Source organism: Aegilops tauschii, chromosome 4 (genome assembly GCF_002575655.3).
Source record: "Aegilops tauschii subsp. strangulata cultivar AL8/78 chromosome 4, Aet v6.0, whole genome shotgun sequence".
Taxonomy (NCBI): Eukaryota; Viridiplantae; Streptophyta; class Magnoliopsida; order Poales; family Poaceae; genus Aegilops; species Aegilops tauschii.
This window is the reverse complement of record NC_053038.3, coordinates 509432230-509503775: the sequence shown is the minus strand read 5'-3', so window position 1 is coordinate 509503775 and position 71546 is coordinate 509432230. Positions and strand designations below refer to the sequence as shown.

The window sequence follows — 71546 nt, the reverse complement described above, 5'->3', positions numbered from 1 at the left end:
TTTTATTACCATCATTTGTGTGTCGAGTTTCATTTATTCATATATATATGTATTGAACCCCTTCTTCAAATTAGATCTTTCGGATGCGGGATGAACTCCTAGCACCAAATCGTATGCGAGCAATTCAAGAGGAATTGGCGGCATTCTTCCTTGACCACGTGATCGTTGAAAACGGAGAATACTATGTGGACCCTGTGTTCTTACAATTTAATTAGGAGATTATATTGTAAGAGATAATTATTGTATATATGTAGCCGGTAGTGTCGGATAGATATACGAGAACTTGTTGTTCGACCAATCTCTCGGAGAAGGAGAGGTGGTGGATATCACTTCTCTCTGTATGCATATATTCATGACGATCTTCTATTTCCTTCATTTGCTTACTAGCTAGCGTGTCTAGTCCTCTCCATACGTATATAGTACGTAGCGTCGACCAAGCACGGAGATAAGAGAGGACACTTCTCTCTATTAATTAGCTAGCTAACACAATATATGAAACACCTAAAATAACCCCCCAAAACCCCCAAGCCCCCCCCCCCCCTTCAAAAAAAACAAAAACCCCAGCCACTGAAATGCTGACGCGTGGATGCCTATTGGTCCCGGTTAGTGCCACCAACCGGGACCAAAGGCCCTCCTGCCTGGGCTGGAGGCCCATCTGTCCCGGTTGATGTAAGAATCGGGACTAAAGGGTTAGGGCATTAGTAACGACCCTTTAGTCCCGGTTCAAAAACCGGGACAAAAGGCCCTTACCAACCGGGACAATAGGCCCTTTTTCTACTAGTGTACCCGATTTATAAAGCTCCCGTTTCGTCGCAAAAAAAGAAAAAAAAAGGAAGCCGTTAGTTTTTCGATTAGAAAGATAGCCACTGATGTACACGAAACTAGTATAATTGCTAACTTGCCTAGAATAGGTATGCCGTTGAATTGGTTGGAGAAAATAATCCCAACAAACTCTCATCTCCATTGTTGTGTTGACGTGAGTATTTAGCTCAGCAGTACACACGCCATGTTTGCCCATTTCAGGTTTTTCAGTTCAGCCAACCTACATGTCACGTGTGTTTTCTGTTCTCAAGTGCAATTTTCATGCTTGGAGGATGCAACACACGTTGTATACTTTTAGACCGTCAATGCATTTTTTTTCCTGAACAAGGGAAGGGTCGCGGAGGAGCCAGAGTTGTTAATTATGCAGGAAAACATTACAACTCTGACTTAAAGAAGAGCCCGCAATATTTTTTTTGCGCATAGCAAAAAAAAAGGAGACTTGAATAAGAGAAACTAGTAGCTACGACCTCCAAACCTAGGTCGAATTGCCGCTCATCCGACCTTCATCGGGCTAAGAGGAAGAAGAGGAGGCAACACAAGTAAAGACATCGAAGCTCTATGTGATCACCACTGGGCTAGAGGAATCAAGGTGGCCTTCATCCTCTTTCACAGGATTGGGCGGTGGCGGTCGATTGCCAATGTCTGAGGCTTCGTAGTTGAGTCTTCTGGCTGAAGGGTGACCTCATGGAGATATATCATATGGAGTTCACCGTGCTAGCTCCTTTTCTACCACTCGGCCTGGAGGTATATAAGGAGGTTCTGCATTATTGGTTTGGAGTCCATCACTCCTACTTCCGGCATCTTTTGGAGTATATATTTTTAGCACAATCCTTTGGAATTTGAGGTGGCCTGATAGCGGTCCAGTTGTCGCAAGTCCTCGGCGGTGACATGAGTGCACCTTAGCTCAAGTGTATTCTTAGTTCTCAGTTTAGGGTTCTCCATGAAAATATCAGGGACCAGATTGTAATTTCCTTTTTACAAGTCCTTTTATGAGCTGTAAAATCACCAACTGTAGTTAATGCAGCTTTGGGTCCTTGCAGACCCTTGTACCGCCCAAAAAATAATAGAGATGAATTCCTCACAAGAACATGGATCCCAATATATCCATGTTGATTTTATATCCAGATTCCATTCCCTTAAGGGCGAATATACACAAGCGTAAGTTGCCTTCTAAAAAGTTCATGTACATAGGTACTGGTTAAAAATGTATTCCTACAAGTTATTGTAAATAATATGACCATTTTGTAACATGCCTAACAAATAAGAAGCTTTTTCGATTGCAACTGAGAGTTGTCCCACCAAAATATTACACTGACTGCTAGGAAGAATGTCAAATCTTACGCTCATTAGCGGGTAAAATAGAGGCAGCGGATTCCCTCACCAAAATATTGGTGCGGCTAGTTTTGGTAAGGCCGGCATGGGGGAAAACCAAACATGCCTTAGAAACACGAAAATTCGGTTAGTGCCACCAACCGGGACCAAAGGCCCTCCTGCCTGGGCTCGTCGCACCGGCCACGTGGAGGCCCATCTGTCCCGGTTGATGTAAGAATCGGGACTAAAGGGTTAGGGCATTAGTAACGACCCTTTAGTCCCGGTTCAAAAACCGGGACAAAAGGCCCTTACCAACCGGGACAATAGGCCCTTTTTCTGCTAGTGTCGGCCTCCGCGGCGCCCAACTGCTGAAGGGCGAGGCCTGCCATGGCACGCTTCTCAGGCCTACGCACGCCCATGAATTTGGGTCTGTATCTTACGGAATTTGCTCAGATCACAAGGTTTCTCTCAGTGTTGCTGTCAATGTGTTGGTCATATCCATGAGGAATTTCTATATGGTCGATCGCAGGTACAATCGCTCGCCATGCCTACGGTGCACTCCGTTCATGGAAAACCATCTGACTCCACAGGGACAACACCTCCAGCAGTGTGGTTGCAGGTGCTGGGAGGTCATGGCTAGGCTGGTCCATGTTTACAACCAAACAGAACGCACAGAGGTGTTCTCCAAGTGGAAAGAGAGGTTCGTGATCAGCGACGATCTGGTGATCAAGCCGGCGGCGACGAGGACCGTCTTGTCTTTTCTTCCGGGTTTCTACGGACACAGGATCAATGATGCCTACGAGGTGGAGGTGGACATCGGATGGACCCACCCAGGTCAGGTGAACTACATGTCAACATTTCCTTGGGCCTGAATCATACTGTGATAGATACTCTCTATATCTGCAACATTGATTTGCATAAATTTCAGGTTGTTTCCTTGCTCAAGGCATGTGCCTCGTCCACCACCATATTCACCGATGTGTTTCTCGTGAAAAGAACTGATATTTTGATGAGCACGTCGGTGCTCACGATTCACAAGCCTTGGCGTCAAGAAGCCAACGACGACCCTGGTCTGCAGATGAGCATCAAGCTTTTCTTCGACAGGGAGGACAGCAAGGTGATGTACGCCGAGTGCAAGCACGACTTCGTGGACCTGCTCCTCAGTTTCTTGACCTACCCCATGGGATGCATCCTCAAGAACCTGGCCGGCACCTCTCACCGGTTCCGCAGCTTGAACAATCTTTACAGCAGCGCTGACGGTCTCAACACGTCTGGCTTCCTGACGGGGCATTGCTTCGGTGACAAGAGCACGCTCCTGGATCCTAGTCTTGCTCCGTTAAAGACCCACGGCGTCCATGGGTCGGAACAAGCAATTGCGGAGTGGTATAATCTCTGCCGGACCGGGAAGCGGCATTGCTCATGCGCAAAGGATAAAAGGCCATGCCATTTATGCAGTCCGGGGTTTGTCGACGATCACACCTATGTAGTTGACGACGAGCTGCGTATACATCAAGCTTCGGCGATGTCGGTGCTGAAGCACTGGTGCAAGAGAAACCGGGACAATGTGGTGGAGATGGACATTGCTATCAGCAAACAAGAGGCAAGTCTATACATATAAGTATATAACATGTTTTCTTAGAAATGAGTAATGGGAATCGTTAGCTTTAGTATTTATAAGTTTCTTGTGTGCATCAAATTCTTGCAGGCTGTTGCGCTACTGCGAGCAGTGATCAATTCAGAGACCGCGCTGACGGATGCGTTCAAGGGGAGGTTTCAGCAGGAAGCACAACAGTTGCCACCTTTGAAAAGAAGAACAGGTTCGCCATCGGTGGAGAAGATGCAGATCTTTGTCAAGATCTTCGCAGGCGAGACCATCACCCTTGACGTGGCAAGCTCCGACAAGGTCGGTGCCGTCAGAAGTAAGATCCAGATGAGGGGGAAGCTAATGGCTGATTGTGGCTTAGTGTACGGTGGCAAATGCCTGCAGGATCCATGGACCCTGGCTGATTGTGGCATTCACAGAGAAGCCACCATCCACCTTGAGTTTTACCCCCGAGGTAGCTAGCTAGGGATCACCAGGTTTGCTTGTCACTTATACCTAGCTGTTCTTCCTGTGGGGAATATGCTAAGAGTAATTTGTTGCTAGTTCTTATCCAAATGTCATCGATGATCATGTCTTCTTGCATCAAGACAGAAAATCTTGCCATGCTTCACTGTAGACAAACACGCTGTCATGTAATATATTTTTTACCGTAAACAGCAGGAGCTAGCTCTGCTTTTTTCAATTAAGAAGGCGGGAAAACTGCACAATGTGCTGAGAAGTTCATCTTACCGAGCATGAGAGTAAGATTTAATAATGTCATTTAAGACAGAATTAACAGGCAATCCTGCACTAAATAGTGATGTGCACAGATTTTTAGCATCAATCAAATTCATAGATTTACAGGAGAGCATGACACCACCACCGGGTCAAAATAAACAGAGCCAAAACAACTGCCACCAGAACTGATCGGCACCAAAATTAAAACGGTTGCACGATCAGGCTTCCTCCCAACCGGCCGGCTGTAGCCGTAAGTTGACCAGGCTTCATCCTGACCGGCTGTAGCCATCAAATTGCAAAATTCACATGTGATGGTACATTCTCTGGTGCTGTTGTATTCAGCAACCCATAGGCCATATATAGACATCATCTGAGATTAGTAAGATTTAACAATGAGAACCCAAAAATCAAGAGCCGAACACCCACTAGATCATACGATTGTTCTTTTCAGCGGAAGAAAAAAGACCGCATGCTGATTTTGTAGTTACATGGAGGCTCGGAATTATGTTGTGAGCTAGTAATTTCAGAAACAGTAAATGAAGGAACCATGAGCATCATAGGGTGGCATCGGAGTGTTATGTGTTTTGTGTTTAGTGTAAAGTGCTTATTACAGCCAAAACCACCACACAGATACCAGATTACACACATCATGGTTTTCACTTTTTCATTGAGATTTCGATGAAATTCACTGAATTTCATTCATTTCAGCACTCACTGAAATACCTTTCAGCCAAAATATTTCAGCAATTTCAGTACTACACATGAATTCAACCAAATATTTCGGCCTTTTGGCTGAAATGCAAAGTGAAATCACTGAAATTCACTGAAATTCACTGAATTTCGATGATTTCGGTTGGTGCTGAAATTTTTCTAAAACTGAAAGTGAAAACCTTGACCCACATAAACGTTGACCGCTAATGACTGATCAAACAAGCAAGACACACTGGTATGGATAATCTTCAAACAAAAGGGCACAGCCTGCAACCTGGACAAACTTGGCCAAGAGGCATATGAAAGGAAGTGCATGTCTCTATAGTCCATAGCATACCTTTTCTTTCAGGAGTATAAGATAGCAGAAAAAGCGGCACGAGAGTATACAAAACTTACATTAAAAAAACTAAACATGTCTAATACCATTCATGAGAAATTGAGAGGGCACTTTCTCTTCACCGCTCTATCTTGCAGCTCTCGAATCCATAAGTTTGGATGTAACAGTGTTAGCGGTTTCATACAAAACATCTACGGCCGATATTTTGGGAAACTCCTCATCGAAGATGCATGTCCGATTAGTATCAAGAACGAGAACATCTTCAGTAGATGTAGCAATTGGTTGAAAATACACAGGTCTATTTTCACTGAGAAGTTCATGCGGATGCCCACCAAACTTACAAAGATGACTTTGTATGTACCCTCTCCGGAATGCCAGAACCTTGCACCAGAAATTCATGTTAAAATTGGCTCTCAATTGGTAAGCATTGATGCTTGCTTCAGCGAGATTATAATTCATCAACTTTGCTATCTCCATCGCCAAATACACAAGCCTCGGGTGCATCTCAGGTCCGTGCTTCCAAACGCAATCACCTTAAAAAAATACTAGTATGCCTCATAAGACAACATACACTTTAACTTAAGTACTTCAGTCTGTACCCTCTCCCTTCTTGTAGTACAACAAGGAAAGCCTATGTTAAACTCTTCCAAAGCTCTCGGCTACCCAGAGGACATCTCTGGCCACATGATATAGATCGGATGGTACTATAGGGAGGGAGCACCAAATCCTGACTCATATATATATATATATTGATATTGTATAGCTTAGCACATTTTTTATGTAGAGACTTGGTCAAAATTTAGAAAGACTGATTTAGGATGATCCTAGAACTTCAATTATTTTGACACGGAGGGAGTCAATGTCAAACAGTCCCAATGCTTCATCTATGAGGGACTCAAAATCCCTCCCAGTCTCAGGCTTATTTGTCGTCGCTGCGCCATCATCATCACTGCTGACGAAAACCATGGAAGTGTTCAAGATACGCTTGTTTCTTACAAAAGCAGCGTACAACGATGCCATCAATCTCTCCATATCTTCTTTCAGGTAGTTGTTGCCTCCATGTTTCATCATTGACATGACTATCCTGATTGTAAGCTTCACTATTTTCAGGCAGGTGATCTCGGGGTCACCGTTTCTTTCCACCATCTCCCTGAGCTTCCTTGGAAGGCTATATGCATCAAACTGAAGAACCAAATCTTGATCACCACTGATGAATGTGTCACATACCGTCACACAAAGGGATAACACGGCTGACTCTGTTTCACGGTTTACTCGTTGTCCTTGACCTTCCGGATCAGTGGATGAGCCCATGTCTGGATCATCACCTTCCATGGCACCGCCTTTTTGTTGGTCTTCAATGTCTCCTGGGAGTACTTTACTGAGCACCTGTAAATAGTAAGAATATATTCTACTGTTTAATTTCACAGGGATGGCCATACTTCTATATAATCCTGCAAATGATATCAAATCATGCGGGAATTTCCATGTATTTGTTCGACAAGGATTACCTTTGGCATCAAGTCAGTCATGGCCTCCTTCAGTTTCTTGAGACATTCATCATCCTTGGTGTAATGGATACACAGATTCTCCAGGATTTCCGCCGCGCTTATCAGGTATCTGTTGTGTTCATTAAAAGCTGCAAGTTCTCCTATGAGACAATCAACTGCATCACTATTTGCTTGTAAGATAACCATAACATTGCTTTCGCCTTGGAAACATAGTTTCGCCAGTGCTTCAACTGCCAATATTCTGATTGATCTGTCCTCGTTACTGTTTGTGAAGATGCCCACCAGCATCTTGACGAAATCTTCCCTGATTTCGATATCCATGTACAGTTTCATCAGAATCGCCATGGCCACTGTCTTATGCTCTTTATAGCATTTATCACACTCGATAATCCTCAATATGCTGTTGACTGCTTTCTTGTTGATTGATATTTGACAACGTAACCTGGCCCCAGTTTTACCAGGAGCAGCCGTGAGCCGGCATATCACACACAGTGATTCTCCTACTAGGGAACCCCATGAATCATGATCAACAGTTTGGTGTAGAACATCGGAGGTTAGGGGCCCCATGATCTTGGAGAGCAGACCTCGAGTGTCGCTGATGACTCTACAACCGTTCTCATCTGCTGTGAACATGTAAATAATGTTCATACCTTGCCACACCAGCCGCACATAGTCCCCCTCCTCCTTTTCATATTTACAGTCATGAGCGGCACTGTCTGAACCGAAAGCTCGCTGATGGTATTCTTCGAATGTGCCAATGTGGGTTGATATGCATTGAATCACCTGAGGGAACTGCTCCAAACTGATCTCGCCGGCCACATGTAACACTATCCTCGTAGCACACTTCATCATCTCTCTGTCTTCCTTACAATCACTTTTGTTGAGCATCTCTCTGTCATATGGGTTGCGTCTGGATATGCGCAACAACTTGTTGAAGATGTAGTCGATGGAGGATGAACACCCGATGAGCTCTTTCATTAGCTTGCGCTGCCCATCGAGCTCCGCCGGTTTATCAGCAGTGGAGACAGGCCCGAGGAGTATGCTGAGGATCCTTGCCCCCTCGCAGAAGGCCACCTCTGACCTATCAGGACCCATCAGGCCAACAGCATATCTTGCCAGGTTCTTTCCTTTGGCGAAGCATTGGTCCTTTAAGCACCCAACCCGGATTTCCTTCATGTAATCCAGAACTAAATCCACATCTCGACCTTTGAAGCCGTATTCCTCGGCCACTTCTGTCGCTACCTTATCTCCCACTAACAACATGGTTACCTTTCTATAGGCCAAGATGGCACCTTGGAGCACAAGTAGGATGTACAAAACATCCAGCGCCGGCCTCATGTTTGCTTTGCTGGGATCTCCATCCGCGTCACCGTAATCGTGCTCAATTAGACGCCACAGGGAAAGCCCCGTGGTGACATACAGTCCAGATTCAGAGATACAAATAAAAACATACAACATCGCAATTCCGCCGAGCAGCATCGATGTGACCCCCACTCCGATAAGTGCGGCATATTCTATAGCGAGCGCCGCAAGCCGTTTCAAGCTTGAATCCTCTGTATTGGCCTCCCAGCTTCGCGCAAGTACCAACAGTACCTCCGCGAAGCCACTCATTGAGCGAGCAATGGAAGTTCTCTTGTCAATCAGGAAGAGATCAGTTATCCTGTTGTAGATCCAAGTTAGATTTGGACACAATAAGTAGCACCATAAAATTAAGAAACGAAAAATCCTTGGAACAAAAACCCTTAAATTTGCGACGGAGAGGGAGTGCAACGGCTAATTTTTTCCTAATTTTATTTTTTTTTGGTCAGGGAACGATTCTCTCATAAGGATGGTTGACATCGTCTCGCTCTCCTCTCCTCTCCACCAGGCTCCACCGCCCGAACATGCCGGAGCAGCGACCCTCCCTGGGCCTCTCACAACATATACTACAGAATCCCCAAATCTTTGCATAAATTCAGAAAAGATGCGAAGTTCAAGAGAAAGAGATGGGAAAACGGACAAGGGGATGAGATACGCCTTGCCAACTGGTTACTCGCTGTAGAGTAAACCTCTACGTCGCAAATTTATGGTGCAAATTTAAGGGTTTCTTAATTTAAGGGCTTTTGTTCCAAGGATTTTTCGTTTGACGGTCTATAGAGTAACCAGTCTGTAGAGTAAACCCCGATTTTTTTATTAATAATAAATGATAATTCAATTATTCCAAAACTGGTAAAGGTAACTTGAAATTTTGAAAAATGGGAAGGACGCTATGAGTAACAGCGTCCAGGTTGGCCGCTATTGTGAACCATGTCCAGGTCTGGACGCTAGTGTTAACCGCGTCCAATGCATGATTGAACCAACCCAGACCAGGAATCCCTGAATCGGTTGTCCCCAACCTAATCGGCTTGCTCGTTCAAAGAAATGTGGATTGGTGGATCATAACAGCGAGTGGCCGGTGAGATGATGTCTCTCATGTGATGATTGGCGTTGTCGGCTGTCATGTCCTGAATGCAACGACGCACTCATGCTATGGCCAAGCATGCTGAAGCGGAACGAGCAGCGCAAGAACAACGGCTGACAAAGAACGCGCATGCCTGATGAAACTAAAGACGGCCCGAGCGGTGCACTAGTAATGAGTGGGTCAGATTCTTAGAATATGGATATGCAAGTTAACTGTGTTGTTGATGTGGCTATTAGTAGTGTCGCTCTTATTCCTATAATGTATGTGAAGGACCTTGATAAGGGTTAGAGCATCTCTAGCCGATCCCCTAAAACCGGTTAGAGAAGTAAAAATCCGACCTTCTCTAACCAGGACCTAACTTATCCGTAACTCCTATAGTGGAGTATATATTTTACTCCTCGCCTTGCTGAGCACCTAAACTTACTCGACTTCTCCGTCGTGGAGTAAAAGCATCACACGCCTCTTTGCCTCTCACCCCCAATCCCCCGCTGCCCTCATGTCATCGGCGACCCCCCCCCCCCCCAATCGCTCTCGCTTCACGACTATTCCTCGAGCGTTGCCCCATCTGCCTCCCACGGCAGGCTCTCCGACTTCCCCGAGCTCCCAGCTCCGCCGCCTCAATGAGACCGTACGTCGGCGTGTGGCAGCGGGCATGGGGGACATGGGTGGCCAAGATTACAAACTGGCACACCCATGAGAAGCTTTGGCTCGGATCCTTCCAACTCACCGAGCGGGCCGCCAAAGAATATGACATTTGGTCGGTCGCGCCGACGGCCACTACAACTTTTAGTTCTGTGAGATGTTGCAACTAGATGTCAGCGACCCACGAGTGGTCTCCATAAAAGAGGCAAGGGAGGACCGGGAGGCGATGGAAAGGCTTGCGGTGGAGGCCTCCGACGAGGCATACACGGCGGAGCTCCGCCGCCTCTACACAGAGCAACTGGAGGGGGAGCACCGCCTGTACAAGCAGCTAGCTGACGTCAAGCGACGAAGACAACGGCGACAACAGAGGCCGGTGGAAGCGGAGGCGGCAACAACGATGACTTCAGGACCGAATTTAGAAGCATCTTCTGCGACGACCCAGCCGACGGCACATGCCCCGACCCCATGATCGGTGGAATGTCCATGGCGGACTGGATGTTGTTTGTCCATGATACGGATATCGATTAGATTAGTAAGTTTAGTTCCATTAGTAGACTATGTTTTGGTTGTTGAAAATGTTATATATTATTAATAGGTCCCGAATTTCGGTTAGTAAGTTTGGTTTGAATTGAATTTGTGTTCATCATATCCCAATTTGTTTTTACTCCGCTCAATTTACGAGATCATCTAGGTCGGGCCAAAATTTAGTGATGTAAAAATAGTCCAGTAAGCTTTACTCCACGGTTTACTCCACTATATTTTAAGAGATCGCCTAGAGATGGTCTTAGCTCTCTTCCTCCGGACCACTCCTCTCTAGTATTTTCCCTCCTATAACCAGTTATGATACTTGAGTGAATCAATATACGAGAGTAGTAATCCCTTGTGTTTGATGGAGTAATAGCTGGGTTTGTAACATTATCCGAGGTTGCTTGACGCACGGCAAGGACGAAGAGCAATGATTGCAAGCGAACTAGGTTTTACGGGTCATGGAACATCAACGATAAACGACTCAGTTCAGTTTAATTAAAGCACCGGCCGAACCACATAACTGGACGCTGTTGGCAATAGCGTCCAGACATGGTCGTGGTTCTTAATGGCGTCCAGGTGTGGACGCTGTTGTTCTTTGCGTCCTTCCTATTTTTAGAATTTTCACATGTCCTTTACCAGTTCTGGAATTACTGAATTATTAATTATTAGTTATAAAAAAATCGGGAGTAAACCCTTAAACGGACAAGGGGATGAGATACGGTTTCTTAGTTTTATGGTGCAAATTTATCCGTTTGACGGTTCTTGTATTAAGTATACAACAATGGCTGATCCCATTCGGGTTATAGGCTACGGTTTACTCTACAGCGAGCAATGGTGATCAAACGGAAGTTGACAAAGAAGCAGATAAACAGAGACAGCTACTAGAAAAACAGGGCAACACAACGAGTGTTTTCGCTGTCGCACTTATATATGGTATAAAAGAAAATGTATGTATGTATGCAACTAAATACAGTACGTAAATCTTATAAACTCTATGGAGTAAGTAACAAATAACAAAACGCTGAGACTCACCCGGCTATTTGTATAAAGGTAATCACCATAAGACACCAGAAATCCTTCTTCTGCAGCAGAGAGACGAAGCCGCCAAGGAGTACGACGGTGATCCAGGTAACCACTAGGAAGCTGAACCCTCTGATTACCATCGCCAGGCACCCCAAAAACGTTGCATAGCCGTTGATACCACGCACTTCCGGCCATTCAGAGTCATCAATCAACTCGCGCAGAACCATTAGTTCTTCCCCCTCAAGCGTGGACCCAGCTCTAGAGTGTGCAGCACAGTAATCCGATATGCAACGGTAAGTTGGACGATCATACTATAAGAAACCGGCCATGGACGACTGCAAGGCTTATATTACTACTTTATGCTGAGAACGAGGTTTTTTTTTTCTTTTGAGGGGAGAGAACGAGGTTAGATCTTCGTCAACCCCAAGCTCGTTGCTCAATACAGAAAAGACAACTCACGCACCCCGATTCGTTCCCACCGGTGGCATTGAGTAGAACTATCGCCTATTATCATTAGCAAGCTGTTGTGAAGTAGTACTTAGAGCATCTACAGCATCTATAACTGGACGCCTCATATCCGCCCCATACGTCCTCCGGCTCAGTCACTGCCTGGACAGAAAATCGCCATCCAATCATACATGACAAACTCGGCCCAAACGTCCGGACTCACCAGCACTTCCCATACCCAATCCATAAGTGGGGCGGAAATGGGACACCCGGGCACGCTCGGACGCGTCCGCCATATTGGACTGAATGTAGCGGCTCGCACCAAATATCTACAAGACGTCCCCATCCTTGCCCAACTTGCCTCTTTAACTCCTTTTTTTCTGCCTCATCCGCACAACTGTCATTGTAGCTCCGTCGCCATCGTTGCTCCGCCGCCGTCCCCAACCCACAGCGCCGTCATCGGAGGCCCAAACCCACAACGCCGTCACCCGTGCCGCCTCCGGTACGTGCCACTCCTCCAGACATGCACCTTGTGCTCCATGTGTTCGATAAAATGTCAAAGCAGTTCTTTTGTTCTTTTGATCATTTGTAGGTCACTGATGGATTCGTCATCAAATGAGAGTTCATCGGATCGTTGGATTTTGACTACGAAGATGCTGAAATGACAATGATGATGAGCATCCAAGAAGAATTGGAGAAGCAATAGGAGCATGTACTAAACTTCAAGGGTTCGATAAATGGCAGGAGAGTTTTTCACAGAGATAGCATCGCTGGTGCAAGACTTCTCTACGCCGACTACTTCAGACCGAACCGAGCATACCATGAAGAATTTTTCGACGAAAATTCAAGATGAGCGAATATTTGTTCTTGCGTGTAGTGAATGTCGTGGAGGAGGCTAATGACTACTTCCAGCTAAGGAAAGATTGTTGCGGGCAACTTTCTTTCTCTCTTCCACAGAAATGCACGGCTGCTCTCAGGATGCTTGCTTATGGTACAGCCGCAGATGCCATTGATACTGAAATCCGGATGGCAGAGACAACATGCTGGAACAAGACGGTGCAATTTGTGCGCACCGCGATGAAGGTGTTTGAACCAGAGTACTTGAGAGGACCAACTGTGGAGGACACAAAAGGATTATTGGCAACTGGAGCAGGAAGAGGATTCCCAGGTATGCTCGGTTCAATTGATTGCATGCGTTGGCAATAAAAGTACTGCACCAAAGGTTTGGGTGGACAGTGGCATCGAAGGACTTGTGGATTTGTCATGCTTTCTGTGGCACATATGATTCCAATAATGACATTAATATGCTCCAACGATCTCATTTGTGTAAGAGACTTTGTGATGGGGAGGCTCCGGCGTGCAACTACACTGTTAACAAGCACCAACTACAACATGAGGTAGTATCTTGCAGATGATATCTATCCTCAATGAGCGGTGTTTGTGAAGACTATATCGGATCCTCATGGTAGAAAGGGTTTTTATTTGCACAAGCTAAGAAAGGTGCTAGGAAGGATATGGAGAGACATTTAGAGTGCTCCAAACTCGTTGGAATATTGTTTGCGGAGCTGCATACTTTGGCCGCTCGTGACATGTTGTGTGGCACAACATGATTGTCGAAGATGAGGGCGAAGGGGCAGCCCACACACATGATTTTGAGAAGTCTGAAGTTCAGGGTCACCTCCCAAAACAAGAGGCGAAGCATATTGCTAATAGGTGCACATGCAACTTCTCAATTATCTTATGGAGCATATGTGAATCCATTGTGGAAATCACTAAACTATTTTTTTTTATGTTTTAACTATGCACTATGAACAAATTTTATGTTTTGGACTATGTATTTTTATGTATGAATAATTTATATTTGTGTGGGTTACTTATTGTTTGTTTAATGATCGACGTGCATGTGTTTGCATGGATTCAAGATTTTAAAAATAGGGATTATGGTACAAATGAGAGGACATTTGAAGGCCGGACCGATGCTGTCATGAACATGTCCAAACGTCCGGAAACTTATAAGGACCGAATTTGCCGAGTCCAGTTTTAGATGCTGACTTATATAGAACCCCCCCCCCCCCCCCCAAGAAAAGCTTAGAGTTCCTCTGTCTCTGCCGGCGGCCATGGTGGCGCGGTAGATCCCAACCCTTGCCGGTGGGAGGGCTGTGTTTTTAGATGTTTTTTCGAGTCTTGTTAGGGTTTGTGTCCTACTCATGAAGACGAGACGACGGCGGCTCCCTGAAGATGGAATAAGGTTCTTCCCGCCTAGCCCCTATTTTCGGTGGTGCGTCTAGCATCGTCGGTGGGCGTGTGGAGATGTGTCTCCGGCGGATCTATCATTGGTGGATTTGCTCGGATCAGCCCGTAGTTCGCCTACGTTTATGTTTCTTCAGGTTGGATCCTTCCGATCTACGCTACTCTTCATCGACTGCGGTTGCTGTTCTGGTGCACTGGTCCTATGAAGACATAGCACGACGACTTCCTAACTATCTACTACAACAAATTTTGCCCGGCTTCGGCGAGGGAGGGGCGATGATGGCGGCGCGTCTTCTGCTTGCTTCAGTGCTTGTAGTCGCCACTAGATGGTCTACGGATCTTGATGTAATTTTTATATTATTTTTTATGTTCATTGTACTGTTATGATTGAAGATAAATCGGATATTTTCTCGGAAAAAAAAAGAGCGGTATGTTTATCTATGGTGAGAACGAGGTCAGATCTTTTGATCAAGCACCCGCAAAAAACAAAGATCTTTTGATCAAGAGGCGAGTCAAGGCGCGCCAACCAATAAACTTGACAGCGATTCCCAACTCACTAGACTCCAAAACATGGCATACATAAAACGTTGGGCGGCCGTGGTCCGGGCCCCACACTTTGTCACCATGGGAAGCTCATGTGGATCGTGGACAAAGAATTGCTAAACTTACGGTGGATTATTACTCCGTGATTTTACTTTGAACATTCGCTTCCACTAGCCCCCGAGTGTGAGGTTGTGGTGGATGGGGACATTGGTGGACTTTATCTCAGGCGTTAGAATGGGCCTCGGATCTTGATTCTGAAAAGCCACCACCTTTGAAAAGAAGAACAGGTTTGCCGTCGGCGGAGAAGATGCAGATCTTTGTCAAGATCTTCGCAGGCGAGACCATCACCCTTGATGTGGCAAGCTCCGACACGGTCGCTGCCGTGGGGAGTAAGATCCAGATGAAGGGAAGCTAATGGCTGATTGTGGGTTAGTGTAGGGTGGCAAATGCCTGCAGGATCCATGGACCCTAACTGATTGTGGCATTCACAGAGAAGCCACCATCCACCTTGAGTTTTACCCCCGCGGTAGCTAGCTAGGGATCACCAGGTTTCCTTGTCACTTATAGCTAGCTGTTCTTCATGTGGGGATGCTTATCTTATAGCCAAGAGCAGTTTGTTGCTAGTTCTTATCCAAACGATGCTTATCAAAACTGAAACTGAATGTCGAGATGCCATCGATGATCATGATCACGTCATCCAAATGATGATCATGATCATGTCATCGATGATCATGTCATCTTGCCATGCTTCACTGTTAACAGGCAATTAACAGGCTAATTGTTTTTTGAAACTTCATATAATGGACTAAGATTAATAACACAATTAACAGGCAATCCTGCACTAAATAGTGATGTGCACACCGTATATGCCACCCTATATAATCAACACTTCAGCAGGCAATGCTGCACTAAATAGTGATGTGTACAGATTTTTAGCATCAATCAAATTCACAGATTTACACGAGAGCATGGCACCGCCACTGTGTCAAATTAAACAGAGCCAAAAACAACTGCCACCAGACGAATTAAAACGGTTGCACGACCAGGCTTCATCCCGACCGGCTGGCTGTAGCCGTCAAGTTGATCAGGCTTCATCCTGACTGGTTGTATTTCAAGTTTTCAACTTGAAACATTCACAGGTGATGGTGCATTCTCTGGTGATGCTACATTCAGCAATCCCCAGCCCCATAGGCATCATCCGGACTAGCATCCATAAGATTTAACAATGAGAACCCAAAAATCAAGAGCCAAGCACTGACTAGATCATACAATTGTTCTTTTCAGTGGAAGAAAAAGATCACACACTGATCTTGTAGTTACAGAGAGGCTTGGCACTATGTTGTGAGCTATGGAGTAGTTTCAAACGGTTAATGAAAGAACAATGAGCGCCATAGGGTGGCATCGTAGTGTTCAGTGTTCAGTGTAAAGTGCTTCTAATAGCCAAAACCACCATGTATACATGTTGACCATTCATGACTGATCAAAACAAGCAAGACACACCAGTGTGGTAGTTTTCAAACAAAAGGGCACTCTGGGAAAACTTGGCCAAGGGCATATGAAAGGAAATGTATGTCTCCATAGTATACCTTGTTTTTTCAGTAATACAACATGGCAGAAAATAGTGGCACAAGAGTACACATGACTTACATTGACAAAAATCAAACATGTCTAATGCCATTCATCAGAGGGCGCTTCCTTTTCACCGCTCTAGCTTGCAGCTCTCGAACCTTGTAAGTTTGAATGTAGCAATGGTAGGGCGGTATCGGAGATTTCCATGCAAGTACCTTAAATATTCTGCCTTGAGGCCTAGCGGTTCCGTACAGAACATCTACGGCTGTTATCTTGGGAACTTCCTCTTCGGAAGAGCATGTCTGATTAGTACCAAGAAGAAGAATATCTTCAGTGACCAATCGTTTCCTCTTCAAAAGAGACACAACCTTGGACATAAAAGACTACAGGCCCATTTCCTTGGTTCATAGCATGCCAAAGTTGGCTTCTAAAGTCATGACCAATCGTTTGCAGAAACAGATACCGGAGTCAGTGCATTCCTTACAGTCTGGGTTTCTGAAAGGACGCTCCATTGTTGAAAATTTTGCGCTGGCTGCGGAATTGATTCAGTGTGCTCACAAAAGAAAACTACATGTTATCGCTTTGAAGTTGGATTTCCACAAAGCCTTTGATAGCGTCAGTTGGGACTGCCTCAAGCAAGTCATGGAAGCAAGGGGTTTTCCCCAACCATGGAGGCAGTGGGTCAATAACCTGCTCTCCTCTGGTAGCTCTAGAGTCCTGATCAACTGGGAGCTGGGCCCACCCATTCGTGCTAAGCGTGGTTTTAGGCAGGGCGACTCTCTGTCACCTTACCTGTTTCTGTTGGTTGCAGATGTGTTACAAAGGCTATGTTGTCTGCATTTCCAAAATGGGTCTCTGCAGCATCCTCTCGGCGTAGACCGCTTCTTTCCTGTGCTGCAGTACGCGGACGACACTTTGATCATTTTCAAGGGGGACATACAGCAGGCCATGATCATCAAGGACATCCTCAACTCCTTCTCGGCCTTCTAAGGTTTGACTATAAATTTCCACAAAAGCACTTTGGTGCCTGTCGCTGTGGATACAGTCATCACAGATGAGATTGCCAGTTTGCTTGGTTGCCCTATCTCCTCCACCCCCTGCACATATCTTGGTCTGCCTTTGTCTCTCAATAAGATCACTCATGGGATGCTGCTATCAGTTATTCACAAAGTAGATCGTCGTCTGTCGGGCTGGCTGGCCACTTTCCTTTCTCTTGGTGGGTGACTAACCCTCGTCAACTCTGTGTTGGCTGGCATTCCTACATACTTCATGTCATGCTTCCCATGGCCCAAAGAGTCGATCTGCTCTCTGGAAAGTCTAATGCGTGCGTTTCTCTGGCAAGGAAAGAACAAAGTGAAAGGGAGCCAATGCCTTGTGGCTTGGGACAAGGTGATCCTCCACCGCCAGAATGGAGGTCTGGGTGTGAGGAATATGCAAGCTCACAACCAAGCTATGTTATGCAAATTTCTTTCCAAGATTCTGCAGCACTCCGACATCCCTTGCTATCAATGGTTTGCTCTGCAGCACTGTCAGTCTACTCTGCCTCTTGGGCCTTCCGGGAGGGATACTGCTCTGTGGCGTGGTTTCAAGGATTGCATCCCCATGGTCATTAACTCCTCACGATGCATCCTCGGCTCGGGCAAACTCATTTGATTCTGGCATGATCTCTGGGTTGAGGCAGGCAGGCTCAACTTGTTGTTGCCTGTTCTTTACTCCTTTGCAAGGAACAGCTGCTGCTCCGTGCTCTCACAGTACTCAGATGGTACCTGGTCAGTGCAGCTCCACCCCAACCTCTCCCGCTCTGCTGAACGTGAGCTCGTCCTGCTGCAGCAACTGCTTGCTCCACTAGCTCCTGATGGGTCTAGAGAGGATGTCCGTTTACCATCAGTCTCTGACAAGCATCTTAGCACGGGCTACTTCTACCGGCTCCTGACCTTCCGTGGTGTTTCTTGTGTCTTCCATGACTTGATCTGGGATGCTCTGATTCCTTTAAAACACAAAACCTTCCTTTGGTTAGCCTTTTGGGGCCGGCTCAACACCAGAGACAACATGATCAAGAAGAATTGGACTATCGTTGCTGCTGGCTCCGGTTGTGACATTTGCCCTGCAATGGAGTCGGTTCATCACATTTTGCTGCATTGCCGGGCGGCCTCCACCCTTTGGCAGCACCTACGGCTGGCAACGTTAGCTGGCAGGGCACCTGATATCCTCTCTTTCGTCTGGCAAGCTGCTGTTCAACTTCAGTTCAAGCTCAAACGGAATGTGGCTTTTGCCGCCTGTGCCATCGCTCTCTGGCATGCCCGAAACGATCGTGTCTTCAACTCGTGATCTTCGACAGATGCCTACATACGTTTTTATGCTGCAGATCTGATCCGTCTCTGGTACTTCAGAGCCAAAAACAGCAAGACAAGGAGGACCTCAAGTTTTGGGGCAATCTAGTAGCAACATAGTCATATGGCTGGCCTCTAGTTCTCCTTCTTCTTGTTCTTCTTCCGTCTAAATAGATCCTTTTCTGCCAGGTTTTCCTTGTGGTTTTGCACTAAAGTGCACCCCACAAGCCCCATGTTTGTATGTTACTCATGTTGCAGCCTGCTTTGAAATATAAAGGTGGCTCGAGCCCCTTTCTTTTTCAAAAAAAAGAATATCTTCAGTAGTTGTACCCATTGGTTTAACATACACAGGTGTATTCTCACTGAGAAGTTCATGCGGATGCCCACCAAACTTACAGAGATGATTTTGTATGTACCCTCTTCGGAATGCCAGAACCTTGCACCAGAAATTGATGTTAAAATTGGCTCTCAATACACATGCAGCGATGCTTGCTTCAGCGAGATTATAATTCATCAACCTTGCCATCTCCATTGCCAAATACACAAGCCTCGGGTCCATCTTGGATCCGTGCTTCCAAACGTCATCACCTTGAAGAAATACTAGAATTCCTCATCAGACAGATGCTTCAGTACTAGAGTCTGTGTTGTTCCAAGCTTTGTGATCTTGTCAGATCGGCTTGTGATAATGATTTTACTACCACTTGTAGTGCTCTGTCGGCAAACAGAGCACAGGTTTTCCCACAGATCTTGGCCGAGATCCCCAACTATGTCGATGATGATCAGCAATCTCCTATTATTCTCATGTCTTGCTGCACATCTGTGTCGGTGTGGAACGACACCTATGGGATCACAAGAATCCCTACTACGGTTGCCGGGGCGCGGGGTTGCGAGAAGAGCAGGGCTAGTAGACAGCACAAGGATCATTTACCCAGGTTCGGGCCGCGAGGATGCGTAAAACCCTAGTCCTGCTTTGGTGGGTGTATTTCAGAGAGTTCTTGAGCTCTCGAACTAGCTGTGGTCAGTGCGTGGTTCGAAAGAGCCGAATCCTTCTCCAGTATGCCATGGGCCTCCTTTTATAGTCGGAAGGGGCTGCCACAGTGGCACACAGGAGGTGGAAAGGCGTACAGTGCCCTGAGCTTATCGCTCGTATTACAGGACAAGACGCATTTAATGTGTAGCTTAGGTGTCCCACTGCTTTATCGGGGACGGGGGCGAGGCCCGTCCCGTCCGTCACCGCTCCTCCTCGCTTCGACACGCGCCTTGGCCAGCGATGCGTGCGGCGCCATGTAGGCAAGCAGGCAGCTGAGGTGGCGTGGTGGTGGAGCCTTCACGAAGATCTGCATGTCGCCACGCAGGCGCTCGATGAGTTGGCCTGGGTGCTGCATGTTGCCACGCAGGTGCCCGCCCAGCTGGTTGTGCTGGCAGCTGCATGTGAATGGCGATGGAAGCTTGGTTGGCGTGGGCCTGGCGGTGGCCCTGCTGGCATCTTTGGTGAGGGCCTTGTCGGGTGGCCCGGCAAGGGTCTTGCCGTGGCGCGCTGTCGTCCCCGGCAAGGGTCTTGCCGGGGGTCTGGTGGCCTTCCTCGGCAAGGATCTTGCCGAGGATCGTCGTCTTCTAATCCTCATCTGATCTTGAATATGTCTTCACAAAGATCTGCATGCCACCACAGAGGTGCCTTCCCGAGCCCTGGCCCCACGTGGATGATGGCGTTGGGGATCGTGGGCTCAAGGGTGGCTCGCTCTGTTGGTGTGGGGCGAGCTGCCCCGGCAAGGGTCTTGCCGGGGGAGCTTGCTTCGTCCCTCTGCTCCTTGTGGTCTCGGCCTTGGTGTTGCTCTGATTATCTTGGGCTTTGGCCTTACCTTGGCTCACCTCCCCTGTTCTGCTTGGCATGACCGTAGGCGGGGCTCCGACTGCCCGTGCACAGGTATAGGGGTACAAAAATGCACCCCTCTTTTTGTACACCGACAGGAGCCCCCGGGCCTGGGCCACACATAAGCGCGACACGTTGTTGGGCCAGGCCCAAAATAGTGCGCGGGCAGGCGGGGCGGTTTTTACCGTGGTAAGACTTTTCGCGCGCTGCGCTTCCCATGACCCGTGCGTGCGGCGCGGCGTGGAGGGGTGTGCGTGACGTGGGCGGCATGCGTGGGGCGATTTCCAAACGCATGCGTCATATCGCAGTAAAGAGGCGGCTCGCGCCTTCCCCGTAAAAAGAGGAAGGCGTGGAGGCGCGGCTCATTTACTGAACGGGGCTGGGTCGCGGTCTTCAAGGCGTCCACTCCCCACGATCACGGGGTGGGGAGATGTCGCTTCACCCGTCCCCTCAGTTCTACACGTCCGCCACGCGTCCTTCATGCGCCTGGGGTGGCAAGCAGTGGAGGCGGGAAACCGGGCCGTCGCTGGTTGGGGCAGCGGGTCGGTCCTGATTCCCTGCGCCTCCGGTGGCTAGATTGGCCGAGCGGGGCGGCCGAGCCCCGACCCCGCCCCTTTATAAAGAGGGGGAAGGGGGATGGCGTCCCGCATTCTTCTGTCAGCTATCTCCTCTTGCTTCTGTTTCTTCCTTTCACTCGCCATGGAGAAAGGGAACCCGGGTCCCTCGACGGTGGCGGCGAGGGTCACCGCTCGACAGCGCATCCTTCCTCCTCCTGAGCCTGTGGTGGTGGAACCGGCCGCGAGGGGAAGGGGGAGGGGGCGAGGCCGGGGCAGAGGTCGTAGTGCTCGGGGAAGAGGAGGACGGGGCAGCGCGCCGGCTTCGCCCCCGCCAATGGTGCCTTTCCCGATGGAAGGCCATGTCAGAGACCAGCCCCGCGAGTTCTTCATCAGGCTGCGCCGGCCTCCGCGTCGCCGTCTCCGTCTTCCCACCCCGTTTGCTCGGGAGATGGAGCGTGACCGGCCCCAATCCCTCAGATTGCACATGAGGGGTTGTGGGAATGGGGGCACGCGGGTCGACGTCGTCTTCCCGGCTCCTCGGGTCATGTACCTCCGTCGTGGGTGGAAGACGTTCGCTCGCATCCACAGCCTGACGGCGGGGCTCGTCCTCTACTTCAAATTAATGGAGGACGGCCTGCTCTGCGTCAAGGTCTTCGGAGAGTTCGGAACTCGCCTGAAGTGCTGCGTAGAGAGCTCCTCCGACGGAGATTCCCGACGATGGAAGCTCTTCCTCGAGCGAAAGTGATGAGGAGGACACCGGGGCAGATGACGGGGACGAGTACGACTAGGCGTCGGACGCCCCGCGCCTGGGCGGGTGCGGCAGCAGCAGCATCTGCACCTGGCCGCTCCTCCGGCAAAGGTTTGCCGGGGGTGGGGCTAGCTCCTTGAACTTCTCGGGGCCGTCTCCTTGGGGGGCTGGCGTCGGGAGGCTGCGGAAGAGGAAGAGGGCGGGCGGCAAGGCCGTCAACTCGGAGTATGCGGGCACCGACGCCTTCATCGCGTATTGCCGGTCCTGCCGCCTCGTCTTCCAGCTCCTTTCCCGGCACCGTCATCACCGGCCCACCCGTGGGCGGCCACCGATGTGTTCTCTTGGTGCTTTCTACTGCTCGTAGCTCGCCTAGGCGCCCCTTTTGCCCTCTCGCCTCCTTGACCTGCCTCCTGAGGAGAGGGACAAGAAAGAGATTACGAGCATCTTATCTCTTTTTTAGTTTGTAAGCCTGCGGGCCTTCGTTAATTTAGAACTTGTAATCCCCTTGCTCATGTTTTTCATTCCGTATGAACTGTACCTGTGTGGGGTGTTTTTAATAAAAAAGGGATGCTTGCCGGGTTTTCCGTTCGTGGGTAGACCCCGCGACAAGGAGTGAATCCTTGTTATCATTGAAGATAAACGTTTTTCGCCCGGCGACAAGCCTTGCCGTCCCCCTCACTTCACTCGACCATTCTCGCGCTCTTGGCGGAGGCAGGGATGAAGTGGGCTCAGGCTCCTCGTTCTACCTCCTTGCCGCCGCGGCTACAACCAAATCCGAGGGAATAATCCTTACGTGTAGGAAAAAGGGGAGCACGGCAGCCTAGAGATAAAAACGAGGTTTCACATGCCCCAGTCCTGTTTCGAAATGCCTGACAGAGGATAAAAGACTTATCTGGATCTGCAGGCCCCCGGCAATCTCATCTTGCCGCAGTTGGATCCTTGTGCTTGGAGCCCCTGGCAACTCTGGTTTGCCGGGGTCGGGACGCCGGTCCGTTTTCTTTCTTCCAAGTAGCTCGGCAGAAGTGCTCATGTGCCCTGCGAACCAAAAGAGGACAGAAGAGAAACAGATAGACGCGCACTCGACCTCTAAGCTAGGGGTTAGTCGCTGCTGAGCGCTATCAACCCTAACCAAGGAAGAGACTCGACCTAGCATGCATGCTATGACTTAGGGCACCAGCGCTTCATTTATTTATGCTCAGGGTCTGCGCCTGGCTTTGTACGAAGGGTTACATGCCTTGCCGGCAAAGCTTGTACAAAAGGTGGCTTGCCGGGAGGCCCGGCAAGCCGCGCCTTATGGGTAAAACTTGCGAAGATGCTCGATGTTCCAGGAGTTGCTCACTGGGACGGCATCTTCGGTCTCCAGGCGGACTGCGCCGGGCCTGGTGACTCGTATTACCCGATAAGGGCCTTCCCACTTCGGCTTCAACTTGTTGGCATTCTTGGCCGACTGAACGCGCCGAAGAACAAGGTCGCCTTCCTCAAAGCTTCAGGCATGAACCTTGCGGCTATGGTAGCGGCGCAAGGCTTGCTGGTAGCGCGCTGCTCTCACAGCCGCCCGAAGACGATCTTCCTCAAGGAGCGTCGCGTCATCTTGGCGCAACTGCTCTTGCTCAAGCTCATGATAAGCGAGCACTCGAGGTGACCCGTATATGAGTTCCGTGGGGAGAACTGCTTCTGCCCCGTAGACCAGGGCAAAAGGTGTCTGGCTGGTTGATCGATTTGGTGTCGTCCTGATCGACCAAAGAACCGCCGGCAATTCATCAATCCAGTGCCTTCCGCTCTTGCGCAGCTTGTCAAAAGTCTTTGTCCTTAGGCCTCGCAACACTTCAGCATTCGCCCTCTCCGCTTGGCGTTGCTCCGTGGGTGTGCCACGGAAGCAAAACAGACCTTGCTGCCGAGGTCTTGAATGTATTGCATGAAGGTGTGGCTCGTGAACTGCATGCCGTTGTCGGTGATGACTCTATTTGGCACACCAAAACGGCATACCAGTCTCGTGAAAAACTTGACAGCTGATTGAGCAGTCACCTTTCTCACTGCTTCCACCTCCGGCCACTTTGTGAACTTGTCGATCGCAACATACAAGTACTCAAAGCCCCCGACAGCGCGCGGGAAAGGGCCCAGTATATCGAGCCCCCAGACCGAGAATGGCCAGGAGAGAGGGATTGTTTGAAGGGCTTGAGCTGGTTGATGAAGCTTCTTTGAATGGAACTGACACGCTTCACACTTGGTTACTAGTGTCGTCGCATCCTGGAGGGCGGTGGGCCAGAAGAAACCTTGCCGGAACACCTTCCCGGCAAGGGCCCTCGACCCTGTGTGGGAGCCACATATGCCTCCGTGTATCTCTGCCAACAGCTCTAGTCCTTCCTCCCGGGGGATGCACTTCAATTTCACACCGTTTGGTCGTCTCCTGTACAGGACGTCATCGACGAACTGGTATAGGGCGGACCGACGGGCTACTTTTTCCGCTTCTTCCTGCTCCTTAGGAAGCTCCCCTGTTTGGAGGAATTAGACGGTGTGCTGCGCACATGCCGGAGCCTGGGGCTCGACGGCAAGGATCAAAGGCATTTCTTTCGCCATTGGAGCGGCTGTCTCTACGGCCAGGGCTTGACGCCCTGCCGGAGCCAGTTGCTCTTGGGCAGGCTCAGCGTTCGCGGCAGCACCCTTGCCGGCAGCCCCAGGGGGCTCGGTAGGAAAGTACTTGCCGGGACTTGACTTCCTTCGCTTGTTCTGCCCCGCTGATGGTTCGACGGATGGTTGAGTTAACCGGAGCAAAAAGGTACCTGGTTCCACAGGTAGCTTGAATGCGGCACGCTTTGACAGGTAATCGGCGATGTCGTTCTCTGCTCGGGGGATGTGCTCCGCTTGGATACCGTCAAAGCGTTCCTCCAGCTTCCTCACCTCATCTACGTAAGCTTCCATCAATGGGCTTTGATAATCCTTGTTGACCTGTCTGACAACGAGCTGCGAGTCACCCCTGACGATGAGCTTCTTAACCCCGAGGTATGCCGCGATCCTGAGACCGGCAAGCAATCCCTCGTACTCAGTAGTGTTGTTGGTGGTCATCTCCCTGGGGAAGTGCATCTGGATCACGTACTTGAGGTGCTCTCCGGTGGGTGCGACGAGCAACACACTGGCACCGGCGCCTTGCAGCGAGAAAGCCCCATCAAAGTACATGATCCAGTCGCGGTCTGCTTCCTTGCCGGGGAGAGTGGTCTCCTGGATTTCTTCGTCAGGCGTCGAGGTCCATTCTGCAATGAACTCCTCCAAGACTCTGCTCTGAATTGTCGAGGTACTTTTAAACTTTAAACCAAAGCTTGACAACTCCAAGGCCCATTCCACAATCCTTCCAATCGCATCTGGGTTGTGCAGTATCCGTTGCAATGGGAGGCGGGTGACGATAGTGATCTCGTGGGCTTGGAAGTAATGACGCAGCTTCCTCGAGGCCATAAGGAGGCCGAAGAGCAATTTCTGCACACCGGAGTACCTCGATCTAGCTCCCTGCAAGAGGGAGCTGACAAAGTAAACCGGGTGCTGCATCATATTCTTCTTCTGCACCACCTCACTTGACTGCGCGGGCACTGCCTCAGCGGCATCAGATTCTGCCGGGGGCCTCGCCTTGCCGGCACCAGGCCCTGCCGGGGGAATTTTTGGCTTGCCATCCGCTGGTTCTGCCGCCGTCACTGCCTCCTCGTTGACCTCCCTCTGTGCCACCAGTGCGGCACTGACCACTTGATTCGTCATCGCCAGATACAGCAGCAACGGCTCTTGTGGTTTAGGCGCAACCAATATTGGCATAGAGGAAAGGTATTTCTTTAGATCCTGCAATGTTGCCTCGGCTTCTGGGGTCCACTCCATTGGGCCTGCCTTTTTCAAGATTTTGAAGAAGGGAAGGGCGCGCTCGGCGGACTTGGAGATGAATCAGCTCATGGCGGCAACGCAGCCGGTGAGCCGACGCACATCTTTGATCCGCTTGCGCGCCTCAATCTGCTCAACAACCTTGATCTTGTCTGGGTTTGCCTCGATCCCGCGCTGCGACACAAAGAACCCGAGAAGCTTGCCGGACGGAACGCCGAAGACACACTTCTTAGGGTTCAGCTTGAGGTTAATCTTGCGCAGGTTGGCAAATGTCTCTTCCAGATCTTGCACAAGAGTTGGCCCGTCCTTGGTTTTGACCACTATGTCATCCATGTATGCCTCCATATTTCTATGGAGCTGAGGTTCAAAACCAATTTGGACTGCTCTTGCGAACGTTGAGCCAGCACTCTTCAACCCGAAAGGCATCCGTAAAAAGCAATACGTATCACATGGGGTGATGAATGATGTCTTCTCTTCATCCTCTCTTGTCATGAAGATCTGGTGGTAGCCTGAGTAGGCGTCGAGGAATGATAACAGATCACACCCGGCTGTGGAGTCAACAATCTGGTCGATGCGCGGCAACGGGAAGGGGTCCTTAGGACAAGCCTTATTGATATCTGTGTACTCAATACACAGCCTCCACTTCCCATTCGCCTTGCGCACCACTACCGGATTGGCCAACCACGTCGGGTGGAGCACTCCTCTCACCAAACCTGCCGCTTCCAACTTCCTGATCTCCTCTGTGATGAACTCCTGCCTTTCCAGAGCCTGCTTTCTGACCTTCTGCTTGACGGGCCGCGCGTGGGGGCAGACAGCTAGGTGGTGCTCAATCACCTCCCTGGGAACACCGGGGATGTCGGATGCTTGCCACGCAAACACGTCGACATTCGCCCGCAGGAAGGTGACGAGCGCGCCTTCCTATTTGTTGTCGAGGGTGGAGCCTATGGTGAAGGCCCCTCCCGTGCCATCCTCCCTGACGGGCACCTTCTTGGTCTGCGGCGGCTCGGCTCTGGATCTCTTGCTCTTGTCAGTAGAGCTCTCTGGCACGTCCTCGACGGTAGCACAACACTCCGAGGAGGTGCGCTTGCCGGAGTGGGTGCGAGAGGTCTTGCCGGGCTTCTTCTTCCCTCCCGGGCCTTCAGCGGCAGGAGCAGGTGCCTTGACGGCAGCTGCTGCAACTGCTTCCCGGTAGAGTTGGTCGGCACAGATCAGCGCGTCCTTCTTGTTGGAGGGGACGGAGATGATGGTCAACGGCCCGGGCATCTTTAGCATGTTGTAGGCGTAGTGTGACGCCGCCATGAACTTGGCTAGTGCCGGGCGGCCGAGGATCCCGTTGTAGGACAAGGGGATCTCGGCCACGTTGAAGACAATCCTCTCCGTCCTGTAGTTCAACTCTCCTCCAAATGTCACGGGCAGTGTGACCTTTCCCTTCGGCTGGCTCCTCCCCGGATTGACCCCTTGAAACGTGCCCGTTTCCTCGAGGTCTCCATCAGGGATTTGCAACCTTTTGATCACAACAGGCGAGATCAGGTTCAGGCCGACCCCGCCGTCAACCAACATCTTGTTCACCCTGAGGTTGCGTATCGTTGGTGAGACCAACAATGGCAAACACCCGACCGCGGCAGCGCGGTCAGGGTGGTCCTCGGCGTCAAAGATGAGGGGCGTGCTGGACCACTTCAGCGGCTTCTGAGCGTCGAACAATGGCTCTGCTGCTGTAATCTCACGCGCCCACTGCTTGAGCTGACGGTGAGAGGTATGCAGCGAGGCGCCGCCATCGACGCACATGGCCTCCGTAGCCTTCTGGAACCCTTTCCCACCAGACTCGTCGTCCTCGTCATGATCATCGTCTTCTTGTTTCTTGTCGCGGCCCCAGGCGGGCCTCTCTTGCTGGTTGTCCTTGCCAGGGCGGCTTCCTTGGCCGCCAAGCTTTTTGCCGGATCCCTCGGCACCGTCCTGGTCCTTCTCCTTGTCCCGCCTCTCGTACTCAGCCTTTTGCTTCTCAGCAAGCAGCTCGACTTGTCGGCAGTTCTGGAGGTCGTGGCCCTTGGTGCGGTGGATCTTGCAGTATTGCTTGCCGGAGCTCCCTGGCTTGTCGGTAGCCGCCAAGGCCCGGCAGGCGGTGCACCCGGCAATCTCCTTGTCGGGAGTGCCTGCCTTGGCTTTCTTGCCGGCACCGGTGTCGTCAGATCCCTCAACGGCAAGCACGGCCTTGCCCTTGCGTTTCCTGTTGCGACGCCGGCCCTTCTTCGTCGGGGTAGCGGCGTCCTCATCGGTAGAGCCGGTTTCCGCGCCGGTGTCTTCGCCGGGGTACTTCCTTCCCTCTTCAGCCCGGGCGCATCTATCGGCCAGAACGTAGAGCTCGGCCACATCCTTAACCTTGGTCATCGCCAGCTCCTCGCGCATCTTGCAATTGCGCACGTTCTGGTGGAACGCGCTAATCACAGCGGCGGGATGAACGTCGGGGATGTTGTACTGCACCCGGCTGAATCTCTGGATGTACTTGCGTAGGGTCTCCCCTTCCTTCTGGGGAATGATATGCAGATCACTGGCCTGGCCATGAGCTTGCTGGCCTCCTGTGAAGGCGCCAACGAACTCGTGGCACAGATCCGACCAAGAAGAAATGGAATCCACCCGCAAGTGCATCAACCAAGACATCACATTGGGCTTGAGCGCCAGCGGGAAATAGTTGGCAAGTACCTTGTCGTCACGAGCCCCAGCAGCCTGCATCCCGATGGTGTAGATGCTGAGGAACTCGGACGGATGGGTCTTGCCAATGTACTTCTCGCCGACGTCGGGCTTGAACGTGCGGTGGGACGGCCACTGGAACTGCCGCAGCTCACGGATAAAGGCCGGGCAGCCCACCTCTTAAGGTAGGCCGCGGAGTCCCCCGGTGCCGGGTGGTCCATAGCGGGTCCCGCCCGCTTGTCCGACTGGCGGCGCGTTTCGCGCTGGCGTTCGACGGTGGTTCGAGCGTCTTCGTGAGCTCGTTCCCGAAGGACCTGGCACTGGTTGCGGAGGGTCCGCGGGTGGGACGTCGCTATGGAGATGTTATCATAAGCGTCGTCACGACGGGCCGACGCCAGCGGCGGCTGGCGACGAGGAGGAGAGTGCACCGTGGCCGCAACTCCCCCGGTCCTCCCAGCGCCAGCATGCTGTGGCTCGGTGGAGCGCCGACCCGAGGGTCCCGCCGGTCGCGGATCGTCTTTGTTGGTGACGGCGACGAGGCTCCGGATGGTGGCCCTCCACTCGTCAAGCTTCTCCGCAGCAGGAGGGAAGTCGAGGAGCAGCTGCGCGCGCCAAAGCTTCTGCCGGCGTGGGCGGCGGCGACAGCTGCGTGGATCGCGGCGCGCTTCGACTTCTAACTACGTTAGAAGGAGCTCCGTTACGACCCAGCCGTTGCGTGCCATTATCGCGAGCGCTTCGGCGGGCGTGCTGAACCCCTTCATCCTACGGACGACGCACGGGGCTCTTCCCACGGCGGTGCCCAGGGTCACCAATGCGGTGACGCTGCTCGACGCGCACACCATGGGAAGAGCGCGCAGTGGTCGCCGGTGTGGGCGTCCTGGAGGTCGCTGCGCCGCCCGAAGGTGGCACAACTACACCCCTGGAGGGCCTCGCGCCGCCTGCGGGGGGGCCAGCTCTGTCTTTGGATCCGGTGACGTGTAGCCGGTCGTCTGGTGCGCGAACGACGCCGCTCGCCAGGCTCTGACTACCAGGGCGATGCTGGTGCTCGCGGACCGCGGCCCGGGTCCTGTCTGCGACCGGTCCACTGCCCGCCCGCACCGGCACGGGCCGTTCGGCTCCCAACGAGCCGACCGCCGTGGTCGTCTTCTTCTTAGGAGCCATGGCGACGAAGAACTGCTAGGCTAACTACTAGATCAGATTCTCACAATTGCGCCCCCTACCTGGCGCGCCAAAGATGTCGGTGTGGAACGACACCTATTGGATCACAAGAATCCCTACTACGGTTGCCGGGGCGCGGGGTTGCGAGAAGAGCAGGGCTAGTAGACAGCACAAGGATCGTTTACCCAGGTTCGTGCCATGAGGATGCGTAAAACCCTAGTCCTGCTTTGGTGGGTGTATTTCAGAGAGTTCTTGAGCTCTCGAACTAGCTGTGGTCAGTGCGTGGTTTGAAAGAGCCGAATCCTTCTCCAGTATGCCATGGACCTCCTTTTATAGTCGGAAGGGGCTGCCACAGTGGCACACAGGAGGTGGAAAGGCGTACAGTGCCCTGAGCTTATCGCTCGTATTACAGGACAAGACGCATTTAATGCGTAGCTTAGGTGCCCCCCTACTTTATCGGGGACGGGGGTGAGGCCCATCCCGTCCGTCGCCGCTCCTCCTCGCTTCGACACGCGCCTTGGCCAGCGATGCGTGCGGCGCCATGTAGGCAGGCAGGTAGCTGAGGTGGCGCGGTGGTGGAGCCTTCACGAAGATCTGCATGCCGCCACGCAGGCGCTCGATGAGTTGGCCTGGGTACTGCATGTTGCCACGCAGGTGCCTGCCCAGCTGGTTGGGCTGGCAGCTGCATGTGAACGGCGGTGGAAGCTTGGTTGGCATGGGCCTGGCGGTGGCCCTGCTGGCGTCCTTGGTGAGGGCCTTGCCGGGTGGCCCGGCAAGGGTCTTGCTGTGTGGCCCGGCAAGAGTCTTGCCGTGGCGCGCTGTCGTCCCCGGCAAGGGCCTTGCCGGGGGTCTGATGGCCTTCCTCGGCAAGGATCTTGCCGAGGATCGTCGTCTTCTAATCCTCGTCTGATCTTGAATATGTCTTCACAAAGATCTGCATGCCACCACAGAGGTGCCTTCCCGAGCCCTGGCCCCACGTGGATGATGGCGTTGGGGACCGTCAGCTCAAGGGTGGCTCGCTCTGTTGGTGTGGGGCGAGCTGCCCCGGCAAGGGTCTTGCCGGGGCTGCTGAGGTTGCCCCGGCAAGGGTCTTGCCGGGGGAGCCTGCTTCGTCCCTCTGCTCCTTGTGGTCTCGGCCTTGGTGTTGCTCTGATTATCTTGGGCTTTGGCCTTACCTTGGCTCACCTCCACTGTTCTGCTTGGCGTGACCGTAGGCGCGGCTCCGACTGCCCGTGCACAGGTATAGGGGTACAAAAACGCACCCCTCTTTTTGTACACCAACAATCTGCCTCTCAAAGCGGCTACATCTTCAGCTCTGAAATTATCATGCCAGAAAAAAATAATCTGGGGGAAACGATCACGTACTCTTTCGTCTTCGCAGATATGAGCGACAAGAGTGCACAGCAGGAATTGGGAGGACATCAAAGCTACTAGTACAAGATTGTGTGCACAGCAGGAAGTTGATCACCACCTCTGTCTCCCTCTGGCGGGCAAACATGCACTTGTCCAGCAAGAGATGCATGCTGTATACTTGAGCTCATAGGGTGGGGTGACATGGCGTGAGAAGTATGCTATGGTGCACGGCACGTCAACCTTTATTTCTAAGGCGGTTGGCATGCCTGTAATGCGCTAGGCAAAACATAGGCCGTCGACAAATTCAGCCTGTAACGGCAAACAGCACGCGGTTCTGCGACCTACTTGGGGAGATAAAAACACATTTGCTAACTCTTTTTTTTTCAACTCGTCAACGGCGGGCTTACGCCTGCCTGAACTTTTATTGTCAAAACCAACAGCACAGGTACAAGTAGCAGAAGTACAGGGGGTTAAGGAAGGAAAGGAAAAAGCAAGATTACACATAGGTGGAGGGTTTACAATCTCCCAGCAAGGTGAAACAACATGGAGCCCCAGTCCTGAAGACTGATTTGCTTCTGAATGTTTTTGCATCTGTAGGACCAGAGGCGAAGGTCATCAGCAGCGGAGCTGGCAATTTGATGTAGCTGCTGGTGCTCGTTCCTGAAAACCTTGGCATTGCGTCTTTTCCAGATATTCCAGAGCATGGCCAGTAGAACCGTGGACCTGGTTTTATTGATTAAATCTCCCTCCCAGGCCTGAAGCAGCCCCCGAGGAGAGTGGCATAGGCCGTTTAGTTCGGCCCAGAGAGGGGTCAGCCTCCTGCAGGTGAAGAGCAGGTGGTCGATGGTTTCATCTTGATTGCAGAAGGGGCACTTAGCCGAAGTAGTGATGCCCCGGCGAAAACGCCGCTCATTGGTGAACAGGCAGTCCTTGTGGGCAAGCCAGGCGAAGATTCTGCATTTGTTGGGGGCGTAGTTCCTCCAAAGAGCCGGTGCGAAAGGGTCTGTAGGCCGGTGTTTCCAAACCGCCTCATATGCCCCCTTAGTGGTTAGAGGGTGCCCAGCCTCCCTCATCGATCGTCGGTCAGCAGCCTACAAATTCAGGTTAACCGTAGCCAACAGAGATGCAGATCATTGAGCTCTCTCTCAGCCGTGTAGGAGAGCCTAGGGGTAAGGTCCAGGGTAAGGTCGCTTGAGGCCATTGCACGTGCCACCGAAGTGTGAACCCTGTCGGAGTGGGTGAACAGCGCCGGAACTGCTGCGCTAGGGTTTCAGTGGCATTTGGTAACCAAAGATCCAGCCAGAAGGATGTGGTGGCCCCGTTACCAACATGGACCCTAGTGATCGAACGGAAGAAATCGAGCCCTTTGATGATGTCCCGCCATATAGGGGAATGCATGGGGTCAGGGGGGCCAACCTCGCGTGATGGCGACCAACCATAACGGGAGACAATGTAAGAAGATTCTGGGGAGGTCTGGACGTCGTGTAGTTTAGAGATGTGTTTAAGAAGCAGGCAAAGATTCATTTGCTTTAGAGAAAGGAACCCAAGTCCCCCATTGGTGAAAGGTGCACACACTAGATCCCAAGCAACTTTGCATTTACCGCCTGCAACCGAATCTTGGCCAGCCCAAAAAAAGGCTCTACATCGTTTTTCCATTTCCTGCAGAGTTCCGGCGGGGAGCAAGAAGACACTCATAGCATAGATGGGCAGGGCGCGAAGCACAGAGCGAACCAAAACCGCCCTACCAGCCAGAGACAGAAGCAATCCCCTCCATCCGGCTAGACGTTTGTCGACCTTGTCGATGATGAAGAAGAAATCCGATAGGTTAAGCTTATGAGTGGAAAGGGGCAAACCTAGGTAGGATTGTGGGAAGGAAGCTACCTGGCATCCTAGGATAGCCGCCAGGCTTTCCGAGAGCTCCTTGTCCACGTGAATAGGCGTGAAAGTGCTTTTGTGGAAGTTGATAGTGAGGCATGTGGTCTCGGAGAACTGAAGAAGGATTTGTTTGAGAGTGAGCAGCTGTTGCGCGTCCAGGGGAAGCACTATTAGGGTGTCATCGGCATATTGCAAGACTGTGCACGGACGGTCACTAGCCAGAGGGTGGGACAAGAGCCCGTTTTCGAAAGCGTGTAAAATCAGACGCTTTAAGACATCAGCGACGATGATGAACAGATAGGGGGAAAGAGAGTCACCTTGCCGCAGGCCCTTGCGGCATTGGAACCAGGGGCCTGGTTTTCCATTCAGAAGAACAGCAGAGCTGGCTGTAGTGTTCAAGATTTCAACCCAGCGGCACCAAGGGTGGGAAACCTTTGGCTCGCATAATCGCAGATAAGGCGGTCCAGGAGACCGAGTCGAAAGCTTTATGGAAGTCGAGTTTGAGCACAATTGCCGGCGAGCGCCGTTTGAAACAAGTTTGAACAATATCAGCTGCATGGACAAAATTCTCTGCAATCCCGCGGCCTCTGATGAAGCCAGTTTGATCATAGTGAATTATCTGGGGAATCAGGGGTAGGGCACGGTTGGAGAGACACTTGGAGGCTAGCTTGACGGAGCAGTTTTGGAGGGAAACAGGGCGGTAATTCTCCGGCATAGAGGCGTCGCTCCTTTTGGGGAGAAGAATAATATGGGCTTGATTGAGACGTTGTAGATCGGCCGAGCCAGAGTGAAAATCTGATAGTAAGTTGACAAGATCCATCTTAACGAGGTGCCAGTTTGCCTTGTAAAAGGCAGGGCCGAAACCATCAGGGCCTGGGCTCGCGTCATCCTTCATGGCCCAAAGGGCCTCCTTGATTTCGTCCAGAGTAAAGGGTCTCGAGAGATCGGCGGCCTGGGCGGTAGTGATCGAGTTCGGTCGTAGAAGACTATCAAGGTCGATGGTAGTGTTGACGGTGGAGCTGACCCCATCAGACCCTTGAAAAAATGAAGAAGAATGGTTTCCTTGTCGCGGTGGGCTGTGAAAGTTAGGCCATTGTCTGAGAGGGATTTGATTTGATTCTTCCGGTGGCGAACCGAAGCGCACATATGCAAATAGGCCGAGTTCTCATCACCAAAAACACAGTCCTTGATTTTCGCACGTTGGCTCCAGTAGGCGGCAATGGCGGCATTATGACGGTGTAGAGTGGCTTTGACGATGGTTCGAAGGTGAGTTTCAAGCTGGGAGAGGGGTCTAGCCTCCTCAAGTTTGTCCAGAAGGTTTATGGTAGCGTGACAGTTGAGAGCCAGGGTCTTAGGGGATCGACAGGAGTCATCCACTGCTTAGCCATATTTCTGGCGCGTTTAAGCTTTAAGGAGAGAACTCCAGCGGAGCCAAGGTGAGCATGGCGAGGGCCCACTCTCGCCCAGTTTGCAATAACCTTCTCCTTGAATTCTGTGTTGTTAAGCAGGGAGCGATCTAGACGGATGGGGACGTGGTCGGAGGTGGTTCTAGTGACCGATGAGAGGGAGGTGTCGGGGAATTTTGTAGCCCACGCAACGTTGGCGAGAGCACGGTCTAACCGCACTAGGATTGCACTTGTTGCTGATTCGACCAGGTAAAACGTCTATCAAGGAGAGGGAGGTCCTGGAGTTGAAGAGTGTTAATGGTAGAGGAGAAGAGATTGGCCTCGGTCATGTTGAAATGGTTTGAAGATTTATCCGACGGCCGGAGGGTAATATTGTAGTCGCCGATGATTGCCCAAGGGCAGGAGATATCAGGCATCAAATCAACCAAGTATTGCAAGAAGATGGGTTTAGAGGCAGAGTCGCATGGGCCATAGACGTTCCAAGAGATAATCGAAAGCTCACTACTCATTGAAAACCCGAAAAGCAACGGGGGAGGAATGCGCGAGATACGAGAGCACATACATGATAGACCCGGCGGGAACAGTAGTGTGGGTCATAGCACAGACCAAAGCAAGGAAAAGAAACACAGAAAAAGAGGTACAATAGACTAGGGGAACAAATGGGGGGCCATGCAAGCGGCGCGCCCTGCTGACTGGACTACGGATACACTGGTAATGGAGCAGTAGTTGCGAGAAGGGAAGGGCAGGGGGGTGCGGCGCCGCCGCGTACTGCAAGAAGGGCCTTCACACATCATCACCGGCAGGCAGCGAGTTGAGGTCGATCTCGGAGACGCCGCAGGCAACGGCCAGCTGCATGGCGTCCTTGCGCGGGAGCGGGGGGGCGCCGTCAGCAGCTAGCTCTAGCAGTTCAGCCGCCGGCAGCAGAGCCGCAGGGCTCGGAGCGGCCTTTTTCCCCTCCAGCTTGTGCTTCTTTCTGAGAGTTGCCTTCTCCAGCATCGTCATTCGGTTGGGGTTCTCCCCCTCCTTGATACGGGCGCTGCGGCGGGTGTAGAAGATTGTCGGCGACGCAGCGCGTGGGGGGAGGTCGACGGGCGTGCCGGGGGGCGGAGGAGACGGCTGCAACGGCCCTGGTCCCCCAGTCAGGTCGGCGCTGGCGATGGGCAGTGGCGACGCGACCTGGATGGGGGTCAGGCTGGCGTCGAAGCGCCCGACAGCTTCCATGACTTGGTCTTCGCCGTCACAGCCTTGGGTGAAGTCGCGGCCGCGAAAGTCGTGGCAGATGATCTCGGCGTCCGTGAAAGGCGTGTGGGAAGGCCCCACGGTCGCCACCCTGTCGAGGAAGCCGATGGAGCAGGTGGCGAGGTTGGCGACGATGAGCTTGGGCGAGCCCGCTAGACTCATGGGGACGCGGTAGAAGCCGCGCTCGCCGTGCGCGCCCATGACGCGCACGTCGTAGAAGCCCTTGAAGAGCTTAACTTCCACCGACTAGGGACGGGCCGTGAGCGGCACCGCACACACCAAAGGCTTGTGGTTCGCCATCATGGTGAGACCGCCGGGCAGCTGCACCACCCGGTCGTCATGGCCCTCGTCAGTGGGTGGTGGCGGAGGAGCGGAGAGGTTCGGATCCATGCCAGCAGGGAAGTCACCGTCACCGCCGCCCCCGCCATTGCTGTCGTCGCCAGAGTCCGGCATGGCGAAAGCAGGGTCGGGTGGAAGCTCTTGGGAGTGGACAACGAGGACGGAGGCGATGGCACCCAGGCCGGAGAAACCGTGCACTGGGATGGAATGAGGAACGTCGGTAAGGCTGCGGCTTTTGACAGAGACTAGAACCGCGGAGTAATCGACCCCGGTGAGGCAAACCGGGTCGATCTGAATGGGGCAGGCGAAAGGGAGGATGGAGTTGATGATCGTGGGGGTGAACCAGTACTCTATCGGGAAGTCCTCGATGTTGAGGGCGGAGACCGTGCCGAGGCGGAAAAGGAAGCGATTTTCTGTTTCTTCATGGCGGACGAGGCTGACGGAGTTGATTGGGCACGTGAGTGGGCTGGAAAGGATGGAAACCTCTCTCTCACAGGCGGACCCAAAAACCACGAGGCCAGCCCAGGCCCGGATCAGAACAGGGGGGTTGCCCGCCCCAGTTTGGAGAGCACGGCGAACACAGGCCTGTGGGGAGGGGTGAGGTGGGTTGACAAGGGCATAGGCTAGGTTTTGGAAGTGCTCTATGGGGGTGTCAGGCATGAACATGTTCGAGAAGCCGCGACGATGCCTAGGTGGAGAAGAGGTGAAGACCGACTGGGTCTCATCTGAGTCGGTGGACTCGTCCCCCGACTCGAACTCGACCTCGTCCGGATCCTCTTCCCCATCTAGGCCCTCATCATCGACTTCCGCCGCCTCGGTTTGCTCAGGAAAGGAGAACACGCGGTGGGATGGCTGGCGGACAGGGGAGAGCTGCTGCTCGTCATCGGGGGAGGGGGGCTCGAGGGGGATGAAGTCGGCCATGGGTGCAGGGGGAGGGGGGGTGGAGGGCAGAGGGCGCTCGCCGGCTTGAGAGGCCAAAGGCTGTGCAGCAATGTCTGCTTGAGGGGTTGGAGGAGGGGGGGCTATGGCAATGGCGGGCTGATGGTTGTGGATTGGCAATAGGGGAGACAAGGGGGGTAAAATAGCAGTGCAGGGGCGCTGGGTGTGGCCCACACGCCAGCATCTCATGCAACGCAACGGGTCTCTGCATGCGCGCACTTGGTGATCCAGGGCCAAGCACCGGAAGCAACGCCTCATGGTGTTGATGCGTTTGGGAGGGGATGCCGATCTGTGACGATGAAGGCAAGGGGTCTGCATGCTAAAGGGGGTAGCGAGGAGGGCGTGGGCATAAGAAGCCAACGGGCATGCATGCGTGATCGCAGCAGTGGGGGACGGCAACCGATGCGTGGAGGGGCTGGCGGCCTCGGTTGCGCTGCTGGCCATATCCTGAGCTGTTGGCTGGGTGCATGCATGCAAAACCTGCGCAGAGCCAGGGGCGTGGCGTCGTTAGCCGCATGCCATGGCAATGGGCCCGGCGGCCGCGCGCGGCAGGATCCCGGCAGCAGTAAAATCCAGAACGGGTCGTCGTCTGCTGCCAATCACAAGAGGACGAACCGGGAAGGGCGGGATGGGAGGTGGCGGCGGGCCCGGGTGGTGCAGACCAGCATGCATGCACCCGCCCAGAAGCCGTGGCAGCGAGCGGCCGGCCAATTGGATCAGCTGCCGCGGGCCAGGCGGAAGGGAAAAAATCTGGTACGACCGGGTCGCACGAGGCCAAACGGGAGACCACCTCGCGCGCATGACATCTGGCATAGGAACCTCAACGCAGCGTCCGCCTGGCTTCCAGCCCAGCCCACCCCACTTCCGTTTCTCACGCCCCACGCCCCGTCCTTTCAGCTTCTAATCTGTTTCATCTTCCAAAACGAAAAAACCCATCTCCGTCTCTTCCATCTCGCCGGCGACGGCGTGCCAAGATGGCGCAGCCCGACGAGGGCAACGAGGACGAGACTTGCATGCTCCCTTTCCATGCTCTCATCCGTGCTCCCGCATACGTGGCTTGATTTGATTGGAAGAAAATAAGGTCCGGCCTCGCCCCCTGAAAATCAGGGGTGGAGATGATTAGATTAGAAAAGAAAAAAGGGAAAAGAACAGCCGTAGGATGAAGTGGAAGCACGGATGGGAGCATGGAGAGGGAGCAGGCAAGCCGGATCCGGGCAACGAGGCACTGGATCGGGAGACCACCTCTCTGCCCACGGCTACTCCAATTAGGGTAAGTTCAATAATCAGTACACATGCCACACCAAGCACAATCCTCTCTTCCTGAAGCCTCTTTTGATTGATTCAATTACCTTGCAGCAATTTCCGGCGACTGAGACTAATGGCCAGCCCTCGATGAGCAGCACCCCGGTGGCCTCTGCTCCAGAATCCTCTCTGCCCACAGCTACTCCAACCATGGTAAGTTCAGTAACCAGTACGCATGCAACATCTAGCACGATCCTCTCTTCCTGAAGCATCTCTTGATTGATTCAATTACCTTGCAGCAATTGCCAAGAACTGAGACTAATGGCCAGCCGAGAATGAGCAACACACCAGTGAATAATCAAGACAAACAAGATGCAGATAATGCTCCAAGAGTTGGGAAGTGCTTTGATCGCAGCGTCAACTCTTAGATGCCGATCGCCACATGATTAAGCAAATGAGGACATCGGGAATTAAACAAGCCAAAATATATGATTTTTGCGAGCTTTGGTATGGTAAAGATGCTATACCCTTCTTGCAAATGGATTGCAACAATTATTTGCGAAGTGAGCGCTCAAAGTATTTGGAAACCAAAGATGCACAAACATTAATGGAGTATCTAAAGAACAAGCAAGCTGAGGACCCTTCGTTTTTCTATGCCATGCAGTTAGATGATGATGATGGTACAATAATGAACATCTTTTGGGCTGATGGACAAGCTATCATGGACTATTCTGTCTTTGGAGATGCCCTTTCCTTTGACACCACTTTTTCAACAAATAAGTTTCAAATGCCATTTGCTCCGTTTATTGGTGTTAATCATCACAAGCAGACTATTCTTTTTGGTGCAGCACTACTATCTAATGAATCTGCAGATACCTTTGAGTGGGTTTTTAGAACCTTTCTACAAGCTATGTCTGGTAAGCAGCCTGAAACAATATTCACCGATCAATGTGCCGCCATTATAAATGCTATTGGAAGGGTTTTCCCAAGAACACGACATCGTCTTTGTTTATGGCATTTGTATCAAAATGCTGCAAAACATCTAAGTCAAGTAATCAGCGACAATGATAATTTTCTTAAAGAATTCAAAAGGTGTGTGTATGAAGATAGATCACTGGCACATTTTGAGAATAGATGGCATGAGCTATTGCTTAAGTATCAGATTGAGGATAATTCTTGGATAAGCAATCTGTACAAGTTGCGTGAGAAGTGGGCTACTATCTATCGCCGCGATTCTTTTAGTGCATATATGACATCAACCCAAAGGAGTGAAGGAATGAACAACGTGTTCAAGAAAACTTTCCGCAAAAGGCTTTGTCTTTCTGAATTGATAGAAGCATATGATAAGTGCATTGCTCGTCTTCGCCGGAAAGAAAAATATGAAGACTACAAGTCACGCCATACCATTCCAGTACCCTGCCTACCAAACCTACCTTTGTTGAAGACTGCGGCTGAATCATATACTAGGACACTCTATTCCGAGTTTCAAGAGGAATTCAAGAAGCAATTCAGTTTATCATGTATTTTCCTGAGCACCGATGGCACAATTAGCACTTACAAGGTGACATCTTTCGAGTACAAGAATGATGAAGCCATAGTGGCTTTCAACCCAGCTACTTTGGAGATATCTTGTTCATGCAAATTGTATGGTTGTGTAGGTACGTAATACATGCTTCCTCGTTTGCCTAAAATTGTTCTAAATGTTATATGTATATTGTGCAACCCTTCTGAAATTGCTCTAAATGTTGTAGGTATATTGTGCAACCACGCTCATAAGGTTTTCACATGCTGCAATATCATCATCCTGCCAAGTCAGTACATATCGAACAGATGGACGAAGTATGCAAAACAAGAAATTTTTACATCAAAACTGAATTGCAATGATAGCTTAGAATCCATGTTTGCACATACTTCTCGAAAGATGATTTCACTTGCATTGAAGTGCAAAACATCAAAGGAGGTTCTTACACATCTCAACAATGGTATTGATAAGTTGGCTTTGGAAGCACTAGAATTACTTAGCAATTTAAACTTGGGTGAAGATGAGGACTCTGAAAGTTCCTCCGAAATGACTGGATATGTTGCAAAAACAATGGTGCCATTTAGAGCTCCTGAACGAATAAAAGGTTCAAAGCAAAAAAGATCAAAAGATGTGCTAGAGGGAGCAAAGAAAGGCAAAAAAAGGTACCTTTGCTTGTTCTGTGTGAATAAGTAGCAATGTTTCATTTCTATTTCTTATATCTACATACAATTTGCATGAAAAGGTACAAACTATCCAGCAAAGGAGTCTGTGTTTGTTCCGTCCGCAGCTGGCCCTTCGGAATATGATTTTGGTGGTACTATAAATCCATCAATATCCATGGCATTTGGAGAGTATCCATCATTTTTAGGTCAACCTATCCAAGAAGAATTCACAAGACTATTGCTTGAAGCTCATGGAGATGGCACAACACCGCCGGCCGCTCGTCAACTGGATTTCAACGGTGGTGCTAGTACATCAAGGTTTCGGCCGTGATGAGCCCGATCGTGCGTTGATGCATAATGTCTTGTTGGTTCCTCAATGCTAGTTAGCTGGGCATGTCAGCTATATGGTTTATGTATTTGGTTTAGCATAAAACTGGAGCTATCCTTTTATTTTGCTGCTATGTGTGTGTCACCTGACAATGCTGAACATCTGTTATCAAACATATATTCTATTAAACTGAAGCAAACCATGAATGTTTGTTCATGCCAACAGTTGACACCGTATCAGATTATCAGGGCAAATGCAAATGCATCTGTACATTTATCCAAGAGTTGACAGCAGAATATGGAAACGTCACACCACACTTACGCCAAGAGTGGACACCAACATATACATTGCAGATCTTGTTTTATTCATGCCAAATGGTTCTATTTACTTGCTGCAGCACAAACTGAAGCTATCATTTTCTTCTGCTGTTATATGCTAGTGTTTCACCTGACAATGGTTTCTACAAAGTTTCTTTTGTCTCTGTGAACTGATCAGTTGTACTCCCTCCGTTTCTAAATATAAGTCTTTTTAGAGGTTTCAAATGGACTACAATATACGGATGCATATAGACATACTTTAGAGTGTAGATTCACTCATTTTGCTCCGTATGTAGCCCCCTTGTTGAAATCTCTAAAACGACTTATATTTGGGAACGGAGGGAGTACAACACAAGGGTGCATATACTTGGTGCCTTTCCAGATATTGGAAGGAAACAAGTGATCAGTATGTTCAACAGCACAAATACACTGAAAATGTCGCAACACATTATACGAAGAGTGGACAAGAACAACTATACATTGCAAATTCCACAAGCTTTCATTCACACAGAAATTCGTTTACAACATAGGCCAGTCTTGTAAGAGAATAAAATTCAGAAAGGAAAATACAGAATAGTTGCCTTTGTTCAGGCTTTTACAGCTCAAATCACACACAAAAATCTACAGGAACTTGTTAGTTGATGCTGTTTGCCGAGAAGCGACCAGGGTGACACAGCAGCGTCGAAACGGTTGGCCGGAGCCAAGGGGCGTATGAAGCCTGTACAATAAGCCGGCAGCGCCGCGAATGTGGCCGAGGAGCATTGCCATGGGCAGCGGCATGACAAGGGTAGATGGCGTGGCGCCGCGAGCTTGGCCGCCGGAAAACATGGTGGGTGCCGGCGGGGATGGAGAGCCACGAGCAGGCCGGCGTCGAGGAGCAGGCCGACGAGCAGCTACGACGGTGCCGCGACCTGGGCCGCCAACGAACGCGGCCGTGCCCGCGGGAATGGAGGACGTCGAGCAGGGGAGTTGGGTCCAGCGTCGAGGAGCACACCGGCGGCGATGTGGCGATTAGCCGGAGCGGATCACGCCGGCGGCCGGAATTGGGGGCGTTGGAGGAGTTGGGCTAGGGATTTGATGCACGCGCGACCTGGTCTTCGGTTCGGGATAAGGTGACTCTGCGCTGAGATTCGTGCTGCCAGATGTCATGCGCGCGAGGTGATCTCCCGTTTGGCCTCGTGCGACCCGGTCGTACCAGATTTTCTTCCAGCGGAAGCGGCAAGATGCCCGCTGCACATAGGTCCAACGCTGGAGGCCGCATGGCAAGGGGGGCAGAGGCTGACCCAGGCGAGCAACGTGTCAACCCAGGTAGTAAATGGTGGCCATCCAAAAGATTGTCACGGGGAGAGCTACAGGAGATGGCAAGGGCTGGCGCTGGCCGCTGGCGCACAGGTCTGAGACGAGGGGAGGCCGGACAGATTGGGTGTGGGATCAGCCGTATAGCACCCGGCCAGAGGGGAATTGTTTGTAGCGAGAGGGCTCGGAGCAGCAGGAGGAAGCAGGAGGTAATAGCACCCAGGTACCTTAACTTGCATAGAATGTGATGATTCAATCCCAAACTTGCAAAACTTGACTCCATCATACCCCAACTTGCACCTCATGTGATGATTTAGTGCCAGGCCAATCACAGCTCGACAATTGGCAGTCAGGTGGCTGAACCGGTCAGCGCACGCACTTTTGCAGAAACCCCCCTACCGTTTTCTTTAATCAACCCGCACACACTTTTGCAGGAAAAAAATAGATTTCTCATTGTTGATCTTTCGCTGCCCTCTGGTTCAGCAGGTCAATCCCACTCATTTTGCCATCTCATATATGATTTGTTCCATTGCTAGTATCATGCATCCTTTGGTTTCAGCTAGAGACCAAGCTAAGATTTTAATTTCCTTGTATTCCATAAAACTCTTTCCTTTTACTCCCCAAGAGTTCAATTTCGAAATTTTGCAACACTGACACAGAGCATGTAGGTACTATATAGTCTCAGGCATGCTGCATTTTTGTTGTTGTTGGCATGAATGAACAAAACCGAGCTAGAAAACCACTCTCAACTCAACTATTTTTCTAGAGAAACATGCATGTATGTAAATGTAACAAAGCCAGACATACCTCGGAAGATCACATCCATCGGGCTGCCATCTCCAATACTGGTACCTGGTGTCATTCCGGCCATACTTCTCGCAGGCGACCTCGTCGAAGATGAAGGAGCAGTTGAGGCCAGAGTAGAGCGGCTGGGAGGCGTTGTCGTACGCCCACCGCCCCACGGACCAGTTGCACTCCTCGCCGGAGCCCCTCACGGCCTCGCCCATGAGCTCGTCCGTCCACTGCACCTGCGCCTCGTGGCGCCCGGCCGCGGCCACCTTCACCTCCTGGTGCCGGTGCTGCACCGCCAGCTGCACCTGCGACTCATGGCCGCGATCGAACAGCAGGGAGACGGTGCTGACGACGATGAAGAAGGCGATGAGGGAGCTCACCACGCCCCGCAGGCCGACGACAGGGGACGGCGAGGACGTCGCCGTCGTTTGCGTGTGTCACTTTCAGGATATGATATTTAGAAATCAAGCAACGGAAAGGCGGTGTACAGGGAAAGAAGTCTTTTGCATTAATTGCTTTGTTCCTCACCTAATTAGCATTCAGAATAAGCTAATGCAAAAGCCACTGGTATAGAGGCCCCCTGATTGTGAAGTCCAGTACGATCATTTCAAAATGGCATTCATAATTCTCTATTAGTTGATGTAGTACTAGTAGTGCTAAACAACCTTAACTGGTACGGTCACATCACTATATATGTATATTTACATCAATATATTCATCAATCAAAGTTTATCTAGTACTTATCTGTTACTGCCGTCTCTACTTAAGTAGTATTTTCTGATCAGTCAACACGTCTTAACGTGTGTTAATGAGTGGGATTTAATTCAGGTGAAGGTGAGTGCGGGTTGATTAAAAAAAACGGTAGGGGGTTTCTGCAAAAGTGAGTGTGCTGACCGGTCCAGCCACCTGGCTGCCAATTGTCGAGCTGTGATTGGCCTGGGACTAAATCATCACATGAGGTACAAGTTAGGGTATGATGGAGTCAAATTTTATAAGTTTGAGACTAAATCATCTGTGCAAGTTAGGGTATCTGGGTGCTATTACCTCAGGAAGCAGGGACGGAGGATCCCGCGTGACCTGGCCGGAACCCACGTCCAACGTCACCGCAGCGACAGGGGAGATGGAGGGGCCAACACGCTGACCGGGGCTAGTGGACAGAGGGGCAGTGAAAAGCCTAGGCGGTGCCAGTCCAACAGGCGTGGGCGTGGCATGGAAACGGACGACGATACCCTTGTAATTAACGCCCTTGAGAGGCAGAATGAACTTAGCGATGCTACTGTTGGCTACTGTAAACGAGGCTAAATTTTTTTAAATAATACAATTTTTTTTAAATTACAGAAATAATACGCGGAAAAAAGAATTTGCAAGAATAATACGTAACTGAACTACGAGACATTCCCGCCACCCGTTTCCCGCCACCCGTTTCCCGCCAACCCTTTCCCGCCATATCGTAGCCGTTCTTTCCCGCCATTTTCTCCTCTCTACCTATAAAACCCCCTTCAGACGGAGCTGCATAAGCATTGCAGTGTGCTGGTGGTAAATTGGAGCACTGTGGTGGAGGTGAATCTGTTGTTCGTCGTTCTTCGTTCGAGCCGGAGCACCGGCAGTTTGGTGGCCGCCGTTCGTCCTTCATCCTTCGCACGCACGCTTCAAGGGTATATTTAAGCCCACATTTTATTTTTCGTACGTGCTCCGGTAGTTTTTGTTAATATATTTAGATGTCAACTAATTAATCTGTCAATATTTGTAGTTGCTACGGCAAATATTCGTAATATAATTGTAGGAGGGTGAATTGTATTAATTGCTCCGTTAATATTCTGTAATATATAGCTTCGTAATATATAGACATGTCTAATATTTGTTACTGGGGATATTAAGGGGTAGGGTACGTACTCAATGCGATTTGTGTGTTGCAGATGGCTAAGAGTACTCAGTGGGTGCTTAGCCCTATTGTTCATGTCCAAGGCTTGTCTCCAAGTGTTGTGCAAGTTAGTGAAGTGGACCTCACTTTTGATTGGTTGAAGACTAAATTCATGTTGAAGCAAGGGTTGAAGGAAGACGATTTTGTGTACTACGTCAGCAGGAAGCATTCAGATGGCCCTGGGGAAAGAAAATTGATTGACATAACTGATGATGGCAAGATTCAAGAAATGCTGAGCGAATGGGACATCTCAACTACACTACACTGCAATGCTTATCCAGCTCCGTCTGAAGGGGGTTTTATAGATAGAGACGAGAAAATGGCGGGAAAGAACGACTGCGGTATGGCGGGAAAGGTTGGCGGGAAATGGGAGGAGGGAAACGGGTGGCGGGAAACGGGTGGCGGGAAATTGTTTGGCGGGAAATGGGTGGCGGGAAATGGGTGGCGGGAAATGGATGGCGGGAAAAGCGCAGTTTGGAAATGTCGATAACTTTCAAAACAAATGTTCATCACAATGGAAAAAGGTTCCCGCCTTTCAAAAAATACATGCAATTTTTTTGAAAAATATGATAAGAAATGGTTCGTGCCACTAAATGAATGTACGTCACCTTTGCTGGAAATATTCTCGTGTTTCCAAAAAATATCCATGACATTCTACTAAATGGTACTCCCTTCATCCCATAATATAAGATGATATTACAATCAATATACTCACATATCACGTGGGTTAACAAATGTTTAGATGGATCATGACATTTTAAGAAAATATTCGCGTGTTTCTAAAAAAAGTTTGTGAAAATTTCAGAAAAGCATTTTAAAAAATGTTGTGTGGTTTAAAAAAATAGTATTTCCATTAAAAATGTATTTGAAGAAATGTTACCATGTATTCATAACGTGTTAAAATATATATTATTAAAAAATATTCGCGTCTATTATTAAAAATAGGCATGCACCAGTCGGCCCACAGCAAGCCAACTGAGCATAGTCGGCCCACTACAGGCCTATCGATGTACTGCAGGCCGACTGGGCCCTGTCGGCCAACTGCAGGCCGACTGGGCTTGAATCTGCTGGCCGACAGCCCAATCGGCCAGCAGCAAACTGATGGGCCTCCAGTCGGCCTGCTGTGGGCCGACTGGGTTCTGTCGGCCTGCAGTAGGCCGATGGTGTATTACTTTTGAAAAATCTTTTTTTTGCGTATTATTTCTGTAATTTAAAATAAATGTATTATTTAAAAAAATTTAGCGTAAACGAGAATAAGCAGTCACTGACTTGATGAATTCGAGGGTAAGCATAGGGCGACCCGATCCAACCATTAAGCAGCGCGACGACGGCGATCGCCGGAGGCGGAGGTGCCGGAAGCAACACCTGAAGCCAGACGGGCGTAGGCGAGAACAGAGAGGAAGCGGCGGACAGAGGTAGACATACCGGCGAGGAGAAGTTTAGCAGAGAGAATTGCAGCAGCGCCTCACCCGGCGAGCGAAGCGGCGGGCCATCCCCGCCAGACGAGTCGGCGCGCAGGACGGCAGGGGTGGAGACAGCGAGGAAGCCGCCGCGTAGCACGACACCAGCCCGAAGAGCCTCCTTGCTGGCTACGGAGATGTCTCGGCCTGGCCCGAGCAATCCGCAACCAGGGGCGTCGCCCGCGGCGCGCGCGGCCAGACGAGGCCCGTCCGGCGGCTCCAACGCAGCGACCGAAGGGGGGAGGGGCAGACCGAGCCCATGGCGGGGGGCTGGCCGGCCGTTGGGGTGGCCGCCATGGCCGGAGCGGCCAGCGGCGGTGCTTCGAGCGCGTTGCCTATCCTATCGCCAGAGGGCCGTTCTTTGCTGCTCATCCAGTCCTCGGATACGCAACTTTCGAGAGCCGGAAAGCCATTTGCTAACTCTCAATGGTGAACAGTTCATATGGCAGCATACAAAATTGTAGGTGAACTGCACATTCTGATTTATAAAGAAGAGAAGCCACTGAATTTTTATCACGAACGGTTTACAAACCTACTAAATTGTATGACCATCATTTGAACTACCATTACCACCCTGCAGACAGAGCAGGTATTTTTCTTGCGGGGCCAACGAAAATTAGCAGATTAACTTAACTTGACGAAATTGGATGAACCACACTAGGAGAGAACGACCACAAAACCATAACTGAAACCTTAAACGTCAACCTGAGAAAAATCAACCAACCTTCCTCAGAATCAATCTATAAATCACTTACTGAGTTGACATTGAAATAAAACTGTTGAAAGGAATTGGATCTCCGGTTAAAGCAGTTGAGCTGGTACCTGGTAGTCTGCTGCCTTAAAACCCTAACTTGTAATTTGATTGAAATCATCCAGCAATCCTCAATTTTAATCCGCAACCACAAGCCACTTGTTCAGCTAATGGGATTTAAATGAATCGGAAAGAAGGGAGAGAAATCGAAAGCAACCTGTCGAAAGGGAAATGGGAGCGTCGACTCGGCTCTTGAGGCAGTTGAGCTGCAGCTAGCCCTGCCGCCACGGCGAGGGCGGCGGCGGACGAGTTCACCGGCGAGCCGACGGCTGCGGGGCGGGGCGTGCGCCGTCGAGCGGCCCTGCCCCTCCCCCCACAATTTCTTCCTCGCACAAATTGGGCCAGTGAATGTCGTGGAGGCCTTATGAACTGATGGCCTACTGCATTTCCATCTTCATATGGGCCGTTGGCCAGCTGGGCCGCTTACTGACTTGCCACTAGCCTGGCATGTCTTGCCTCCAAAAAAAAAGGTTCGATAATTCTCCTACCGCCGGTCACCCTGTGTTTCTTCCTCGTGCACCGTCGCTGGCCCAATGCTCGGTCGCTGCTGTGAGGAGTAAGATGCAGACGAGCCGGAAGCTATCGGAGTCTTGCGTGTCGGTCCACACCACGGTGGTAAATGCCTGCAAGATCCGTGGACCCTGGCTGATTGTGGCATTCACAGGGGAGTCAGTGAAGCATGGCTGATTGTGGTAAATCTTACTCTCATGCTCGATAAGGTCACACTGAAGCATGGCTAGATTTTCTGTCTTGACGCAAGACGACATGGTCATCGACGACATTTAGACATTAAATTTCGGTTTCAAGAAGCATCATTTGGATAAGAAATTAAGAACTAGCAACAAATTACTCTAGGCATATTCCCCATAGGAACAATCCATAGCTAGCGACCGCGGTGGTAAAACTCAGCATGGATGGTGACCTTATCGAGCATGAGAGTAAGATTTAATAAAGCCGTTTTAAGACACAATTAACAGGCAATGCTGCACTAGACAGTCATGTGTCCACCATATATACAATCAACAGGCAATGCTGCACTAAATAGTGATGCGATACAGATTTTTAGCATCAACCAAATTCACAGATTTACAGGAGAGCGTAAATGTCAGGGCCTTGCCAAACAAGCCCTTGTGCGAGATTGGGCTTCTATGTTGTTTCACCTCTCTTAGAGAATGCATTTCTTGTAATTTAATTCCCTTTTCCCCCTCACAAATTTTCTTGTAAACTTGTCTGTTGCCCCTTGTCACTACTGGAATCAGCTTCTTTACCGTCCGCCATGGCGGACGGCAAAGGCATGGATCACGGACGGCAAACTTCTTTGCCGTCCGCCAGCAGACGGCAAACTGTCCGTCTGAACACGTGCCCGCAAAGGCCTTCTTTGCCGTCCGCTTCCAGTAAGCGGACGGCAAAGGATTTTGCCGTCCGCCATCCTAGGCCAGCAGACGGCAAAGACAACGGACGGCGGTGCGGTGGCGTGAGAGCCGTTAGGGGGTTAACGACGCTTTTTGCCGTCAAAGAGTCAAAGCTCTTTGTCGTCCGCTGACGGACGGCAAAGAGCTCAGTTAGGCAGTGTTGGGAAGCTGCCACGTGGCCAGCTATGCCGTCCGCTGGCAGACGGCAAAGTGATTTGAATCTTTGCCGTCCAGTGGCAGACGACAAAGTGACCAAATAGGCAGCCAGTGTTCCCAGGTTTTACAGGTAGCTGCCACGTGTCTTTGTCGTCAGCTAGCGGACGACAAAGGTCTTTGCCGTCAGCTAGCAGACGGCAAAGAGGCTACATATCCCGTGTTTTTATTTGAATCCATTTAATTTCACAGGAATTCACACACAGATATACATATTTTTTTCACATGCACAGCAGACATATGATGTATCCAACACATAGCTCCATCCATGACAACATACATACATAATAAGAAATAGAGTTCCATCACAATGTTCATCCAACACATTGTTCCATGCATCCATATAGCAAGTTCCACATTTTTCATCGATACAAACGAAAAAAAGAAAAGGGAAACAAGCACTCCATCCATGCAAGCTTCCATATAGTGAATTAAATCTGCAAAATGGGAAACAAGAAAGTTAGAAGAAGAAGACTAGAATCAAAAGAAGAAGAAGAAAATGAAGAAGAAGATGAAGAAGAAGAAGTAAGCATAGTTAGGTAAAATGGAGCTAACCTAGCTAATTGTGCCATTTTTGAGTGAACTAAGCATATTATGGCATTTTTTATATAACTTAGAGCTAACTTCATTTTGGAGAAAAGAAGAAAACTAGAAGAAGAAGAAGACTAGAAGAAGAACTTCTTCTTCTTCTTTTCTTCTTCTTCTTTTTCTTCTTCTTTTCTTCCTATTCCTTCTTTCCTTCCTCTTCCTGGATTTTCTTCATCTTATTATGTCATTTGTGGACTAAATAGGCTAAATTATGTCATAAATGGACTAAATAGGCTAAATAAGAAGAAAAATACCGTTATCACGGAGGTGTAGGAATGGTCGGGGCTACGCCAGTGCCAGACGGAGGTGAAGGACCTGTCGGGGTTCCGGCATTGGCAGAAGGAGTGGTCGATGCTTGTCGGGAGCCATGCTGCACCAAAGATCATTTCCCATAATGTCTCGTTAGCAAGTTCGCAAACTGAAATGTGAATAGTAGTAAGCAACGACCATTCAAATCAAACTCACCGTGGTCGCCGGAGCAATCTGGGGCATCGGTGGAGGGGCCTGACCGTTTTTCTCGCACAAGCTCTGCACATTTGGTTCTCACGAGTCAGTCATATTAGATAGTAATGCGAACATTACGTGCATGATTGGGCTAATATGCACGAGAAACGTACCATGATGAGCTTGTATAGGGCCCGGTTAGCGCTGTCGTTCCGGTTCCTCTCCTCCTCCAACAGCTTAGCCGTCCTCTCCTCCATCTCCCTCTCCCTCTCCTTCGCCTCCCTTTGTGCCTCCCTTTTTGCCTCCTCCACAAGCTCCTTCGTCTTCAATATCTCTTTCTCAATAATAGCCTGCAGCACACCACTCCTCGTTAGCATTGTAATCATCGACGGACGCACACACAATGTAATGGAGGAAAGGTGAGAGAGTCCGTATAACTAACCGCCATGGCGATCTCCGCGGGCCATGCACGAGGCGTTATCTCAGGATCAGAGCTACTCAGGCGCTTCTTGATCTGCGGGAGAGTCTTAGGAGAACGTATCAGTCCATCACCAATGGCTAGAGAGCCATGGGACCTCCCGCCACCAGATATCATCACCAGCTCTGTATCAAAAGGATCCTGGCTCGGGTTAAAGTCCTCCCCTTTCCTCGCCTACCCCTCATGTCCGTACTTCACAAGCTTGTGGTGGGAGGTCTTGTTCGTGAAGCTCTCTGGATCATCTAGGTCAGACTCCGTGAATGGCTTGGCCTTCTTGTACGGGGCCATATGGGCCATGCCATAGAGGTCGAACAGACCTGGCACATGCTTCTTGTGGTGGTGCGCCTGAGAGAGAGGAACAAAATATTAGTTAAGGGCTCAAGCTAGCATGAAGAATGATATTGCTATGTAAATAGGTCATTTTGGAGCTAAGAAAGGTTATTATATCATTTTCGAGGAAAATAAGCAAAGTTTAGGTCATTTTCGAGGTAACCAAGATTATTATGCCATTTTTGACCAAAGTATGCTAATTATGTCATTATTGAGCCATCCAAGGTTATTATGTCATTTTAGAGCTAATTATAGCAGATTAAGTCATTTTATAGAGCTATCTAAGGTTATTATGTCATTTTAGAGCTAAATATGTCATAAATGAACTATCCAAGGTAGTTATGCCATTTTTTTAACTAACTAAGCATATTAATTAAGTCATTTTGGAAGGGATAAATGCTAGCATGAAGAATGAATTGCATGAATCATGTAGCAAACCACATACCCAGTTATCCCCGTACTCAAACAGGTTGGAGCTCCCTTGATGGTGTGGCACACCTTCCATTTGGTCGCGCTTATCCTTGGCCCTTTGGTGTTCGACTTTCCATTGGGCAGAGCACCACGCATCCACCAACGCCTCCCAACATTCCAACTTATCCACACACCATCTCGGGGGCACCTAAGTGAGTCAAGAGAAATTTCAGCGCTACGCCTACGAATCAAATCAAGAAAACTAAGTTCAAGGCCTTAAGAATATGTAATTACCTGCATGTACTTCTCCTTACTCAGAAACTTGCCGCGACACTTCTGCTTGCCCCTCCTAATACCCTTCGAGGCGTAGTAGTGTCGAACGGCCTGCACCCGAGCCTCGTGCCTTAAGTTCTGAAGTAGGCGCTTGCACTCGTTTTCGACAACCATACACGCGGCCTCCTGCTCTCCCTCTGAAACCCTGTAGAAGGTCTGCAATCAAACAAGGCAACACTGATTAGTACAATCACTAGGTAGTGTTGATTTTTAATTCCGTAAAGGAGAAATTACCCAAAACCGACGGAACACAATGTCGGCCACCGTCTCGCACAAGACACCGTCGACCCTCTCCTCCGGCGGGGCCGAGGCAACCGAGTACAGCTCCCAGGTCAGTGCTAGCTGTGGAACCCGACCCTCACCGGGCAACGTGACCCACCCAGGGAAGTGCTGCCGGCAAAGCACACCAAGGACCTGGTTGGGCCTACGGGAACCACGGGGGCGTACCCAGCCCCTGCAGTATGACAAGGCCAACGCATTAGATATTAATTTGAAGGAACATGAAGGCAAAAGGTTAAAAAATTGTAAATGCACTTACTTCAACCCTTTAGGCGCAATCAACCACCTCTTGTCAGGGGTCGTCGGCACGGGCGGGAGCTTTGTACAGCCACGCTTGTAGACCTTCTTGCCCTTCTCAACCAGCTCGTCGTCGCTGTAGCTATCTTCTGAAAAGGTGTCCTCGCTACCATCCTCCGAGCCACTAGCCTCCGAAGTCTCGTGAGCTGAAGACCACGTGACCGGAGTCTTCTGGGACGAAGACCCCGTGACCGGAGTCTTCGGAGACAAAGACTCTGGGACCGGACTCACGTGGGGCGAAGAGTCGGCGACCCGAGTCTGGTGGGGGGAAGGATCAGCGACCGGAGGCTCATGGACCAGAGTCCGAGACGGGTCCACGTCAGACGGAGCACTCATGTGGTCGGGTGAATCAGCTGAGGGTGGCGGCGAGGAAGGCGTAACAGCCTTCCTACCTCTCCCGCTGCCACGTCCACCTCTACCAGGCTTCTTCGTCCTCCCCCGAGCTCTCCCAGCCGAAGAAGAAGCGCCTGCCGCAGTTGTCTGCATACTGTCTAGCAGCGCTCTCTGGAGGGGCTGGGCTGGAATAATGGAACCACCCCTCCCAGTAGCGCTCGCAGGAGGATCGGGCGCTCTGGACCCTTGCCCACCATCCTGTCAACACCTGCAATGACAAAAAGTAAACGAAATTAGTACAACATAAAAAATTTGGATACCTGACATGAACATAATAATATGTATATAATTTAAGTGTATCATAATCATGACCACAATAAAAATACACCGGATCAACACAAATATATATGGGGTCGGGGTGTGGTGTCAGGGTGTCGGCGTGTCGGGGTCGGGGTGTCGTGCCGGGGTGTCAGGGTCGGGGCCGGGGTGTGGTGTCAGGGGTCGGGGTAAGGGTGGGTGTGGTGTCTGGGTGTCGGTGGTCGGGGTCGGGGTCGGGGTGTGGTGTCAGGGCGTCGGGGTGTCGGGGTCGGGGTGTCGTGTCGGGGTCGGGGTGTCAGGGTGTCGGGCTCGGGGTCGAGCTCGGGGTCGGGGTGTGGTGTCAGGGTGCCGGTTGGTCGGGGGTCGGGGTCGGGGTGTGGTGTCAGGGTGTCGGGGGTCGGGGTCGGGGTGTCGTGCCGAGGTGTCGGGGTGTCGATCGGGTGTCGGGGGTCGGGTCGGGGTCTCTTTTTTCCTTTTTCTTCTTCTTCTTCTTCCTCTTCTTCTTCTTCTTCTTCTTCTTCTTCTTCTTCGTTCTTCTTCTTCTTCTTCTTCTTCTTCTTCTTCTTCGTTCTCCTCCTCCTCCTCCTCCTCTGCTTCTTCTTCTTCTTCTTCTTCTTCTTCTTCTTCTTCTCGTTCTTCTTTTCTTCTTTCTTCTTATCCCTCCTCCTGTTCCTCCCTCCTCCTTCTACTTCTTCATCTAAACTAAAACTAAAACTAATCTAAAATAAACTAAACTAAACTAAAATAAACTAAAACTAAAACTAATCTAAAATAAATTAAACTAAAATAAACTTAAACTAAAACTAATCTAAAATAAACTAAACTAAAACTAAACTAAAACTATAACTAAAACAGAAACTAAACTAAAAGAAACAAAAAGAAACTAATTAAACAAAAAAGGGGGAGGAGCTCTCCTGGTGGAGGGGGAGGCCGGACGGCTGCGACGGCCGCTGGAGGAGGTGGCGACCCGGTGGAGGGGGAGGCCGGACGGCCGCGGCGGGACGGGGCGGGGACGGCCGCGGCGCGGCTGCTCGACGTGGAAGAGGCGGCGGGGCCACGGTGGAGGTCGGGGAGGGGTGCGGGGCGGCCGGCGACGCTGGACGGGGTCGGCGGCGGCGGCGCGGGCTAGTGTGGGTGGGGGATGGCGACGGAGGGGAGGGCCGGGGGGGCGGGGCGACGTGGAAGGGGCGGCGGGGGTGCGGTGGAGGTCAGGGGGCGCATGGGAGGGGTGCGGGGCGGCCGGCTACGGCAGACGGGGTCGACGGCGGCAGCGCGGGTGAGGGTGGGGAGGAATGAGAGAGTGGAGAGAAGAGAGGGGGCGGGACGGCCGTTAACGTACCCGCCTCTTTGCCGTCAGCCAACGGTCGGCAAAGTTTCTTTGCCATCCGCTTGCGGACGGCAAATAGGTGGGGCCGGTGGGCTTGAGTTCGTTAAAAATAATTAGACCCACCCAAACGGTAAAAAGGTGGATTCCAGTAGTGTGTGGCTTGAAATGGAAGTGTTCAGGCAGGCGTAAGCCCGCCGTAATCCCGTTCAAAAAGGAAATAGAAGAACATGGCACCACCACTGGTCAAACTAAATAGAGGCAAAAAAACTGCCACCAGAACTGAACAACCGGAAAACGGTTGCACGACCGGGCTTCATCTCGATCTACCGGATGTAGCCGTCAAGTTGGTCAGGATTCATCCTGACCGGCTGTAGGCATCAGCTTGTGAAATTCACAGGTGATGGTAGATTCTCTGGTGATGTTATATTCAACAACGGTGCACGAGTCTCTAAGATATCTGGTAGCATACAGCAATTTATGACGACATCCAGTCGGCATCGACACCTTATCCTTCATCCTGCTCTTCACGGTGGCAATCGTATCGGATCTCACAACCTGCACGGTTATGGTCTTACCCCAAGGGAACTGGACAAATATCTGCATCTCCTCCAGCCTGCTGATGAACACATCAGTCAGTGCCGTCTTTGAAGTCAGCAAAGCTCGCAGCAGCGCAACAGCCTGCAAGACAAGGTCCAGAAACGCTCAGGCTAGTCATAGTGGGAGTAACTTAGCGAGTAACATAGCGCACTTTAAATTTTTTTTGCTTACGTGACAAGTAGTTAATGGAAAGTATTAACATAATATGTTACTGTAACATAGCGGTTCCCAATACAAGATGAGTCTACAAGCTAATAAATGAAGCCATCTATGACACTACTATTATGTTACTTTGCACTCTGAAGATAGTAACTTAGACTAGTGTCATATGCATGACACTAGTAAAAGTTACTCCCCACTATGACTAGCCTCACGAAAATCAAGGCAAACTGAATTTAGCAATTATGCATTCATTTCACAAGCATACCTCCTGTTTCCCGACAACAATGCCCATCTCCAGTACGTTAGCCTTGTCTATCCCACACCAATGCTTCATCACAGACATGACAGAGGCCTGATGCACAAGTAGATCATTGCTGACGACATAGTTCCCACCCTCAACAAGCTCAGAATGCCAGCAATAATGTGTGTTATAATCCTTCGGACACCGGCAGTCAAGCGCCCGGTATGACCTGATGTTGGTAAAAATGTCAAATGGCATAATGCCTGGATCGAGGAACATCATATTGGAGAGGACACCTGTTAGAGCAACTCCAACGGGCCGATCCAAACGGACGGCGCATTTGTCCGCTTTTTGTCTGTTTGTGTCTGCCACCCGCCCGGCGTCCGCCCACTTTTGCATTTGGGTCGTCAGTGCACCTAACGCGCTGACTAATTTAATGTCCGCATTGAACTTTTAAATAAAAAAGGCCCGCGGCCGATCATGCCAGCGGCCATGTCTCATGCCGGCACCATGCCAGCGCCGGCATACAATGTCGGCTTCAGAAAATATCACCACAGTTCATGCTCGTGGTCGAGGGGGAAGCCGTCCAGGTCGATGCCGACCTGATCACGCATGAAGGCCGCCTGATCAGGATCATAGCCATCGGCCGGCGTGAACGCCCCGCGGCCGTCCTGGCTTTGTGTCTCATCGGGATCGTAGCCAGCGGCCGGCGCACCACCCTCGAAGATGAGGTTCTGCATGTAGCCCTTGTCGACGGCGGACGGCATTTTCTCAAACAGGTTACGGGCGTCCGGGAGCCCGCCGGCCGGCGTCTGCCGCGCGCGTTTCCTCGTGACGTCGGATGACGATCCACCGACCACCGGGGTGGCGTTGAGGTCGATGGGCGCGGGCGCGGGCGTGGAAGGCGCGACCACGCTCACGTCGGGCGAGCACTCCCCGGAGAGGCGGGAGGCCTGCGAGTGGACGTGGAAGCCGGGGATCGGGTTGCAAGCCGACGCGCGGGGTGAGTCGGGCAGCACCATCCGAGGAAACGCCGACGAGCCGGTGCTGGCCGCAGCGACGGCGGCTTGGACGAGGCTGTGCTGGTTAGGGTTTACCCCTAGCATGTAGGGCGCCTCTCTCGTTGCCGCCGCGACGCGGGCGTTGGTGAACTCCTGTTGTGCGGCGGCGGCGGCGGCCTGCGCGGCGGCCTCATCCCTCGCGTCCGCGGCGTGCTCCGGCCCTTCCTCTTGGCCGACTCCCTTGCCCGCTGTTCGGGCGTCAGCGCCTTCTTCGGCTTGGTCGCGGCGGCGGCCTTGCGCGGGGCACGAGGCTTGCCTTTCCCGGAGGAGGCGACGGCGCCGGACGAGGCGAGGGAGGCGAGGCCGGCGGCGGCGTCGAGGTCGAGGTCGATGGCGTCGTCCATGGCTGGTTGGGGGCGGGAGCGCGCGCAGGCGGGAGTGTTTTTGAAAAAAATGGAGGAAAATGATGGTGGCTGCCACCGACCAGTGGGCCCGGGGAGAGGAGTAGGCGCGCGCGCGTCCGTCTCGTGTCCGCGCTGACCCAAATCCGGCTCAAAATTGAGCCGGCAATGGGTCGCCCGCGGACGAAAAACGGACGAGTGTCTGTTTGGGTCGGCGCGTTGGGCCGCCACTTTTGTCCGTGCCGACCCAAACGGACGCGGGCGGACGAAATGGATCGCCCCATTAAAGTTGCTCTTAAGTGCTCAACATCGTCGAGATCAGTGACGCTTCTATAGAGATTGTCGAAGCACCTGCCAAGATGGCAAGTGCCAGCCCCATGTTCTTGATCACACAGCTGATAGGGTAAGTCAAGAATCCGAGGAGCATGTCGACAAACTCATGGTTGCATTCGGCATACATGACCTTCTTTTCACGGGTGTGGTAAAAGACCTTTATCTTGACCTTTATCTTCCATTCTGAACCTGCAGAATCTTATCCAATGGAATAATATTCTGACGGATGATCGGTGTCACAGTGGCATGTGGCCTTATAATTATCAGTTCCCTTTGATAGAAATGCATCAGTGAGTACGGTGTCTGACGAAAGAAAGGCCTTCAACATGGATAAAACCTAAAAAATTATAAGTGAGTACTCCAGGTAAACAGTAAAAAAGTGATTCCACTCTACAAACGACGCCATAAAAAAATCTTACTTGTGTCCTTGAGACGCTCACTTCGACCTCCTCAAAGCCATGACCGATACCATCAGAATCGAACGCCTGAGGCAGCAATAGCATGGTCCTGGTGGATGCTAGCTTGATTTTCATGTCATCACTGATCACATACCGTTCTTTGCCACCTACAAACGTCTCTTTGCAGCCTACTTGCTCGTAGACATGCAACACTCTAGCCATAACTAGGGAACACTTGCAGAGCCTGGAAATCTCAAGGTCATTGGTACTGTCAATCGACTTGCAGAGCCTGGCAGTAGATCAAGAATAAGAATTTGGAGCACATATAAAGTTCTTTTCAATACACCAAGAGGGTATATCTCTACTTCTATAAAAGTTTGAGTTGATGATGATGGTGTGCCTGCCATTCTCTACTTATAGTCGTCGGATCTTCATCGAACGCACATAAAGCGATCTGTGGCAATTTTGCAAAAAACCGCCCGTCACTCCATCAACATTTGCAGACAACCCCTCCAGCCTCATCTCTCCCACTCAGCCTCATCACTCCCCCCGACTCATCCAGCCATCTGAAAAGGGGCGCCATGCAACCACCGGCCGACAGCATCGGAGTCCATCTGGCGCGGTGGCCGCTGCCGGCGATGTCCACCGCCACCACGACCCCAGCCCATCTGTCCCGTTCTACTCTCTCTTCCCCACCTTATCCAGCCATCTCCAAAGAAAAGGAAAATGGTGGCACCGTGAGAACCACCGCCGGCAGAGGTGGAATCGATCCGGCGATGTGGCCGCTGCCTGCGCCGTACAATCCCAGCCTCTCTTATGCCTTCTCTCAGCCCCACCGCCCACCGCCACCACGATCCCATCCTCGTCGCCGTCTGCTCCGCCTGCTCCCTTGTCTTCTCAGACCCTGACCGACGCAGGTCCGCCGCCGACGCTTCTTCTGCCTCTTTTTCTGTCGCAGAGTTCCCACCAACCACTGCCCACTATCGCCACCACCTCCCCCTCGTTGATGTCTCGTCCGCCCCTTCCCCTTATCCAGCAATGCAGACTGCCATAGGTACGCCGGCGGAACTGTCTAGAAAGTAGAAACACTCTTCCAAGCCAATATATATCAAATTTCCTGTCATCCAGAGTTCAAATCCGTGCGCCAATGTGGAGCTGTCTAGAAACTACTCTTGCAGACAAATATAAAGCAAATGGGCAGGCCTATGGGACTCACGCTGCTGCACCCAGAGAAGCCAGACGCTGGTCACGCCAATCTTCAGATTGAATGGATTGTGAGGACTTCGCCTTCTGGTATGGGTGAATCTTCTTACTTGTGCAATTGCAGATATGTGCTTTGACAGAAATAACTGATGTAATTAGAGGAATAGTTTACTGTGGTTAGATTTGCTATGCTAGCCTACTTCTATGCTAATATGATTGCTACACTGATAATTAGCGAATATAATAGTAGTCTAATCTTTTATTCATCTATTGACGTAGATTGCTGGACTGCATATAGTCACATTCTTGTCACTAGATCTTATACTTTTGTGGTACCACATTATATATGCATTGCGATATTGCTTACAGTTGAAATTTTGAAGGAGTTGCTTAAGTTGACCAAATATGCATTGGTACCAAATAATCAAATATGCACATCAATACTCAGTGGCAGCTCCAACTAGAAATAGATTTATTTCACACCAAATCACTGATTTGATCCACATGGCAGGTCCAAAAGATACTAACAGAAATTAAAAGTCGTCAGGAAAAACCCTTGGATTTTGGTGTGAGACTGAAGAACCACAAGGTCAGGGCATACTGGTTGTGTTAGGTTGAATATAGAGTATGTGCACTTATTTAAAGATTGGTGGTTGTGCTAGAGATTTATAAGAAGTGCAACATGTTTCATACTTCACAGTTTTGTGCATGTTACTGTGAACGTATTTTCTTTTCTTGCTGTAGATTACAAGTTGTGAAGCTTATTATTAGACATGCTTGGAATTTATTGTGATAGGTTCTTAGAAAATGCTGTGAAATTTTCATACTTGATCACTTCTGTATACTACTATGTTCTGATTTGTACTTTTTGGCTACCATACATGTGCATATCATTTGTCTTTGTTACTCCCTCTGTTCAAAAAATTCGGACAACACTGACAGCAGGTTGCTTTGTCATCAGTGCATTTCCTTTGCTTGGTAGCTCCACATCCAATTTTCAGGCCACACCCTGAATATTTGTTTCCTCTATGTCTGTTATCAACATATTTTTTTCTTTGCAGAAGTCTGGTTGATGTAAGAAAGTTACAAGTAGTCCACGGTACTAATATTTTTTTATGTACATACATGTGCATTCACCCCTTCTATATACATATGATTCAGAAACATCTTTTACTTTACATTTTTTCTTTGCTCTGTACAAAATGTACTAAGTGTTGTCCATTGTTTTTTCCTTTGCCTAAATATAGTACATAGTACATATCCTCTATAGGGTCCTTGTTTTTTTTTCCTTTGTCTAAATATACTACAAACCATCATATATATGCAGTACTGATTACCTGATGTCCTTTTAGGTGAGAAGATGGATGGAGCCAGAGCTCGAAGGCCAACATTGTTAGCAGAGATGTTTTGGGCAAACAACTAAAAGAAGGGTATACTATGCTTGACACACATGATTCCGTGGCCTGATAGATGCCTAAGGTATGTAACTAAGTAATTGGAACTAACTGTATGAGTCATGCCTAAGGTATGCTTGACACACATGCCTAAGGTATGCTTGACACACATGATTTCATGGTTTGATAGACTTGGGCTTCCACTGTACGACACAAGTGGAGATGACTCTGTTTTTTGACCATGATCTTGAGAGGTACAACTTTATCTATGTATCCATATCTATACTTTCTCTCTAGATGTCATAAGCATGGTTCCCCACATCCAACATATGTTTCAGAATCATCTTTTACTACCCGCAAAAAAAGGAATCATCGTTTACTTTATTAATTCCTGCCATTTGTCTTCACATTTAAGTCTTGTTTGCCTAATATACTGCGAAATCAGCATTGTTGAATCCTTGGATAAAGGTAACAATATATATTGTTTTATTTTCTACAGTTGTTCCAAGGAAAACAACAGTTCTGTTGCAATAGTTCTTTTAAGGTTGTACATGATAGTATGTACCCGGAGAACGCAGGCCGTGCCGGTGATTTGGGAGATTTGGCGTGAGCGCAATTGCCGCATTTTTCACAATTTGGATTCGTCGGCTGCTATGCTTACATGCCTTGTCGTTGACGAAGCCAATGTTGGAAGGAGGCTGACACACCACACATCATTTTGTGATAGTAATCTAGCTTAGTGGCCCCTCTCAATTATGTGTTTTCTCATTTGCTTTACATGTGTTTGTACATTACTCGCTCCTATCAATGAAATCAATAGCTCTGCTGTTAGGCTTAAGAAAAAACTGTCTTGGAGCTCAGTTGTTGCCTCTGTCAGATATTTGCACTGTATGAACAAACTGCTATGTGGACAGATTTCTTAATATGGGAGAGCCATGAGAAAATTGGGTAGGGAGAACCAAAGTCTTCTGCAAGGTGAAAATTGAGGGGGGTTTATGTTGGAAACCTTATGTTTCATTTTGCTCGATGTACCTGTCAACAATATGGCATCATCACTTTGATCAATGTTTTGGTACATCTTTTATTGTTTACTAGACTCGTGACACTGAGTAAATAATGTTCCATCCGATATTTTGTCATTCCGTAGCGTAGCACGGGCATCTTACTATACTGGAACTCATTGGTGTGAGCAGGCGTGAGAAGCATGCCATGGCAGGCCTCAACCTTCAGCAGGCTATTGTTTCTGAGGTGGTCGACGCTGTCACAGAGGTTGGAGAGGCATCCCCGCGAGGATGACGCGCCTGTTGCGCAGGACTGGAGGGCAGAGAGCGGCAGAGTGAGGAAGGATAGGTGGACGTCGACGAAGTCGGAGCCTGCGTCAGCGAACAACACACGGTTCCCCGGCCTGTCCACGGCAAGCTTGATCTTGATGATGCCCATAGGTCAGCTTATCTGTTTCTAGCCCTTTGCCAATCGAAGGTTTAATACAGCTGCAAGTATCAGCTCTGTATCACCATAGATATAATTAACAAGCAGTGGTTGTACTAATTAGCAGCGTGCATAAAAAGTCATCATCAAGATTTGAATGGTAGAAAGCTGGATTGTACAACGATCAAGAAGTACTCCGTCCGTAAAGAAATATAAAAGCACTAAAGAGCACTAAAGTAGTGATCTAAATGCTCTTATATTTCTTCACGGAGGGAGTAGTTGTCAAAGCACTTAATAATACTCCCTCTGTTTTAAAATAATTGAAGTTCTACGACGGAGGAAGTATAAGTTAAACTCATCTATAGGGTTGATCCCTTTTCGAAAAAAGTCTATAGGGTTGATCAATTAGTGAAGTAGCCAAAAGGGGACCAAACCGCAAACAATGTCGTTGGCACCAGCAGAAGTTTTGAATGCTAATGATTTGTTTGGGGATTAAACTCAGTTGCTAAGAGCCTGTTCGGTTTCTCTCCGCTTCCGTGAGTCAGCTCCCAGAGTGGAGCAGGCTACTGCAGTTTTTTATGGAGCTGCTCAAACCGAGCTCCGCAGCCCCGCGGAGTGGAGCGGAGGAGAGAGATTCCAAACAAGGTCTAAGTCTCTGTGGCGAACAGTTTAATTCTGGCAAGACACGGAACTGCATGTTAAATGCACATCGTCGACATGTTAAAAGAACTGAACACACTGAAACTTTATTACACCAGGTCAAAACAAATCAAGGTGGACCAATCCGTACAACCTCAATCGGAACCCTAAACCTACAGTCTGAGAGAAATCAGCCACACTTTATCAAATCCAGCCTTTGGATCGCCCAATAGATCAGGTCCTCGAAGTAAACTGAAAGAAACATGGTGAGGGGAAGCGGAAGCGAACTGTAGCGGAGAGGGCTGCGGGACTCGGATTCAGAGAGTCGAGCTGCTCGCCTACTACCACCGGCCCGCCACGGCGATGGCGCTAGGCGATCTGCGGCGGCGACGGCGATCGGCGATCTCCGCTGAGCCGTCCGACGGTCTGGGTCGGGATTGCGGCGTCCGGGCGCTGCTCTCTGCTCTCTGCTCTCTGCTCTGCTCTGCTCTGCTCCTCTCCCGTAATTTCCTTCTCTCGCTCTCCTTTTTTAATTCAACACACGTGGAGATACTCCACTTTTCACTCCGCGATGACAGAAACCGGCCCATTTCTTTAATGTCTCGAGATTTCGTGTTGTCACGTTCCAAACATTTCAAAGTTAGGATTTGAACATGTAAGCATATATGCATATCATGATTCCATTGCATTTTGCCTGCTTTGGAATTTATTTAACTATTTTATAAATCATAAATTCAATTTAGGATTTATTCAATGCCTTATTAATTTCCTTGTATAAAAATGAATTTTCAAAATTTGCTTTTTTTCTATGAGTAATATAAGCCCAGTATTTATTTGATTCTTCTTAAGCTCAAAGGATTTGAACTGGAATGACTTTGAGCCGATTCAAATCAAATTCAAATCTTGGGTTAAAAAGAAAACACAAAGAACATGAAACGAAAAAGAAATGAAAAAAGAAAAAGGCCCGTGCAGGCCCAGTACCTCCCAGTGCTCGACCTCCTCTTCCATTTCCCCAGATCGCGTACACGGATACGGTGCTGGGCCTGAGAGAAATCGATCACCATTTATCAAATCCGGTCTCTAGATCGCTTCATTAGATCAGATCCTCAAAGTAAACTAGAAGGAATCGGTAGCGAACCGTAGCAAAGAGGGCGGCAGATCTCTGCTTTAGAGAGTCGAACTGCTCGCCTTCTAGCCTACTACCACTCCATTGGCCCACCAGGAGAGCCACAACGAGGGAGCTAGGTGCTCTACGGTGACACACTGGTTCTACGTTGGGCCGTCCGATGGTGATCAGCGGGTGTGCGGCCAGATTGCGGCGTCCAGGCGCTGCTCCATGCTCTGCTACCCTCCTACAATTTCATTTTAGTAATTACTCCCTCCGTAAACTAATATAAGAGCATTTAGATAACTACTTTAGTGATCTAAACGCTCTTATATTAGTTTACAGAGGGAGTAGTTTTCGAGGAGGTACTTTTTATTCAGGCAACTGGGTCAGTGCATGTGCAACAGCAGGCTTAGCCCGAACGAAACCTGCACATTTATTAACGTCACAATATTTTCGTATTTTTCATTAAAAACTAACGCAATTGAATAAAAGGTAGAATATGCAGTAAATTATTAGGATATGTAGTAAAAAATGCAGGAGACAATAAAATGAATAAAAAGCACCCATACATTTGTAAACGAAAATAATAATCATTACAGTCTCCCGGTAGTTCATAAAGAATGTTATAACTTGTTTTCATGTATACCACCTATGGCACCCCGCCCGGACTCTCGTGCTCCACCACCTTAGGGCTTCCGGGTGGAGCAACACCAAGGAGCGAGAGCCCCCCGCCAACATTGTCCATGCACTACTACTGAAAACCCCCTTGGTGATCGATTACCAATGACAGGCCCACTTAGGGCCGTCATTGGTGCATCACATCACCGAGGGACAGTGAAAAGCCATCAGTAATGGTTGTAAAACTTATCAGTGATGGACTACCCATCACTAATAAATGGTGATGTACCTCTACTAGGAGCCATGTATTTTATGTCCATCACTTATAATATTGTAGTACGAGTGACACAAGAAACATCTGGCCACCATTGGGGTAATATTGACTAGAGCTTCCTGCCGGAGCCTCAGGCATTGTGGGGAGCCCTGGATCTGGGTGCCCGGAGAAGTGATGGCTTGTGGGGCTGCTTTCTTTTGGGCGGGGCGAGTGCTTGAGAGCCTGGAAGATGTGAAGACGAGTGATGGCTGGTCTCTGCGTACGGGCGGGAGGGCATGGGATTTTGAAAGAGGTCACAAGGGGACATTGCTAGGGCTTGAATGATGCAGTGCAAGTTGGCAGTATCATTGGGATGTATTAAGGCTAGGGTAGAGCTGCATGTTCGCCTAGGCGCTGGCAGAAAAACTGGATGAATTTAAATCTTATATACTATATACCTAAGAAATTCATCCCTACTATCTTATTTATGTTAACATGTAGCCTATCCACCTCATCATTTATATCTCACACATGTCAAGTCTCATTTAAATGCACACGCAAGCCATCCACATCATCAAGCACATGACATCAATCAACTTCCCACTTTTCACAACATGCACACCCTCCAAATCATTAGAAGACATAAATAAAAATCTCCGTGTCATTCATTTTTCAACAATAAATAATTGAATTTGAATTTCACAAGACAATATAACATGCATCCACTCTTCATTTACCTCCAGGTTGAATGTGATGCGATACTATTCTCATATATTCTAATTCTATTTTTGATAAGTTTACTGTTAAAAATTACCATAGTAACGTGCAGGGCGTTATCTAGTTGGTATAAGTGGGTATGTACAAAGCCCAAAAGATGGAGAGGGGAGGAAGTACCTAGGTAGGAAGTATGGACGAACGAAAAAGTCACACTTCCGCAGACTCCCCTTTAAAATAAAGGTACATACAAGCATGCGTATATAAGTGTATCCGCTATTAGATAAAAAAAGTGTATTCGCTCGATGGTCGTCTTCTAGTGGTGCATTGTACAGACGTGTTTGGTTACCTACACCGTTTTTGCATACTTGTTTCAACTGGGTCTGGCTGAGCATATGAAGACTAAAAACCAACATCTGCATTTAGTTTGGTTGCCTGCATCCCTTCTAGCCTGCATGTTCCAAAACCCAAGGCATGTTGTTTGGTTGCGGACTTGTTTGAGGGGAAACACAAGTCCAATTGTTTGGTTACATACAGGACAGTTGTGTTGTAACCTCCTCCATAATGTGGTGAGGTTACCAAAGGCACACATGAACTACTAAGAACTAAATAGGAGCAACATAACAATCTTAGGCACAAACACAAGTCCTAACCACGCATCACAAGTTTTAAACAAACATAGTACGATAAGTTTTAAACGCGCGATACCCAAGTCTTAAACCAAGGACCAACAAGGAACGGGCAACAGAAGCTCATGCGGTCACGGCGAAGGCGTTGTCGTGGTCCTTGCACTTGGTGACCACCTCCACGCCCTCGTCGTTGAAGACGATCACCTTCATGGTGTCGGGGGTCAACAGCTTGATCTTCAACATGTAAACGATCCTGATCTGGTGAACAGCGTGAAGAAATATGCCTTAGAGGCAATAATAAAGTTGTTATTTATATTTCCTTATATCATGATAAATGTTTATTATTCATGCTAGAATTGTGTTAACCGGGAACTTGATACATGTGTGAATACATAGACAAAACACAAGGTCCCTAGTATGCCTCTACTAGACTAGCTCGTTAATCAAAGATGGTTAAGTTTCCTAACCATAGACATGTGTTGTCATTTGATGAACGGGATCACATCATTAGGAGAATGATGTGATGGACAAGACCCATCCGTTAGCTTAGCATAATGATCGTTAAGTTTTATTGCTATTGCTTTCTTCATGACTTATACAAATTCCTTTGACTATGAGATTATACAACTCCCGAATACCGGAGGAATGCCTTGTGTGCTATCAAACATCACAACATAACTGGGTGATCCTAAAGATGCTCTACAGGTATCTCCGAAGGTGTTTGTTGGGTTGGCATAGATCAAGATTAGGATTTGTCACTCCGAGTATCAGAGAGGTATCTCTGGGCCCTCTCGGTAATACACATCATGATAAGCCTTGCAAGCAATGTGACTAATGAGTTAGTTGCGAGATGATGTATTACAGAACGAGTAAAGAGACTTGCCGGTAACGAGATTGAACTAGGTACGAAGAGACCGACGATCGAATCTCGGGCAAGTAACATACCGATGACAAAGGGAACAACGTATGTTGTCATAATGGTTTGACCGAAAAAGATTTTCATAGAATATGTGGGAGCCAACATGAGCATCCAGGTTCCGCTATTGGTTATTGACCGGAGAGGTGTCTCGGTCATGTCTACATAGTTCTCGAACCCGTAGGGTCTGCACACTTAACGTTCGATGACGATTTATATTGTTTGAGTTTTGTGATTTGATGACTGAATATTGTTCGGAGTCCCGGATGAGATCACGGACATGACGAGTTGTCTCGAAATGGTTGAGAGGTAAAGATTGATAGATTGGATGATAGTATTCGGACACCGGAATGATTCCGAAGTGTTCCGGGTACTTATCGAAGTACCGTGGGGTTACCGGAACCCCCCGGGGAAAGTTATGGGCCACATGGACCTTGGGAGGGAGACACACCAGCCCACAAGGGGCTGGCGCGCCCCCCACTTGGAAGGGGTCCGAATTGGAGTGGGGAAGGAGGCGGCGCCCCCCTTTCCTTCTCCTTCACCCTCTCTTCCCCCTTTCCCTCTCCGGTAAAAGGAAGGGGGTCCGAATTGGACTTGGAGTCCTAGTAGGACTCCTCCCCACTTGGGGGCGCGCCTTGGCCGGCCTCCTCCCCTCTCCCTCCTTTATATACGTGTAACGCCCACGATGCGGCTATATCTCCCACATGTCGAGGCACGACTTGGAGGCATAACCGCATGGTGGTTTTGTCGCAAGAAGGGTCATCTTCACACAATCCCATGTAATGAACAAGAATGGGATAAAGAGAGTTGGCTTACAATCGCCACTTCACACAATACATAAATAAATCCATACATCATCCAAAGTACACACATAGACCGACTACGGTCAAATCCAAATGAAAAGAAGATAACCCCCAAATGCTAGATCCCAGATCGTCCCAACTGGGCTCCACTACTGATCATCAGGAAAGGAAACATAGTAACGACCAAGGTCCTCGTCGAACTCCCACTTTAGCTTGGTTGCGTCACCTGCACTGGTACCCTCGGCACCTGCAACTGTTTTGGTAGAATCTGTGAGTCACGAGGACTCAGCAATCTCACACCCGCGAGATCAAGACTATTTAAGCTTATAGGAAGGAGGGGGTAATGAGGTGGAGCTGCAGCAAGCACTAAGCAAATATGGTGGCTAACATACGCAAGTAAGAGCGAGAAGAGGAGCGAATATGAGAGGATTTCGGTTGAAATCGATATAAGGATCACCGGAATCGGATGCACGGTTTGCAAATGACAAGCAAAACAAGATATGATGCAAACTGCTTATAACAGCAACGTGGCCACTTAGATGCAAAGTATAAATATGCTACAGCACCCAAACATGTGAACAAAATGCATGGCAGTGATGTACAGGAGATGCTCTATAAAACATGAACACTGAGCTACAGGAACATAACATAGCAAACAAAGGCATTGAATGCTTCTACTAAAAGCACTTAACAAAACTCCCTTACTGCACATGAGCCAAAAGGGCACAGAAAATATGATTACACCCATGCAAACATAGCAAGTTTTATAACAGATTCAGACAATGAAATTTCAGGACATGGCAAAAACAGATTCATGTTGGCATGTTAACAAGCTTGATTAACTCACTACATAGCATGTCATGGCATGGAACAAATTCTAGCATGAAGTATACATGAAAATGAAGCTATCCATGTGCAAAACAACCGCATAGCATATTTGCACGAATATACACATAAAAGACAAAACAGCAACATGATGTAAAATGACATGTATGCAAACTTGCTTAAATGCAGAAAATAATGCCACCACTGGATTGGTGGGATTTTTTTACCCAAAAAACATATATAATATGTCTAGGTTGCTGTAGAAAAATCCCCAGAAATATGCAAAACACTAAAACTGCCTAAGAAGGAAAACATAAGCATATGCCAAATCTGGCATATACCTAATCTGGAATAAGAATAGAAACGTGGAAAATGCTATGTGTACCCCAGGCGGTACCCAGTGTTAGGCTGACTGGTAGGACCATTGGCCACGTGGTTGGGTGTGTGAATGACCGGTGGGGCTGGCCTGTCAGTGGCCCAAGTAAAAACAGAAAAAGGGGAGGTTTAAGCGCCTGCGGGGGATCGAACCCGGGTCGCCTGGGTGTGGTAGCAGGGGCGTAGCCACTGCGCTACTGCTGCTGTTGTTGCTAGAAGGGAGGTGCCACACCTTCTGGTCTAACACCAGGCGAGGCTAGCTGCTCCAGCCGGCGACAGAGAAGAAGGCCACGCTTCCGGCGAGCATGACGGTGACCATCGGAGCAGAAGGCCACCTGCGGGGGTGCGGAAAACGGATCCGAAGCCAGGAGCAAGTGGCTGATGCGAGCTGGGGGCGCGTGCATGCGGCAGCTCGAGTACGAGCTCATGCTCGTCTCGGGTACGGCAGCGGTAAGGCTGGGCGAGGCCGCTGCTCCTTGCTTTCGAGCGCGGGCGCGCAGGATGGGGCGCGAGGCGACTGCAGCTAGGCGGGAACCGGAGCGAGGGCGAAGCGCGAGCAACTACGGCGTCTACTACAACTTCACACAAAAAAATTCAGAGATCGCCGGAGCACTGCGAGCGCGGCGAAGACATGGATCGGGCGAGTCCTACAGGTGCCTACATCCCATGGGATGGATGGGAGAGGGAGGAGCGTTACCCAGCTCACCCTAGGACACGACGGGGTCGACGGAGACGTGCTGGAGGCGACGAGAGGGAGCTCTGAATTTGGTGGGGCTGCTGTCCGCGAAGCAGAGGAGGAAGATGTCGTCGTGGTAGTCAATCCAGGGGCCGTAGAGGTGCGGGCGTGGTGGTAGGGGACGAAGACGGACTTGACGGTCCTCTCCACGGCAACAGGAGGGTCGGAGGCGCGACGCCGAGCTACTCCGAGCACGAGCTCAAGCTCGGCCGGAGCATGGTGGGCAGGGCGACGACGTTGGCGTGGCTAGCCTTACCTGGCGGCGGCGAGGGAAGGAGAGGGTCTAAAACGGTCGAGGGGAGGCTGGGGTAGGGTTTGGACAAGATATATAGGTGCCTAGTGGTCTCTCCGACCGTCAAATCACCGAGGTTCCCGACGTGGAGTCGCTGGATGCTCTGCCGTACAGAGGAGGAAGCTCCTGTCGCTTGCGGGCTAGCTGGGCTGCGGGAAGCTGGCTGGGCCGGTTCGGGAGGGAAGAGGCCCAGGTGGGCTGCACTGGGAGGGCTTTCCCTTTTCTTCTTAGTTCTGTGAATTTAAATTCACAGCTGTAGAAAAGGAAAAGTCCAGGGAGGTAGGAGAGGTATTTGGCAGAAACAAAAATAGCTCCAAGCTCCTGGAAATGGGTACTATTTAAATAAAATGGCTTGGGGATTTTTAGAGGCAGAAAAATAATTCAAGTTTGAATTAAATTCAAACTTGAACCATTTTTGAAACCAACCAAACCAAGTCCAAAGGAAGTGAAATTTGGCATAGAGGTTTTTGACATGATGCAAGATTTATTGGGGAAATTTGAACATTTATGGAGGAGGACAAAATGGCACTTCCAACAAGAAAGAAAAGAGAAGAAGAGGTGGTGATGCATGGAGGTGGTCATGTATGGATCACACATGGGTCAAGCAACAATATAACATGCATGAAACACACAATGCACAAGAAGAGGATGATGAAATGCAACATGACAAGAAGCACAAATGCAACACTAAGATGAGGCCAAGATGCAACATAAGATGGCAAGTGCATAAAGAATATGACAAGTAATGACAAGACAATGCAAAGTACAAACCAACAAACAAAACAAAAGAGACCAAAAAGGATTGAACCCAAATGGAATTGGATGAAGAACAAGGTTGGATACATTGTCAAATATGGAAGTTTACATCCGGGGTGTTACAACACTCCACCACTACAAGAGGATCTCGTCCCGAGATCTAGGACTGAAAGAACTCCGGATATTCGGAACGGAGGTGATCCTCGCGCTCCCAGGTGGCTTCTCGGTCGGAATGGTGTGACCACTTCACTTTCAGGAATTTGATAGACTTGTTGCGAGTCTTGCGCTCAGTCTCTTCGAGAATAGCAACGGGGTGCTCATGATAAGACAGATCTTCTTGGAGGTCAATATCTTCGAAGTTGATGGTACGCTCAGGCGTCTTGAAGCACTTGCGAAGCTGTGCACCGTAAAACACATCATGCACATTCGCGAAGTTGGAGGGAAGCTCAAGTTGATAGGCGAGGCCGCCTCTTTTGCCAATGATCTTGAAAGGACCCACGTATCTAGGGGCAAGCTTCCGTTTGATACCGAAGCGACGAGTGCCTTTCATTGGAGAGACGCGGAGGTAGACATTGTCTCCGATCTCGAAAGCCAAGTCACGGTGCTTGCTATCATAGTAACTCTTTTGACGCGATTGCGCGGCTTTGAGATTTTCACGGATGACTTTACACATTTCTTTAGCCTCTGTGATTAAGTCGTTGCCAAGCAGTTGGTGTTCACCAGTCTCTGACCAATTGAGAGGAGTACGGCACTTTCTGCCATATAGAATCTCGAATGGGGCCTTTCCCAAACTTGCTTGGAAGCTGTTGATTAGGAGAACTCGGCATATGGAAGACAATCTTCCCACTTCATACCAAAGGAAATGACACAAGCCCTGAGCATATCTTCAAGGATTTGATTGACTCGCTCGACTTGGCCACTAGTTTGAGGATGGAAAGCTGTGCTGAAGCGAATGTTGGTGCCCATGGCCTTCTGGAAGGAGTCCCAGAATTTAGAAGTGAAGATGCTTCCACGATCTGAAGATATCAATTGTGGAATGTCGTGCAAGGAGACAATCCTGGAGGTGTATAGCTCTGCCAACCGAGCTGCTGTGATATATTCTTTGATAGGAAGAAATGAGCCACTTTAGTAAGCTTGTCGATGACAACGAAGATAGCATCATTTCCACACTTGGACTTAGGAAATCCAGTCACGAAGTCCATTTCGATATGATCAAACTTCCATTCTGGAATAGCAAGAGGTTGGAGGAGACCAGCTGGTCGTTCGTGTTCTGCTTTCACCCTTCGACAGACATCACATTCGTTCACGAATTGAGCGATTTCTCGCTTCATTCGAGTCCACCAATACGACTGCTTGAGGTCATGGTACATCTTCGTACTTCCAGGATGAATGGAAAGAAGAGAATTGTGCGCTTCGTTCATTATGACCTTCCTTAGATCACCTTTAGGAACCATAATCCGGTCCTCGAAGAATAAAGTGTCTCGGTCATCAATGCGATAGCACTTGTATTTGGAAAGACCCTTGGAAATCCCATGTTTTACCTTCTTCACCATGGAGTCAAGGAGTTGTGCCTCACGAATTTGATCTTCCAAAGTAGGAGAGACTAGGAGGTTGGCAAGAAAGCCTTGAGGAACACAATTGGGAGAAGCCGAGATTCAGTTTGCGGAAAGCTTCACGAAGGTCCGGTTGGAAGGGCTTGAGGATTAAGCTGCTGCAATAAGCTTTCCTGCTCAAAGCATCTGCAATGACATTGGCCTTGCCTGGAGTATATTCAATACTCGGATTGTACTCTTGAATCATTTCGA

General features: G+C 49.9%; 2 protein-coding genes and 1 pseudogene across 2 annotated transcripts; 2 read left to right on the top strand and 1 right to left on the bottom strand.

Moving 5' to 3' along the window:
- The first annotated feature begins 2765 nt into the window (after positions 1 to 2765).
- On the top strand, positions 2766 to 4198 carry LOC109735553 (uncharacterized). Its single transcript, XM_020294769.1, has 3 exons — positions 2766 to 2972; positions 3062 to 3733; positions 3839 to 4198. Exons 1-3 carry the CDS (start codon positions 2766 to 2768, stop codon positions 4196 to 4198), a joined length of 1239 nt encoding a protein of 412 aa, XP_020150358.1.
- Positions 4199 to 37276: 33078 nt separating this feature from the next.
- Positions 37277 to 40562, top strand: LOC141022032 (protein FAR1-RELATED SEQUENCE 5-like). Its single transcript, XM_073497911.1, has 6 exons — positions 37277 to 37558; positions 38162 to 38260; positions 38347 to 38397; positions 38463 to 39705; positions 39799 to 40221; positions 40312 to 40562. Exons 1-6 carry the CDS (start codon positions 37277 to 37279, stop codon positions 40560 to 40562), a joined length of 2349 nt encoding a protein of 782 aa, XP_073354012.1.
- Positions 40563 to 54267: 13705 nt separating this feature from the next.
- Positions 54268 to 61089, bottom strand: LOC109735550 (uncharacterized; annotated as a pseudogene).
- Positions 61090 to 71546: the final 10457 nt, after the last annotated feature.

Excerpts from the sequence above, each read along its gene's own strand:
- LOC109735553 (XM_020294769.1), top strand. The coding sequence starts at position 2,766 with ATGGCTAGGCTGGTCCATGTTTACAACCAAACAGAACGCACAGAGGTG. Across the intron at positions 2,973-3,061 it reads GATGGACCCACCCAGGTCAG|GTTGTTTCCTTGCTCAAGGC; the intron begins GTGAACTACATG and ends CATAAATTTCAG. Across the intron at positions 3,734-3,838 it reads TTGCTATCAGCAAACAAGAG|GCTGTTGCGCTACTGCGAGC; the intron begins GCAAGTCTATAC and ends AAATTCTTGCAG.
- LOC141022032 (XM_073497911.1), top strand. The coding sequence starts at position 37,277 with ATGCAAAACCTGCGCAGAGCCAGGGGCGTGGCGTCGTTAGCCGCATGC. Across the intron at positions 37,559-38,161 it reads GGCGGAAGGGAAAAAATCTG|CAATTTCCGGCGACTGAGAC; the intron begins GTACGACCGGGT and ends ATTACCTTGCAG. Across the intron at positions 39,706-39,798 it reads CAAATTGTATGGTTGTGTAG|GTATATTGTGCAACCACGCT; the intron begins GTACGTAATACA and ends TAAATGTTGTAG.